Source organism: Ahaetulla prasina, chromosome 2 (genome assembly GCF_028640845.1).
Source record: "Ahaetulla prasina isolate Xishuangbanna chromosome 2, ASM2864084v1, whole genome shotgun sequence".
NCBI classification, from domain to species: Eukaryota; Metazoa; Chordata; class Lepidosauria; order Squamata; family Colubridae; genus Ahaetulla; species Ahaetulla prasina.
In genome coordinates, this window is record NC_080540.1 from 157082156 (window position 1) to 157152614 (window position 70459).

The following is a 70459-nucleotide window of genomic DNA, read 5'->3' on the forward strand; positions in this document are numbered from 1 at the left end:
AAGCTTTCGGTGACAGCAATTCTCTATTAATGAACTTAGGGGGGGGAAGCTTCATATATACAGGTGGTGCCACACTATGTTATAAGCCCCAAAGATCCCTCTTAACACACAGGAATCTTTGTCACAAAGGGCATCAAAATAAATGCTCAGAAAATGATAAAATAGCAGTTATCCTCATAAACGAAGGTTTCGGTGGTCTACACAACATCTCTGAGAGTCAGTTTGATGTACAGATAATCCTTGCTGACTTGTTCACCAACCCAAAGTTACAAGACTGCTAAATGAGATTTACCACAATCCTCAAGAGTTGTGACTGTTGCAGAATCCCTGCGGTCACATGATTACAATAAGGACACTTGGCAACTGGCTGTTGCAATTATAATGGTCACGGTGTTCCATAGTGATCATCATTTGAAATCTTCATCGGCGACTTCCAACAAGCATTGTCAATGGGAAAACCAGCAGGATGTCAAAAATGATCATCAAGTGATGTTGTGCTTAACAAGCGTGCAGAAGTCACTTAACAATAGCTACTGGAATCACCAGAACTACCATTGTAAGTTGGCATAGTCCCGTGGCATCACGCTTTACAATCATATGGCCTAGCAATGAAGTTACCAGCCCCAATTATCAATGGTAAGCAAGGTCTACCTGGTTGGTTAAACCAGTGGTTAAAACATCAAGGTAGAACTGGGGCCAGTCCACAGTCTCAGGAAGGAGACAAGGGCAAAGCACTTCTGAAATCTTACCAAGAGAACTGCATTCTTCTTCTGGCAGTCTCCAGCAGTGAATATCGACTTGAAGGTGTGTGCGCCCATACAAACTGAATGAAAAATCCCACCGCACATCATACTCCACCACTTACACTATGTTCTCTACTCTCTTTTTAAAGTCACATCCAGTTGCCCCTTGTTAGCTTCATTTCTAAAGCAAAATTGGAGTCAGCCAAATCTGGTCTGGAAGAAAAGAGAATTTAAATCTTCCCTCCACAATCCTGATAGGAACTATCCTTTTCTAGTCTTCCGTACATGATTGACAGAGCGCAAAATCCAGATGGATCCTGATTATGACCACAAAGATGAAACAAATTTAAGACTCTCTGCATCTGCTCCATTTCCGGCATGTCCTTACCCTTGGCAGCTACTTGTTAATGAAAAATCAACCATGCCAGGTTGACTGACAGGATATATTTAATCTGGTCCCCCATTAGTTGCCAGATCAGGTCAGTTACTGTATAAACCACACCGCTGGACTGGTGCCACGTTCCAAGCCAAACTGGTTTACATCTAGAGAAGCAAGCCGTGATTTTAGGCCTGTTTCCTTATCACACAACTCTTTGAAGTGGCAGAATGGTTAAGGCTAGGTGGCCATAGTAACCCATGCAGGTGCTTGGGGGGTAGGAGGGAATGTCAATACAATCAGAATAAGTTTATTTTATGAGAGTGATGATGATGGGGGAAATTCTGAATAGCGACACTACTGACCAATCTGTAAACCAGTGATTGAGAACCTTTGACATTACTGCATGCCGGCCTGTGTTCCAGAAGTGGCACACAAAACCATCCGGCGAGGTATGCGCGGCCCCACTGGCCTTCACGCACAGGGGAGCACCAATACCCAGAAGAATGGTGGTCCATTGCGCATGTGTGAGCCAGCACCTGAACACCAGCACAGACACATGCCCAACGAACAGCTAGCCATCATGCATGTGCGCAAAGTCAACCTGGAAGCTCAGATGCCAGCCTATGCATGCGTGACTGCACGCCACTCTTCCAGATTCCACCGCTCTTCCAGGTTTTGTCCCTCCCGCGCACGCAATGGCCAGCTGACCGACGCGTATGTGATTACAGGAACACGAAATAGGAGCCAGCAAGGCCGCACATTCTTCACGGGATAGTTTCGTGTGCTGCTTCCGGCACGCGTGCCATAGGTTCACCGACACTGCTGTAAACAATCCAGAATTGGCTACCGTTCCTGTCCTATTGTTCCCTTCATTATATCAAATTAACATAGTTGTTGCATACTTTTACTTATATATACTTTTTTTTCCTCTCATGATGGGTTATTGTTTATGTTGATGATTGTATATACTGTTGTGACAAAATGAAATAAATAAAAAAATAAAAAGGGCCAAAAAAAAAAAAAGAATATAGTCCTGGAAAACTCCACACCAGAGCTCTAAAATTCAGTGCTGTCTTTTTTTCCTGAGTCCAGGCAAAACATTCAAGAGTTGGGTCTTCTTCTCCAGTCCGGTATTTCTAACTCCTCGCTCGGTTTTACGGACCGAGTCTAGGCCTGGCGCCTAAATCCTACAGGTCACCTACTCCCGGGCGGAGTGCGAGCCCGTCCGTCCCTCAAATAATCCCACCCTCGGCGCCTCACCTTTCCTCCTGAGTGACTCACACATAATCATCCCCCGTAGCCAAGATAAACGTGGGGAGGGGAAGGGAGGACGGAGGAAGCAACCGCTGCGAGCGGCGTAATTGCAACTAACTGCCGCGCGCGCCGTTAAACAGCACCCCGCTCCGCCCCTGCTTCAAATCTCACTCCGGGGAAGGCCCCGGCTTGTGGGGAACCGGCACAGGCAAAGCCCACCAGCAAGCCTGGAGATTATTCGACCCCGCCCTGGAAAGTCCCTGTCTTGCAGATGAAGCGGGCAGGGCGGTTTTCCCTTCACGCCAGCTCGACAGTTGTGGAGACTGGGAGAGGAGAGGGGAGGCGGGGGTTGGGGGCGCGTCAGGAGCTCCCGTGGTCGGGGCGCGCCCGGCCTCCAGTGGCCTGGAAATTTGAAGAGCGTCCCGTGGGCAAAGCAAATAATAATAAAGCTGTCAAAGGCGGAAAACATCCACCCCGCTAGTGGCGGCGCAACGCTTTTCACCGTGCAAGAATGCAAAACCTTGTCTCTTTCTTACTACTTACGATGCCTTCCTTGCTTTAAGTCGTCTAAAATGATTTTAAAAGCGGTCGTTAGGCAGAGCTCCATCCGAGCTGCACCTGTCTCACGCAGTAGTTTGCATGGGAGTCTATAGTGCTCCTGAGAATCGTTGGGGTGGTGGTGGTCGGATGATATCTGGAAGGCCGTGGGGGACGACAAGCGGGCTAATCGCCTTCCACTTCCATATTCTCATTTGCACGTGCACTAAGCGCGCTTAAGTCTCCAAATGGGGTGTTGGCTGTGATGCAGTAGCTTTGCCTTCGTAAAAGAGTTGATACTTGCTTGTCACTTAATACTTCAAGCCAAATGCAGGCAGCGCCTAGGTAGCCGGCGAACCTTGCTTTGCAAACCGATCATTGCTCTAGAAAGCAGTGACTCGGCCGCGCAGCTAAAATCGGCGATTGGAGGCGCCAGGTCTGAACGCGTGAGCTGTTACTCTTCCACTGTGCTTCGTCCGAACCAGGCCCGCATTTCTGATGCCTACGGTACTCGCTCCAAGGCTTGCAAGCTATACTCTCGTCACCCACGTGCCAGTGGAGTAAATCCTTATTTGGGAGGCCACTCGCCCCCCCCAAACCTTATGAAGGGGTCTCCTTTCACGTCGACTACTACATAATAGTCCAAAGGAGAAACGCTTTTCCCCTGGGTAAAAATTCTTGCAATTCTATACAATGAATATAAAACATTGGGAGCGCCAAGAATGATGTTTTCAAGTGCTCGGACAATCGAGTAATACTTCCAGCGGTGGAAGACCGTAAGAAGACTTTCGCTTCGATCTTTTTTTTTTTTTAAAGCAGACATTTAAAAAAAGCGACTGAGCAATTACGGGATACTTTCTGCTTGTAAAGCGGGTGGGGAGTCCGTGTATATCCTTTTCAAGTTTTGCTATCGTGTTTTCCAGCAGAAAATCCTCAAAACGCTCGAGAACAAAGTCCTTCGCAGCTTTTTTTCTGAAAAGACATTTGCAAGATTGCCTTTTTTTTTAATTGAAAGCTAAAGATTGCATATTCCGCCTAGCTGAGGTTCAACACGTTTTAAAAGTTGAAGCTATGCAAGTCAGGAGTAAATAGCAATCGATGCAGGCACATTAGATTATTGTAGACGATCAGTGCTTAGTCTATATTTCATTGTGAGATTTTATACACAGCTTTTCGTGTGGGATGGGATTCCCAACGAAGGTTTTTAACCAGAATTAGCACAGCATTGGTATATGGACAGTTGTGCATACAAGTACAGTACGGGGAAGGGTGGTTATATATTCCCGGGCGCCTGGATGGCTATTGGAGGCTTGTTACGCAATCAGCTGCGGTTCAGAATTTAATATCATCCTTTTATATTTCAGGCTGTTAAGATACCATTTCTGCAAACGTGGGTGCAATGAGCCTGCGTGGGTGCAATGAGCACTTAAGTACCAACCCCGCTCCACCTCCCTCTCCCCCCGGGACGCGAGAGGCAGAACTCCCGGCAAAAACGGATGCGCATCCTAGGCTGCCCTTCGAAGGACCGTGGAAGCTGTTGGCTGCGGACACGCAGCAAACCCTCTGCTTTCTCAGTGACTCATAGTGGCCTGCTTGAAGGGGAGGGAGGGCGTCGTAGGTCTCTCGGAATTACTCTGGGGTGGGGGAGGTGGAAGAGGGGGTAGACTAGATCAGGGGTCTCCAACCTTGCCAACTTTAAACCTGGTGGGCTTCAACTCCCAGCAAAGCCGGCTGGGGAATTCTGGGAGTTGAAAGTCCGCCAGGCTTAAAATTGCCAAGGTTGGAGACCCCTGGACAAGATGGCTTTTTGATCTCGCCTCCCTTCAATGACTTGGTGCGACTCCCCCGTTCAAGAGGGAGGGGAAAGCCAGGGTGACCCACACGTGCACAGGGTGGGACCGCCGAGAGAGAGAGAGAGAGAGAAGAGGAACTGCGAAGCAACCTCGGATAGTGGGGAGCAGGTGACTTGAAGCAGAGGATGAACGTGCAAGTAGTGTGTGGAAGAGAAACGCTTGGCTTCGGAGTATAAAAGGTAAGCGGGCGAGTTGAGACGTGAGCGATGGAGGAAGAGAAAGGCCAGGTAAAATCTGCGGAGGAAGAGTGCAGAAACCTCCCCCGCGGAAAGGGGGATCCGATGACGACAAAGGTCTCTAAAGAAAGCGACCCTCCCCCCCAAAGAGATCCCTACAAGGGGGTCAAGGGGGCAGAGAGGTCGTCGGCAGGGAGAGTGGGGTTCCGCGCCCGGCTTTGCGCTCGGAGAGGCTAGAGGTGCCGAACACTGCCCGTGGGACCACGGCGGGACAGCGTTCACGCCCGTGGGTGTGGGCATTGCGCTCCAACCGCACCCGAAGGAATTGAACAGCTGCTTCCCGGCTTCGGCTGCCCCCGGATGGGGAGGGGAAAACCTCGCCCAGGCGAGGCTTTAGTGACTGCGGAGCGAGCGAACGAAGCAGAGAAGGGGCAGGTAGATGAGGAGGAGAAGAAAGGGATCGCCGTGTCCCGGGCGTCCCGCTGGCTGCTGCGACGGTAAGCTTGACGAGGCAGGGGCGCGCTTGTGCGTGGACAGTCCCGCAGAAGAAAGGGAAGAGGAGCGCGAGGGGTGGTTCTGTTAAATGGGGCATTCTGGGTTGTGGAAGGGAAGCCTACCCTGCGGGGGTCTCGGGAGAGCTGTGAAAAGGGGTTTGGGCAGTAGGTGCCTGGAGGAAAATAGCTATTGCGGGAGCCTCAAAATAAGAAATCAGACAGGTAGGGTTCCTGTCTGGGTTCACTGTTGGGATTCCCATCTCTTTTCTCTCTCTCCCCTTCTTCTGGCAGGTCGCTTATATCTTTAATAAGGTTGAACAGGCAGAAGTGCAACAGAAGTGTGTTGTACCATCATATAGGAGATACTGGTATCTAGTGAATTTCTGACTTGTCATCATTTCTGTTCATTTCAAGAAAAAAGTTTGGACTCAGGAATAGATGGTGTGCACATGATTAGGGTTATAGATTGGGGACAGCCTGCCTCCCAAAGCTAGATGCAGTGGGGTACAAAGAAGAACGTGTCTTCTTCGTTTTCTGCTTGTGAACATCTGAGGGGCATCTGGTTTGGCATTATGAAAAGCAAAGTACAGGACTAAAATCAGCCTTGGTCTGATCCCATTGGGCCCTTGGATTCTTAAGGTCTTGTTTTTTTCAGCTGTTGGGAAGAGCTCTTATCTTTCATACTCCTTTTCTTCTTCTTTAGAAATCTAGTCTATGAGTGGTTTGAGTTGCATGAAAGAAAGGAGCTTCTGTCAACAGCAATAACAACAATTTGATATTGCTTGTAGAAAGCTGTGTAGAAGCCATGATTTGACTTAAACTGGAGGGGTTCCAATCCAGGAGGGTGAGGCTGGGCTATTTCCTTAAGGGCCCTCTTTATTATTTGTTGTCATATTTATGAAAAGTTGCCATTGACAGCAAATGTTCTGAAAAGAAGCCTCCGTGAGATATTCACATACAATTATATAACAGTCCCCCCCACTCCAATAATCTAAGAATAATCCATAAGAGGATGTCAGTTTTGGGAAAGGTTAATTTTTTGCTACATATATATCCTCCTCCTGAAAATTCAAGGAATGCCTATCTCTTCTTGTTTTATCCTCATACCGTTGTTAGTAGATTGAGGTAAACTCCATAGACATACATTCTTGGTCCAGTCAACCCATTTTCCATTACTCTATGTTATCTACCTTTATATACAGTAACACTTTTAGTTGAATTAGATTTTTGTTGGTTTGCACAAGATAAAATAAACTAACCCAACATACCACATGAAAACATATAGAAGGTTAAAACTAATCCAGCTTAATGTGTTGTCTACATATGGGCTACCAGTCTCCATATTGTATGTGAGCTCAGCCACTGACTCCAAACAACTTGCTTTCCACCTGGTGCTTAGCTTTCCCTTTTGCAGGTTCATCACCCCCATCCCTCCCTGGCAGGGACATGAGGGAGAGGGCGTCATCCAACCACACTAGAGAACCAACCCAACGCATCCAGGTGGAGTTCAGTATGGCCCCGAGGAACCCCCATGTGAATACTTGCCTTTTTGCTGCTTGCCTCTGCCTTTGGAGAGGGTAAGTAATATGACTGTTGGGAGTGTGGAGATGCTTATTCTGGAACAGGTAGCCTCAAGAGCATGTGGGTTTTGAAATCACTTTGGAGAACTTTGGGATCAGAGCAGGAGTACTGAAGAGGAGCAGTCTCCTTTAAGCACATTTTCCCACCTTCCCCTCTCTACAGAGCCAATAATAGGACGAGAACAGCCTCTGCAGCTATACTCTCAGCTCAGTTTTTCCCTTTTCTCCCTCCCCCTCCCATTAAATATGAGCACAATTCCTAAATGCCAAAAAAATCTGGGTTTAGAATTTAAATTGAGGGAAGCAGGAAGTAGGGCTCCCCAGAATGTGATCGTGAACATTATTCTTGGATGAGCTGATACAGATTTGTAGCTTGACCTGAGCATGCTACAGATAGCCTTCTAAACACAAGATGGCTGGGGGGCGGAATCGTGGGAAAGGAGATTGGATGACGATGCTCTTACCGTTTTATTGTGGGGATAGTTAATAAATGTGGAATGTGAAATGTGGAATGTTAAGAAATGTGGAAGGTGTGTGGAATCCTCCAACCTCCTCACTTGCTGGTAAGACAACAAATACCAATCGCATTCCCATCAGGGATGGGACGCAGTTGGGAGAGGGTAGACGAATGTTTGGGAGAGTACATTTATCCACCCATCAGATTGTCGGGTGGATGTCATCCATGAGCCAAGGATAGTTGCTATTGGTGCTGAATGTAGGAGAAGAGTTGTATGTCATGTTTCTTCATCTCAGGTACCAGCAAGCAGCCATCATTAAGGGTGATTTTCATGTTGGCTAAAATAGATGCTGTAACAGCCCTGTGTATAATAACTATGGATTTATTTCTGATGTACATGTGTGGCGTCTTCTGTAAAGCCAAGAATTAGAAAGAAGCTGAAATGGGCAACTGCCATTAGCAGTGCTCCAGTATTAAGTCAAGTATTTTTGTGAAACTTTCTAGACTGCTCGTCTTTATGCATTCATAGAGTCTTTCTTGCTCTAATGCCCCTTCCCCCCAAGTACTGGATTCAAACTCTTTATCACCTCTGACAAGCCCGGTTACAGGTAGTCTTTGACTTATGATCACGATTGGAACCAGAACGTCCATTGCTAAGTAAAGTGGTTGTTAAATGAGTCACACTCGATTTATTATCGTTCTTGCCAGGGTCGTTAAGTGAAACTGTCATTGTTGTATGAAACCTGAAGTCATTAAGCAAATCCAGCTTCCCCGGTTGACTTTGGTTGTTGGAAGTTGGTTGGGAAGGGTGCAGATGGTGATCATGTGACCCTGGGATACTGCAACTATCATTCATTGTCAAGGGCCTGAATTTTCATGGTGTGATTGTAGGAACACTTGTGATAGTCACAAGTGAGAAGACCTGTTGTAAGTCACTTTTTTCAGCACCAGCACTAAATGTATGGTTGTAAATCAAGGAATACTTGCATTGTGCTGGTCCAACACATTTAACTAAAACATTTCAGATGGCCAAGCTGAGGATTGGAGAAGGTTCCAGCTTCAGGCCTTGGAATGCTAACCCAGTGACCACACTAGACTAGAAGGATCAATTGCCTAATGTCCTATTCCATAACTCAGAGCGCAAGCACCATTCTTCCCCTTGTACTCACCAAGGACCTCTGCCTCAGAGAGTAGAAGAGAAACCAGGATGTTCCCTGTTTTAAACCTTATTGAAATTTGGAAATGGTGTGGCATGGGGGTTTCGCTTTCTGCTTCCTTCCTTTCTAATCTTGAAAACAAAGCATTGTTTAAGATACTTTTTCCCAGCCTATTAACCAGACAGGTAGCAAATGGGAGGTGTGTAGCAGTGGTGGAATTCAATTTTTTTTTATTACCGATTCTATGGGTGTGGCTTGGTGGGCAAGGGAAGGATACTGCAAAATCTCCATTCCCACCCCACTCCAGGGGAAGGATCTTGCAAAATCTCCATTCCCACCCCACTCCAGTGGAAGGACACTGCAAAATCTCCATTTCCTCCCCACTCCAGGGGGAAGGACATTGCAAAATCTCCATTCCCACCCCACTCCAGGGGGAAGGATATTGCAAAATCTCCATTCCCACCCCACTCTGGGGCCAGCCAGAGATGGTAGTTGCCGGTTCCCTGAACTACTCAAAATTTCCGCTACCAGAACCTGTCAGAATCTGCTGAATAGCACCACTGGTGTGTAGTCTAAGTCTTGCCCATTTGGAAGATACCCATTTTGAAAAATCAAAGCTTTACAGTTAGCACGGAGAAAGAGGCATAAGGCAACTATGTCTGCATTAAGTCACCTGCTTGCCACTGCTGACTGACTAGGCAAGTGGCAAAGCGCAGTGGCGCTTGAGAGGTTCTCTACTGGAGTGTTTGTGTGAGTGGGCTTTGGAGAGAGAGGAATTTGCATGACCCCTTTCTGATTTTTTTTCAGGCTGTACAACTATTCAAGGGTCACCCTTAGCCTTTTTGTGGCACGTCAAGGGTTGCATTCCAAAAAGTGGGTAGATCTGGGATGAGATTCAATCGGCTTTAATTTAAACATAGCAATAGCTTAACCATTTTTTCCCTTTGCCCATAAAAAAAAATACAATTTGGGAAAACGTGGAGGTTTCGGTGTGTCTGTGCCTGTGTGCAGCTTTGGGGCCCAAGCTGTGCTGTCAGCTGATGGCCTTTTCCCACCTCAGATGCTTTGAGGACACTCCCAGCTTCAGAGAAGAAAGAGGTCCTGTGGTCCTTTGGAGATTTACAGGCTCACTGCAGCTTCTATATAGGCTTTAATTAATGTATACAAGAACTGAAAGCTCCAGAACCCCTCCCACAGGGGTGGAGTTCAATTTTTTTTATTATCGGTTCTGTGGGCGTGGCTTGGTGGGTGTGGTGTGGCTTGGTGGGCGTGGCAGGGGAAGGATATTGCAAAGTCTCCATTCCCTCCCCACTCCTGGGGGGAAGGATGTTACAAAATCTCCATTCCTACCCCACTCCATGGGAAGGATATTGCAAAATCCCCATTCCCTCCCCACTCCTGGGGGAAGGATATTGCAAAATCTCCATTCCCACCTCACTCCAGGGGAAGAATACTGCAAAATCCCCATTCCTGGGGGAAGGATATTGCAAAATTTCCATTCCCATCCCACTCTGGGGCCAGCCAGAGGTGGTATTTGCCGGTTCTCCGAACTGCTTAAAATTTCTGCTGCTGGTTCGTCAGAACCTGCTGAATAGCACCCCTGCCCTCCCCTCCCCTTTTTGGGCAGGGAATCCAATGCAGCGCATCTCATGGCCCTAAAAGAAAATACTAGGAGTGGACGTTTTCCATTCTGCAGAGCAGAAATAGAAACCATCATACCACCACTCCCATAATTTATCGCGTGATCACAAAAGCCCTGGGGAACTTAGCTCTGGTTTATGAGTAGCCATTATAGATTACGATGAGCCAGTTACAGCATAGCCCTCGGCTTGTTCAGTCAGATGCATGTTCCACTGGAAGGATTCAAACAAGTTTTTACCCCCAAACTGTCAGAATGCAGTCTTCAAGTACAGGTCTGCTCCCTTAAGGGTAAACCTCACTGCTCAGTGTAGTTTACTTTCCAGGAATGCAACCTGCTTTTTTTGAATGCTGCAGCCATCATGCTTCTCCTGCCCCACTGCTATGAATGAGAAACACAGATGTGACATGTTCCGTAGCCATATTCCTGTCTCCAGTGAAAAACTGCTTTTGGGCAGGGGTGGTTTGATCAAGTGAGAAGGAGCGAGATAGTGCTTGGACTTCGGCAGAATTCGTCTGTAGGCCTTTAGGCGGAAAGCATATGCAGTTGTTGTGAGATACTTTCCTGGAATACTATGTGTGATGGCAATAACGCGGCATGCAAGAATCGGTAAAGCTATACATCCAACTGCTATGAGGATGTCCTGAGTCCATTGGGTGGTTGCTATGGCGGCCTCTTCTCATCAGGAAACCTGGCTCCATTCCCTTTTCCCACATTCATATGTCTGTGTCTCCCACTGCCTGGGCTACTCCTACTCTATTCCCTCTGCTGCAGAGACATCCTGCTTTAGCTCTGGGAGGGGCGCTGCCTTTTGTCATGGGAACATCCTTCCACTCCCCCTCCCCCATTTTTGGGTGCTGAGCCTTGGGGGGATACTTTTGATCTCCAACCTTGCTTTTATCTAGTGCCAGAGGGGGCCCAGGTAGGGAATTTCCCCCTGCAAACTCAACCACCCAGGTGCAGCCCTCTCCCTTAGGTGGTGGAGCCTGGCTGGATGGGCAGAAAGTGGTTTTTTTTTTGTTTGTTTTTTACAACTCTGCACACATGTTTGACAAAATGCACGAAGCCCAGCTCTGTGTGGAGAGAGAAGCCTGTGTGGAGTAAAAAATTAAAATGCAGGCGATACGATTTTTCATTGCCTATTTCTCCCACACACTTCCATCAGTTTGCCTTCTGCCCCTCTGTCAGAATATACAACCATCTAGAAGGTTTTGTAGTGGAGCCAGCAGTTTTGGTGGCCAGGGCATCTGGGTCCTCTTCTCTCTCATGGCAGAGAGAAGAGGAAAATATGTATATATGTGTGTGTGTGTGTGTGTACAATGTGTGTGTGTGTACAATGTGTGTGTGTGTGTGTGTGTACAATGTGTGTGTGTGCAATAGTCTCATTCTATTTGTATATTTTACAAAGTCAACTTATTGTGTGTGTGTGTGTACAATGTGTGTGTGTGTACAATGTGTGTGTGTGTGTGTGTGTACAGTCAGCCTTTGATCTACAAACAAAATTGAGCCCAAAATTTCTGTTGCTAAGTGAAGCATTTGTTAAGTGAGTTTTGCTTCGCTTTACGACCTTTCTTCCCACAGCTGTTAACTAAACCACTGCAGTTGTTAAGCTAGTAACACAGTTGTTAAAGTGAATCTGGTTTCTCCATTGACTTTACTTGCCAGAAGGTCACAAAAGGGACCCCAGGATCAGGGGGGAAATCCAGCAGGTGCTGACAGGTTATGGAGGAACCGGTAGCGGAAATTTTGAGCAGTTCGGAGAACCAGAGAAAATGCCACCTCTGGCTGGCCTCAGAGTGGGCTGGGAATGGTGATTTTGCAATATCCTTCCCCCAGGAGTGGGGAGGGAATGGGGATTTTTGACATAAACTGTTTCAACTCCTACCCTCAAAACGACGCTATAGAGCACTGCACACCAGAACAACTAGACACAAGAACAGTTTTTTCCCGAAGGCCATCACTCTGCTAAACAAATAATTCCCTCAACACTGTCAAACTATTTACTAAGTCTGCACTACTATTAATCTTCTCGTTTTCATCACCAATCTCTTTCCACTTATGACTGTATGACTGTAACTTGTTGCTGGCAATCCTTATGATTTATATTGATATATTGATCATCAATTGTGTTGTAAATGTTGTACCTTGATGAAGGTATCTTTTCTTTTATGTACACTGAGAGCATATGCACCAAGACAAATTCCTTGTGTGTCCAATCACACTTGGCCAATAAAATTCTATTCTATTCTGAAGTGGGGTGGGAATGGAGATTTTGCAGTATCCTTCCCCTTTTGCAGTATCCTTCCACCAAGCCACACCCACCAAACCACGCCCACAGAACCGGTAGTGAAAAAATTCGGATTTCACCACTCCTCCGGATACTGCGACCATCATAAATATGAACCAGTTGTCAAGCATCTGAATTTCGAACACGTGACCATAGGGGGTGCTGCAATGATTGTAAGGGTCAAAAATGGTCATAAGTCCCTTCTTTTTTCCAGCACCACTCTTAACTTCAAATGGTCACTAAATGAACTGTTGTCAGTTGAGGACTACCTGTATTTAAATTTATTAGCCAGTTGTCTTTGGAGTTTCAGAATAATTCAGCTTCATTCTTCAATTCTCACCTGGAAGTGGAGAATATATCTCCTATCTGAATTTGATGAAAATACATGGAAAAGAAAGAATTTTGGTGCCTGGGAAAAGAGGCAGAAATGGTGCTGTTCCAGCATTTTGTGTGGCATGTTAACATAACTACACTGGCAAGCCTTCCCTTGATTCACAAGCCTCTCCCTCTTGCTTGGTATTTAAGCCAGAGAGCCACTACCATTTCCTGCTGGGTTAGATTATTTATAATACATATAAATATCCTCTAATTAAAAACAACAACATAGCACAATAAGCAGCTACTACCAGCTGTTTCAGCTGATCACAACTATTCTGTTGTGTTCCCTGGTCTGGTGGTTAGGAATGATTTTACTCAGTCAGGGACTGGCCCCTTAATTGGAGATCCTGTACACAGCCAAATGATCATATTAAAGTAATATTCATCAGTTACTGCTCTGGTAGAAAAGTATGTCACGGAATGCACCTGCCCAGACTGATGAACCCTATTCTGTTTCAGTAATAAGTGTGGCAATTGATGCTACCATTACAGTTTTAATGAGGGAATCGCCTGTGGTGGCACAGTGGTTAGAATGCAGTATTGCAGGCTAATTCTGCCGACTGCCAGTAGTTCGATCCTGACCGACTCAAGGTTGATTCAGCCTTCCATCCTTCCGAGGTCGGTAAAATTGAGGAGCCAGATAGTTGGGGGCAATAGGCTGACTCTGTAAACCGCTTAGAAAGGACTGCAAAGCACAGTGAAAGTCTAAATGTTATTGCTATTTACTTCCCCCCAAGCATCACTTGCTAGTAGGATTCCCATCAGGGGTCAGACACAGTTGAGTGAGTGTAGGTGAACGTTTGAGAGAGTACATTTATCCACCTGTCAGATTGTCAGGTGGATGTCAGATGCACAGTCTGTGACCCGTTGACTAATTTTGAACACAGGTCTACCACTTTTTTGAAAGAGAGCTAAGCGTGTGTCCATGGATGAAGGCAGAGAGCACAGTATTAAAGCAGAGTGGCCATTGATAGTGAGCTACCTGCATCTTCAGCTAGCCCTGCAATGGAATTCCAGCAATGGCAGCTAATCCAGTTTGGTTCCCATGGCTGGCCGCACCTGGAAGTAGATGAAGAACAGCCGTGGTATTAGAGCAGAGCAGGCAAAATTGTGCCATTCCAAGTCCCAGGTAATTAAAATAGTAATAAGGACAGCCATATAAAATCAGTTGTGGGCAGAAGCATGAAAAAAAAAAATTGTAACGTGACAAAAGCCAGAACACACAGTTAGTAGAACCTTATTTTTTTAAAAAAACACTGTAACTCACTTGAGAGCATTAGTCCTAATTTTTAAACCTAGATCCAGAGCTGCCCTGAAAGAAAGCTAAACTCATGTTGTTGTTGTTTTAAAAAACGGGTCTTTCAAAAGAGTGCTAGAGCTTTACTTACTAAGAGTGTACATAAGACCTCGTTAAATTTTTGAAAAGTGCTGGTCAGGCCATATGTGAGTAACCAAGTACCTAGATCGATATCTGATTTCCTGGAATTCTGAAAAGACCACCTATCTAAGAGCTGCCAAATTGTAGCATCAACAATTTGTAGAAAAACACAGATAGTAGGCGCCCAGTATCCAGTCTTACCTATAACCCAGTGATGGTTAACCTTTTTGGTGCTGAGTGCCCAAAGCGCACGTGAATACACTTGTACGTGGCCGAACCCCCCCAAATGCAATGTGAGCACCCATGCGCATGTGCCTTGCGCATGTGCATACATCCCCCTTTTGGGCCTGGAAAGACTCCTGCACCAACCTGGAAGCCAAAATGGGGCGCAGTGGAGCCGCACGAGGCCCCACTGTGTCCCGTTTTGGCTTCCAGGTTGGTGCAGGAGGCTTTCCAGGACCAAAAAGAGGCATGTGGGGGGGGCTCGCGTTGCACCCCTGCAATTTGTTTTGTCTTCCAGGTTGGTGCAGGAGGTCTTCTAGGCCCAAAACGGGGTGTGGGGGGCGCGCATGCAAACCCCCAAAATGCAATGTGAGCGCCCCCCCAAGCATGCACCCTGCCCCTATGCGTGCGTGCATCCCCCACATACGCCCCATGTATATACGGCAGACCATCTGCCTGGCGGGAGACGCGTGCACATGCGCGGTGGAGCTGGGCTGGCATGCCTACTGAAAGGACTCTGCGGGCCACCTGTGGCACACGTGCCATAGGTTCACCATCACGGCTGTAACCTAACCCAAATGGCTACTGTACTGAGGGCAGGTTTTCAGCAATGTAAAGCGGCTGATAGGACTTTGGCGGATCCCAACTTTGTCCACACCCACAACCATGCTAGTGATGAATCGTGTTAGATTGTATCAGTGGTCAGAATGGTTTCAGGAGAGGAACCCTTTCACTACTTTGAAACTAGGTCAGCTAAAGATGGCTCCAAATTACCTTAGCTCTGTGCTGAGGAGGCAGCAAAGGCAACCCTGGTCTATGGTAGGTGAGAATGGCCTTGGGAGACAGGGGAATGAGATGCTGCCTAGGGAACAGTTAGACAAGGGGAGGAGAGGGAGCCCGCAGTTGCATAACAGGTGGAGAAAGAAACTCAGAAAGGAACTGCCTGTAAGGTATCAGGCTGTTAATGGAAATAGCCAGAGATTTATACTTTCAGATTTGTAAGACTCTGTTAATGTAGCCTTGCAATAAAGTATTACCTCATCTGGTTCCGTTTCCTGTTTGATCTACCTGGGAAGCCTGATACTCTGGGAGGACACAGGATAAAACAGTGGTTACCAGGCATGTTGATGCTATATTTAGGATGTCAACCTTCCCAGGCAAACCAGATAAGAAATACAACTACCCATATTTTTCAGAGTATAAGACACACTTCTTCCCCCCAAAAAAGAGAGTGAAAATCTGGATGTGTCAAAAGGAGGTATCAGAGGCTGAAAAAAGCCTCAGAAATGAAGCTTCAGAAAAAAAAGCTTCCAAACAGAGCTTCAGAAAAAAAGCCTCAGAAATGAAGCCTCAGAAAAAAAAGCCTCCAATCAGAGCTTCAGAAAAAAAGCCTCTGAAACAAAGTTTCAGAGGCTTTTTTCTGAAGCTCTGTTTCGGAGGCTTTCAGAAGCAGAAAAAAAAACTTTTTTTCTGAAATGGAGTTTCAGAAGTTTCAGAGACTGAAAAAAAAGCAAGGCACAGAGCTCACAACCAGTGAACCTGTTGCTAAAATGGGAACAGCTGACTGGGGGTATTCCAGGAGGCTGATCCACCCGCCAATCAGCTTTTTTCTTATTTTCCTCCCCAAGAACTAAGGTGCGTCTTATACTCCGAAAAATACGGTAGATAAACTAATTCCATTTGATTGTAAGGTTACTTTAACTGAATCTTGCAAGTCTGAGAGTACAAACTTTGCACCATCGCTTTTAATTGCTTGATCCATTTCTTTCTCTGACCATTAAGCTACTGAGGGTTCCTGCCTCTCTTGTCTGATTTTTTTTCAAATGAGCATCTCTTTCTCTCATTTACCAAGGTGATTCACAGTGGTGTATTAACCATTAAGCAGACTAAGCACGTACTTAGGGCACCAGGCCTAAAGTGGGCACCACAAAGTTGAGAAAGAAAAAAAAAAATCCAATGAAGATTTGTATAGTATGTATAAAGGAAGGGGGGGGCACCATGATTTGTCAGTGCTTAGGGCACCAGTGAGCCTTAATCCACCATATTCCATAACATCAGGGGATTCACAATTGCACAATTGAACCTATTCTCTCTCTCTCTCTCTCTCTCTCTCATTCCTAATTAATTCTTGCTCTGAGAGCAAGGAATAAAATGCTTCCTGCCCATTTTCTCTTTTCCTCTCAAATTTTTCTTTCTCTTTTAGAATGCTGGGCCACAGTTCCTTGGGACCCAAAGTGCTGGCAGAATCTGTTCTGAATTCTAACGCCATGTGCATGACCCTGCCCTGGCTGACCCGGCGCCAATTTGGACTCTGTGTACGCAGCCCAGAAGTGATGGCTTCAGCCTTACAGGGCATCCACCTTGCCCTGCACGAGTGCCAACACCAGTTGCAAGAGAGGCGCTGGGATTGTTCGGACCTGAGCAGCGGGGGCACTGTGCTTCTTAACAGTGCCATTCTGAAGAGAGGTGAGCGGAGGATTAAGTGGGAGAAAATGCTGGGCAGGGGACTAAGCTTTTCTTTCCTCTTCCTTGGGGTTGGGATGGGCACTAAAATTAGGAGTTGGTTCATCTTCTCACTTCCCATGGTTCCCATTCTATCCTTTCCTTTCCCCCTTTACTGATATAGTGCCCACAAAAAAATGAAGTAACATGGGATTACAGAAAAACAGGGAAGACTGTCAGCATACCTGGGCAACTTGGCATGGATAGATCTATATTAAAAATGTAAATGCAAGGACCCCAAAGGAAGGTATGGCAAGACCGTGCTTGTGTGTAGAAAAAGAACCTGCCACATTTTGTTTCAGGTTTAGCTGGTCTTCATTTAGTTCAGTGGTGTCAAATTCGAGGGTGCTTAGATCTGGCCTGCGGGGCCGACCTGGAAACAGCGAAGGACTGGCCCGCAGTGCCTCTGCCAGTGAAAACGGAGCTCGGGAGGGCTGCGTGCGGCCCTCTTGAGCTCCGCTTTTCAGGCAGAGGGTTGCAGGAGGCCGTCGTAGCCGAAAAAATAGCTTTTATTTTTATTTATTTATTTGTCAATCATATATAAGATAACAGGTAAAAGTATAAACATAATTTGGATACATGAAAGGAGTAAGTAAAAAAGGAATATTAGGAATATAGGGACGGTAGGCATGCAGGTGCATTTATGCACACCTCTTAGGAATGGGGTGAGGTCAACAGTAGACAGTTTAAGCTTGGGAGCCCGTTTTTGCTGGCAGAGCGCTTGGGCTACCACAGGTGCCCCAGACACAAGTGACGTCGAGCTGACCATGCCCATTCTGGCCACACCCATCCCAGCCCCCCCCCCCAGGTCAAACACAACCCTCATGTGGCCCTCAAAGAAATTGAGTTTGATACCCCTGATTTAGTTATTAAGCCTCTTGGATAAAATCCTTTCTTTCCCCCATGGCACCTTAAAGGCTTCAATATAAATTGCTTTCAACATTTGATTTGTTTCATGAAGATATGTTGTAGGTCATTAGAAATTTAAAAGGGGGGAGAGCAGGGCTGGGGAGTTAAACTGACCTGGCTCATGAGCTTCTGCACCTAGAAAGTATTGTGAGAATAAGAATCAGAAATCTGTCTTTTGTCATTTAAAAGCATTAGCTTTTAGTTACCCCTCCTGGAATATTTTTAAAATGCTACAGTAGGTATTAAAAGAGCCGTGGTGGCGCAGTGATTAGAATGCAATACTGCAGGCTAACTCACTGCTTACTCCAGGAGTTCGATTCTGACCGGCTCAAGGTTGACTCAGCCTTCCATCCTTCCAAGATCAATAAAATGAGGACCCAGATTGTTGGAGACAATATGCTGACTCTATCAACCACTTAGAGAGGGGCTGTCAAGCACTGTGAAGCAGTATATGAGTCTAAGTGCTGTTGCTATTGCATGCAATAGTCTTTTTGCCTTGTTGCAAAAAGAAAATGTGGAGTTGAAGAAGAACTTTCTCTGCCTCGATTAAGTCGCAGAAATAAAGAGACTGAAGAATGGCAAAAAGGTTCAAAGAACAACTCTATAGTATAACTTACCCTTTTACAGAGACTTGCTGCATCTCTGCACTTATGCCAACTCCATTAATGGACCCTTCAAACAGCTTCCCTGAATTTTTGGAATTAGGGGTAACACTTTAAAAAAAGGGGAGACAGGGAAATTTCCAGGACTACAGATTAGGGTTATTGGAATGCATGAGGCTAAATGTATCACCCCTGGATATTTTATGATCAAGAGTAAGGAGGATATTTTTGTGACTAAAAGGGTACAGAGTAAATAATGTGCCTCAGTGGCTTTAGGGCACCAATTTTGCTTCTGATTTTGTCCCCGTCCCCCCCCCCAAAATCTGGGATAATTGTGCCCTTGAAAACTGTTGATTTGTCAACACAGCTTAGATGTTCTCTGAAAGCTGAAAACTGGATATAGTCAGTTGGGCCTTGAGTTGCTACTCCTGATTTAACTATTAATCCAGTTTGGACGTTGAAACCAAAAATTACTGGGCCATGGCCCAGGAGTTGGGGGCCCCTGGTCTAAGCTATCTGAAATGAATTCTTCCTTCCTTGTACATTGTAATATGCAGCCAACTATTTTCAGTTTGAAAGTAAAATTGGTTCCACCAGGAAGAGGAGCAAATAATGGCGGTAGGGGTAGGATGCAATTCCTGTAGGGCTGCTGTCAGCAAACAGCATCTTTGAGCCGCTCAGAATTGCTTCGAACTGGGAGATGGCGGCAAATAAATTTGATAATAATAATCTTTGCCCCTATCACCTCAAAATGGCTTCTTGCTAACTCCCACCAAATAGGAGCAGCAGCTGTTCCTTTTCCTTGCGTCAGTAAGGATCCTGCTGCTGAGGCTGGGCTTCTTTGGTTGGCTCGCTCTCCTCGGCTCCTTCCTCTGTTCCCATATCTGTGCTGCGGAGGGAGGATCCTTGGCTGTGAACTCCAATTCCTAGCATCCCTCTCCATTAGTGGCTCCCCATTGGGGCCCAAAGCCATCTTGTAGAACCAGATCTTGAGGCCCATAGTGAAAGTCAAAAGAGTAGAAGCTGATCTCACTTCAAGGGGCAAGATATTTGAAAGGACAGGAGCCATGGCAGAGAAGGCTCTTCTTGGACCAACAACCCCCAGCTGAAATTCCTTAACTGACGGGAACTACAGTATGCCCCTTCTGTCAATGCGGGTGGGACAGGTCAATCCCATTGGGATGAGATGGTAGCCTGGACCCATGCCATGGGTCCAATACCTTGATTGCACCTGGAAGCAAGCCAGCAACCAGCAAGGTGCGTGCATAAGTCCCTGTCCTAATATTCCATTTTTACTTACTCTTTTCATGTATCCAAATTACGTTTATACTGTTATCCTATATATGATTGACAAATAAAATAAATAAAAATAAATAAAATAAAATAAAATTAGCCATACTGGGAGGAATGCTGGGAGCTGAAGTTTAGCAACATTAGGAGGGCCAAAGTTAAGAGGACCATCATCCTTTTAAGGAATGGACAAACCTGACAGTAACTGCTCGGGTACAGTCTTCAGAAAAAGAGGTGATTTGTAGAAGACTCTTGACCGCATGTAGAGTTGGGAAAAGGCACCCTTAGATGATGGATTCCTGACTTGAAAAGGTATGAGCAAGAAGAATCCTGCCAAAAGCAACAGCAGCAATTCGTTGCTTTTGCTTCCTTTTCTCCCTAGCTGGACCAACAACTGGGAAGCGGTGACTGGCAGCGATTCTGATGCCCGTCTGCATCTCTGTTCTGTGGGTGGCATGGCGGCAAGCATCGTCTCCCAGGTGGAGGGAGCAGCTGAGAGCATTTTGCTAAAGCCTGCCTGGTCACGGCTGCCCTTCTTTACGCCCCTGCCTTTCTTCCCAGGTGCTGCCTCACCCAGGCCTCTTGCCTTGGTTGTGTTAAGAGTGGCCAACACCTGACTCCAGAGGCAAATTGGCAGGCATCTCTTTTCTTTTGTCCTTTGCATCTCTTTTATTAATTGAGCTTTGAAGGAGCCGGTTCTAAATTTAAACCCGAGTTCAAAGCGAGGCCTCTGGGCAGGCAAGAGCTGGAGCAAGCTCCAACCCAAGCACCTGGGCTGAGCCGCTGCTTGATGTGTCAGCTGCTGCTTGATGTGTCATGAGTTTGGTGGGGCTCATCTGCGTTCACAGGGATAGGAGAAGCATCAGGAGACTAATGAAGAATGGATTAAGGAGGAAATGCCTAATAGGTAACAGGGACTAGAGGCATTGTGATGATAGATACCATGGCTAATTTACATTATAAAGCAAGTCTGTATCAATTTATAAACAACAATCAAGAAGAAAAATACCAGCTCTAGGCATGCCTGATGCTTAGCAGTCCTAATGAGTTCAACGCAACATAAGTAGGAATACCCATGTTTCTCAACCTGATGTTCTCCAGACGTGTTGAACTGCAGCCCATCAACTGCAGTGCAGCCTGCCCAACAGTTGTGTCTGTGTGATTTTACAAAATGTTGAGGTCCAACGTATCCGGAGGCATCAGCTTACAGAAGGCTGTTAGACGAGGGCATATTTAGGCTATGGAGTAATTTAGGAGTAATTGTTTTTCCCAAGGGAATCCTGGGATTAGTGCATTAGTGAGGCAGGAAGATCCAGAAGTTCTTTAGGGAAGCAAGCTGTAATAACTCATCCATACTGTGAAGATAAATAGTTTTAGAGTAGATTTTCAGAGACCACCCACAGCTTTAATTCAGTTTGAATTATTAGCTGTTACATATGCACACATGCTTAATTTGATGAAAGGATGACAATCCATCTTTCTTCAACCCCAAATGAGGATTATTTCAGTTTTGGATTTAGATATGAGGATGTTGTAAAGTGGACAGAGTACTAGTCCTCATTTTTTTAAAAAAATGAAGGAATTGTGGTGGGATTAAGAGCCTCGGTGGTGCAATGGTTAGACTGCAGTACTGCAGGCTACTTCTGCTGACTGGTGGCTGCCAGCAATTTGGCAGTTCAAATCTCACCAGGCTCAAGGTTCACTCAGCCTTCCATCCTTCCGAGGTAGGCAAAATAAGGACCCAGATTGTTGGGGAAAATAGGCTGACTCTGTAAAACTGCTTAGAGAGGGCTGTAAAGCACTATATAAATCTAAGTGCTATTGCTATTAAGGAGACATTGACCCCTGCTGATCTTACACCTAAATGCCCAAGAGTCAAAACATCAACTTGAACACAAGTACTTTTTATGTAAAGGCTTCTTGGCTTGAACCTCTAGAAAACTTTCTACTCTTCACTGTGTCTGCTTCCTAGGCTTCCGGGAAAGCGCCTTTGTCTTCTCCTTGCTAGCAGCTGGTGTGACCCATGCAGTGGCAACTGCATGCAGTCTGGGGGAACTACAAAGCTGTGGCTGTGCCAGACAAGGCACAGAGAACCAGAAACTGAAACTGAGCCAGCTGCAGTCTCTAAGCCGGGGCAAGAGCCTGCCCCCTGTGCCGTCTTCGTTGTGGGGACAGCCTAGCCCGCAGGACACCTGGGAATGGGGTGGCTGCAGTGCAGATTTTGCATATGCCCAGAGATTTGCCCGGCATTTTTTGGACCCACGAAGAAAACCCCGTGATGCCCATGCCCGGATGCAGCTACACAGTCATCGTGTGGGCAGAAAGGTAAGATGTGAATCTTGGGCAGGGTTTTGGAGGATGGGAGTGTTGTCAGTAATACGTGGCATAATGAAAGCTCTGAGAAAGGGCAATCATGGAGACAACTCTTATTGCTACAATTCTGCCACAGTTGCATTACTTGGTGTTAGTAACAGTTAAATCTATTTCTGTTATCTGGTACAGTATTTAATATTCTCAGAATTCATGGGAATTTTTTTTTAATGTTTATTGCTAATGTGCAGCTATCATGGCCGTGGAGATGAGTTTGAGAACATAAAGTTGATAATATTAAATGTGGCTCGACTAAATTCAGATTCTTTTCCCAAACCATGTGTTGAGACACTGTGGTGTGCAAGAGAAATACATTCCAACAACCTACTCTCAGAGGGAAATTTGCCTGCTGTGTTTCTGCATGATTTACCATTCTAATTATGCTTGCTTCCATTCAGGAATTCTACTGTATTTCTACATTAGATGTAGAGATTTAGCACAATTATTTATGTTATTTATTCCCAATACAGGGAAGCAGTAGGATTTTCTTCTTTTGCATGAACCTCTGATGGAGCTTGCTTCTATTAATCAGGCGGTGTGCTTGGAGTAGCTGATCCAACAGAAATACAATTGCTTGGCTCCTCTAAATGAAACTTTCTCATATGAGAGAGTAAACTGTTCTTACATCGATGCAACCCTCTGGGTAATAAGACATTTGGGAGCAAGTTTATAGACCTGCTTAAAAAGTTGTCTGCATACATCATCATCCAAAATTGAGACCTGCATAAAGGCAAAGAAATTTTGGGTACAAATGCATAGGTGGTTAGAAAAAATGACCAGACAATATATAGAGTTTAAGCCAGAATTATTTTTACTAGGTATTATATCAGATACTTATGATAAAGGGACAATATAGCTAATATTACACATCTTGACCGCAGCAAGAATTGTGTATGCACAGCAGTGGAAGAATAAAAACACCCCTTCAGAGGAGGAGACGATAAGGAAGATACTAGTCTGTGTGGAAATGGACAGACTAATACTAAAAATAAAAGATAAAGGAGATACAGAATACTGTGCTACATGAGATAGTTTCTATCAATGGTTAGAAACACGAGGTAGAAGTTGGAAAGAATCAGGTTAGATGGACATGGAAAGAGACATTATGTATGTATTAGAATGTAGGTATTAGAATGATAGATAAGTCGACATACTAGAATATGATGGTCAGAAATTACTGTACAACACTAGCACTGTTTAAAATAGTATATATGTTGTTTTTACCTTTGTTTCATGTTAAGTGGAACGTCAGGACAATTATACTATATTCAATATATTTATATGTAAACAATAAAAATATATTTTTTAAAAAAATAATTGAGGCATTCTGCAAAATTCAAGCAAGAAAACTGGAAAATTAGTTTATTTTCTAAAAACATGACTGTGGGTTTATTTGACTCCTGTCTGAAAGTATGTTCTATTGTAGAACACTTTCCAGATTTGTCCTGATTTTCCGTATAGATGCTTTTTAAATATTGAGACTATAATGGATAGAACTTGGAAAAGCAATAAAATAGGTTTTAGAATGAATTAAACTGAAATGCACCATTGCCTATGAGCTTGGAGTCTATGTATGGGACATGCCTCTGAGAGGGGGAGTCATGCTCCTCTCCAGCCATTATTTCCCTGTAAATAGTCTTGGAGTTACGCTGTAGAGGAAATGTTAGGTCTCCAAGATCAACTGCCTTGGATAGTTCTGTCCTCCATTAAATTATCTAGTATCTTTACAAGTTACTGTTGGAAGAAATGTCCATCTGGGTTCAGTTCTAAATGGGGAAAAAGACACTGGAAACATGGAGTCTGCTTGGAAAGATGGTTTAATGGAGGATAGGATCACATGGTTTGAGTTCCTGAACAGAAAAGGGGTGAGATGCTGAGCGCGCCCTGGCTTTAAGCTCTCTCTAAGCTTTGAACTTCCCGGGGCACAGGAAGAGTATCCTGATTGGTTGTCAGACTCCCAGAGGCTGGAGGTCTTAGCTAGCCTTGTTGGTTGATGTAATGTTCCCAGGTGCCATGTGGTGAATTTCTGTTGCTAGATGGGTCCTATTGTGTTGCAGATGATGGTCCATTGACAAAGATGGGGAGAATGAGTTTCTGCCTCTGGCCCATTGACAAAGGTGGGGGGAGACAGGAAGCTGCAGGGAGCTGCTTTGTCCTTAAAACATGTTTCTCCATTTCTCATCCAGGGAAATATATGATTCTGCCCTTTTTAATATTTTCTAAGATATTTCATTCTTCTATGAGAGGGGTGGGTGCTAACTTCCTACAATACCAAGTAAGTGATCATCACCATGTCTTGTGGCAAAGAATTATGCAGATTCATTCTTCACTATGTGAAGGAGTGCTTTCTGTGATCTGTTTTAAATCTTCTCATCCACCTCATAGGATGGCATTTGTAGTATTTTGAGACAAGGTGAAGAACTGTTCATTATGCCACGAATGTTGTTATTCATCTATTAGATCCCTCTCTTTTTTTCCAAGCTAAAAAATTTGGAAGACTAGGTTTTGTCCTCATAGGGAAGCTGTTTGAATTTGAGTCCTCCTCTTAAAGTATTTTTTTCCAGTTCTGTTAAGATATTTTTTCCCCCAAATGTGGCAACAAAAAACTATCGACATCTCACTCCAGATGTGCATGTACTATACATTTATATAGGGTTATGATAAGGGTTAGCATTTTTATTCTGTCTCTTTCCTAATTCTCCCTAGCGTGAAATCTGTTTTTTCTATACAGAGTAGTCAACACTTCCACTGAGCTATTCTTTACAATCCCAAGAGCATTTTCCTGGTTGGTTGAAGACGGCTCAAAGCCCATCAGTGTAAATGTGAAACTAGAGGGTTTTGTTCCAACGTGTATCACTTAACACTCACTTAAATTGAATTCCATTTGCTGTTTGGCTGACCATTCATCCAGCTTGAAGAGGTCCCTCTGGTGCTCATCACAATCCTGCCTAGTTTTTACCTCTTAGAATATTTCAGTGTCATCCATAAACTCAGCCAGCTCATTGCTTATTTCTCAAGATTGTTTATGAATATCCTTGTGGGATTCCACTTCTTTTCTCTTTGAGAAAATTACCCCATTTAATCCTATTTGGGGGATTTTTAAAAAAACAAGTTAGTTTTTAAAGGACACATCTTTTTATCCATTGATGCCAAGTTTACTCAAAAAGTTTTGAAAAGGAAACTTCTCACAGGTGTTTTTTAAAAAAATCAGGTATATTGTGTTGATAGAGTCAGCTGTAGTTGGTACTCTCAAAAACCTCTAAAACGTTGGAGAAGCAGGTGGCATACATGTCTACATGAAAGCTATATATTGCAGGTAGAGGTAGTCCTCAACTTACAACAGTTTGTTTAGTGACTGCTCAAAGTTACAACAGGACTGAAGAAAGTGAGTTATGACCATTTTTCACACTTACGACTGATTGCAGCATTCCCAAGGTCACATGATCAAAATTTGTCTGCTTGGCAACTAGTTCATATTTGTGCTGGTTGCAATATGCCATGGTCATGTGATCACCTTTTGCAATCTTCCGACAAGCAAAGTCAGAAGAATTTTAGGTGCCAAAATGCACTCCAAAAATTGGATTCAGTTTCTCTGCAGATGGACTTATCCATGAATACACTGTATGCAATACTACTTCTAAAAATATATATCCACATATACTCATGGATAAGCCCATCCATGGATGAGCTGACTCAATTTTTTAACTAAAATACCATGAAAAATAGATACCGATATGGATTACCCAAGGATAAGCCAATTGTGGAAATTAAAACATGCCAACATTTTGAGCGCTAGCTTATCTACGAGTGGCACATTTTTGGTTAAAAATTTGAGGAACGGTTTATTAGTGAATGTGAGTATTTGTGAGTATATACATTGTTTTGGTATTGGAAGCTCAACTAGAAAGGTAGGGGAATTCTGGAAGGTTCCAGACTAAAAAAAACCTGGCTTGCTCCATAGACTAAAGACAGTTGAGTTAACACTTCCAACCTATTTGGCTGATGCTTTCTTAGCTTTCTTACGTTAAGTGCGTGGCTAAATTATGGATTGGCCTGATAAAAAAAATTTATGAAATATATGCCGGCTTTGGATTCTCAGGAAAAGAAATAGATAGATTTCAATCAGCACCTCTGCTCCCTTTCCACAGGTACTATGAATTTCAGCTCCTTGGTGGGATCAAAAGAAGCAGGGGATTTCAACCTTTTTCTACAGCTAACCTTCCCTTCTGATCTTTCTTGGCAGGTGGTGTCAGAGCTGAGCAAGCGCAGGTGTAAATGTCACGGCCCTTCTGGGAGCTGCCAGTTTCGGACATGTTGGTTAGCAGCCCCTGATTTTCGCCATGTGGGTTCCATCTTACGGGATCGAATGGACCATGCCACACTCTCACGGCTGGACAACAGAAACTCGGGAGCCTTCTGGCCACGACTCCACAGCTCCCACCTGGCCAAGCACCTCATCTTCTATGAATCCTCCCCTGACTTCTGTGAGCCGGATCCGAGCCTAGGTTCCTCAGGCACCCACGGTCGCCCTTGCGTCAAGAGCAGCCCGCAGCCAGATGGCTGTAGCAGCCTGTGCTGTGGGCGCGGCCACAACATGCTGCAGGAGCAGCGAGCTCAGCGTTGCCAGTGCCGTTTCCACTGGTGCTGCCATGTGCAGTGTGAGGAGTGTCCTTCCACGGAGTGGGTTAGTGTCTGCAAATGAATAGAGAAGGCCTAACCCCTTACACCATGCTCCAGCCAGCCATGTGACAAGTGCCTGCTGCAGTATCAGCCATAGTGGTCAGAAGACTGAGCTTTGGGCTGCTGACTTGCTTGCTCTGTCCTGGAAACGTACCTGCTCATTCCAAGAGAAGATTTGCTTCCAATAGAGGGTGAGCAGCAAGGAAGAATTCCTCAAAGAGATACTCTTTTTTTTCCCCCTTCTCTTGACCGCCAGCTTGGTCCTATTTCAGTTTATTGCAAACTGCCCTATATGATTTAATGGGTGGAGAATAGACTTGATCCTGTCCTGCCACTGCAGGAAGAAACAAACAGAACCAAAGTGGCAAAAATTCTATATCGGGGCTAGATTTTTCACAGGCTAGAGTCAAGGAAGGGAGACGTTTTAAAACCAGCATGGTCCTGGAACCTCAAAACTTCTCCTATATAAGGACTTGGAACATTAAAAGTTTTAGTTGGAGGGTGTTTGCTGTTCGCAGCTACCATAGTAGGATAAATAGACTGTCATTTGGGGGCAAAAAAATTAGCAGTAGATTTGCAAAAATTGCAGTTGTTGCTAATAGCTCAGCCCACTGGCAAAATTAAAACTGGGGTGCTGTATTGCAAGATTAATTTATTATTTTGCTCTTTTACTAATCTATATTTGTAAAGCTGTTTGTTATAGTTAATGGAGGGAAAGATGGTCTCTAGTTTTATCTGGGAAACCTACGTCTATTTCTTTTGTCAACCTGCATATGTTATGTGCTTCCCCTCAGTAAACATGAGTTCCCCACCTTAAGCCCGTATCTTCCGTTTGATTAAAGATAGAACAGAACAGTAACAGAGTTGGAAAGGACCTTGGAGGTCATCTAGTCCAACCCCCTGCTCACGCAGGAGACCTGTACTAGGGATTCGAACCACCGAACTGCCAACCTTTCTGATTGAAAAGCACAGCGTTTTAGCCACTGAGCCACCAAGTCATTTCGGAGCCCCTTGGCCAGAACAGATTTTTTTTACTACCTTTCTCACTTACACAAGTATTAGTTTCTTGGTTAAAATAAAATGATTTTAATGATTTTCACACCAAACACTACTCGTATAATGTATAGCACAGATAAGCATTGTAACTACATGATCAATCCTGAGATTTAAATCCACGATAGCATCAATAAATTAGTAAAAATATACAGTTTTGTTTTAGAAAATTGCTCCATTCAAAAGATAGAGAAGATGTTTATTTTTAAAAAACCCTGTCCATGAAATCAAACTATAGACTAGTTTAAATGGATTGGAAAGCTGGGTTCCAACATAGAAAGATAAACAAACCAGTTTCCATGAGGTCAGAGCACATTACCTGGAGAACAAACTATTGAGGGGTGGGGGGGGTACCTACACAATCAGTACCTACACTGTTAAACTCCAGAAACTTAGCTGGATCAAAATATACATTTCCTTCGTATTAGATGGTTTCTGGCCTGCCAGGATTTAGAAGCCAATCTTGGATGCTTGCAGAATTCTTTGTAACGGAGAGGAGTTTCTTCTGCAGTTGTACCCATGAAGAAAACGTTTTTCAGGACTGTTTTTCAGGACCCTCCTAGCCACGCAGTTGAAGTGCTGTTTACCTGCCTTTAGGTCACTAAGAACCTGATAGGCATAGTATTTGGCTTCCCCATTCATCTTTATTTTGTCTCTGTTTCAAGTCACTGCCGTCCCATAAGTTCCAGGGATGGGGTCAGAATAAAAGGGGAAATGCTACATTAGCAACTGAGGGTGAATTAAGCTTTCTCATAAGCTTACAAAGTAGTTCTTAGTTTGAAAATGTCTGAGAAGTGAAGTCTTGAGCAGAAGGTAATAAAAAGGTTTGCAGCCAGTTTCTAGAGCAATGTTTCTCTAAACTGTGTGGACTTTTACTCCCACAATTCTCCAGCTAACATGCTAACCAGGGAAATCTGGGAGTTGAAGTACACCTAGCTTAAAGTTGCGAGGTTGAGAAACATTGCTCTAAAGCAGGGGTCTCCAACCTTGGAAACTTTAAGATTTGTGGACTTCAACTCCCAGAGTTCCTCAGCCAGCTTTGCTTAGATTGATGAGATGCCACTGCAGGTAAATCCTGGAAAAGGGAAAAACATACCATATACAAATAACAGGGGTGAAATCCAGCAGGTTCTGACAGGTTCCGGAGAACCGGTAGCAGAAATTTTAAACAGTTTGGAGAACCAGTAGCGGAAATTTTGGGTAGTTTGGATAACCGACAAATACCACCTCTGGCTGGCCCCAGAGTGGGATGGGAATGGAGATTTTGTAATATCCTTCCCCCAGGAGTGGGGTGGGAATGGAGATTTTGCAGTATCCTTCCCCTGGAATGTGGTGGGAATGGAGATTTTCCCCCAGGAATGGGGAAGGAATGGGGATTTTGCAGTATCCTTCCCCTGGAGTGGAGTGAGAATGGAGATTTTGCAGTATCCTTTCCCCTGGAGTGGGGAGGGAATGGGGATTTTGCAGTATCCTTCCCTGCCACGGCCACCAAGCCACACCCACAGAACCGGTAGCAGAAATTTTAAACAGTTTGGAGAACCGGTAGCGGAAATTTTGGGTAGTTCGGATAACCGACAAATACCACCTCTGGCTGGCCCCAGAGTGGGGTGGGAATGGAGATTTTGCAATATCCTTCCCCCAGGAGTGGGGTGGTAATGGTGTTTTTGCAGTATCCTTCCCCTGGAGTAGGGTGGGAATGGAAATTTTGCAGTGTCCTTCCCCTGCCACAGCCACCAAGCCACACCCACAGAACCGGTAGTAAAAAAATTTGGATTTCACCACTGACAAGCCTGTTGCTCAAAATATACGTTAGTTTGGATGCAGTAATGCAACCAGATTGGCTTAGGAGTTACAGGTGCATGCCAGAAGTGTTTGCCGTCCAGTAAGTGTGAGAAAAGCATGGACTGTAATAATATATGTGGTTCAGTATGGTGCGGGTGTATATATATATGTGTTTGCAACTAGCTTGATATACGAGTGCATGCATTTAAGTGCCAAAACATCGCTTTCTTTGAGTTCAAACTACACAGCCTCTGGAAATTCCTGTTGACTTCTGTCAGATCCTGGCTCTGGCCTCTGAGAAGCGTGCTTGCTGCAGCCAGTTTCTAGAGCAATGTTTCTCTAAACTGTGTGGACTTTTGCTCCCACAATTCTCCAGCTAACATGCTAACCAGGAAATCTGGGAGTTGAAGTACACCTAGCTTAAAGTTGCGAGGTTGAGAAACATTGCTCTAAAGCAGGGTCTCCAACCTTGGAAACTTTAAGATTTGTGGACTTCAACTCCCAGAGTTCCTCAGCCAGCTTTGCTTAGATTGATGAGATGCCACTGCAGGTAAATACTGGAAAAGGGAAAAACATACCATATACAAATATCAGGGGTGAAATCCAGCAGGTTCTGACAGGTTCCGGAGAACCGGTAGTAAAAATTTGGATTTCACCACTGACAAGCCTGTTGCTCAAAATATACATTTCCTTCGTATTAGATGGTTTCTGGCCTGCCAGGATTTAGAAGCCAATCTTGGATGCTTGCAGAATTCTTTGTAACGGAGAGGAGTTTCTTCTGCAGTTGTACCCATGAAGAAAACGTTTTTCAGGACCCTCCTAGCCACGCAGTTGAAGTGCTGTTTACCTGCCTTTAGGTCACTAAGAACCTGATAGGCATAGTATTTGGCTTCCCCATTCATCTTTATTTTGTCTCTGTTTCAAGTCACTGCCGTCCCATAAGTTCCAGGGATGGGGTCAGAATAAAAGGGGAAATGCTACATTAGCAACTGAGGGTGAATTAAGCTTTCTCATAAGCTTACAAAGTAGTTCTTAGTTTGAATATGTCTGAGAAGTGAAATCTTGAGCAGAAGGTAATAAAAAGGTTTGCAGCCAGTTTCTAGAGCAATGTTTCTCTAAACTGTGTGGACTTTTGCTCCCACAATTCTCCAGCTAACATGCTAACCAGGGAAATCTGGGAGTTGAAGTACACCTAGCTTAAAGTTGCGAGGTTGAGAAACATTGCTCTAAAGCAGGGGTCTCCAACCTTGGAAACTTTAAGATTTGTGGACTTCAACTCCCAGAGTTCCTCCGCCAGCTTTGCTTAGATTGATGAGATGCCACTGCAGGTAAATACTGCAATTTCTTACAATAAATTATTCATACATGAGCACCCAAATAGAAACATGAGCAATCAAATACATTTTTGAGAACAGTTGGGATATGTCCACAAGGCACAGAATGCATTCCCAATTCAGTGATGGTGTAGCCAGAGGTGAGATTCAGCTGGTTCGGACCGGTTCAGGTGAACCAGTTGTTAAGATTCTGTGCAATTTGGCAAACCAGCAAATCTCACCACTGGCTGGCCCTCCCCACCGCCCACCCCACCCCGCCTTATCTCGCCTCACCCGCCTTGGTCGGTAGCTAGAGTCACACCTGCACCCAGCTACTCTCTGGGTCCTTCAGACCACACAGCCCAGCTGATCTCTGCACCCCGGCCACTCTGCTCATTGTGGCTGCCCACAAAAGTAAGGCACTCAGCCGAAGAGCTGCCTCGGGGTGGACAAGGTGAGGCTCGTTCACCTTTCAGGCCTGGCTCTCGCCATCCTTCCACTCTCTCTCCCTTCGCCTCGGGTCGGGGCACCGCTGTGAGAATGGTGCAAGTCACATGGGCTGGAAGGTAAGGCTGATGGCGGGGAAGGAACATCTGCTCCGGGCTTGCTGCGTTCAGCCGAAGGACCACCTCAGTGGGAGGAAACAACACGGTGAGGCTCATCTGCCTTTTGGGCCCAGCTTTGGCTTTTGCAGGGCCTTCCGGGAGGGAGGCCTGATAAAAAATGCCTCCCCCAAGGCCCGCCCACTCACCCATCCACCACCCAGACTGGCCTGGAAGTGGCATGTCCTCTTGTTGCGGGCTGCATGCACGACCTGAGGCAGAGCAGAGGTCAAGCAAGTGGCAGCCTAGAGCAGGGCCCAAAAGGCGGCCGAGCCTCGGAGTGGCCCCCCACACGAGAACCCTCCAGCCACCGCTCTTTGCCAGCATGAGCAGCCTCCAGCCGCCGCCTCTTTGCCGGCTGGAACCGAGCTGGCAAAGAGGAGGCGACTGGAGGCTGTTCATGCCAGCAAAGAGGCAGAGGATGCTGCAGGCCCCTCACGCTGGCAAAGAGGCGGTAGCTGGAGGCCCTTCGTGCCGGCAAAGAGGTGGCAACTGGAGGCCCCTCACACCAAAGAAGAGTGGCGCTGGAGGCTTCTCGCGTTGGCAAAGAGCAGCGCTGCAGGCTTCTTGCACCAAAAAAGACTGGCAGCTGGAGGCTTCTCGTACCAGCATAGAGCGGCAGCTGCAGGCTAGTGTCTCAGGGCACACCGTGTGCCCAGCTACACCAACAAAGGCCAGAAGTAGCCACCTGCCATTTCCTGTTGCAAAAACCTTTTTAAAAACCCTGTCAGTCAGCAAGACCCAGCAAGAGATGAGGTGTCAGAGAATTACCATTGCTCTTGCTGCACAAAGGTAAGTCTAAGACTCCGGCCATCGCCACCGCTGCTTCAGCCCGCCTATGCCGCCCCACCTTGCTGTGAGTGACTAGTTAGCTACGCTCACTCAGTCACATGACACACACCCCAGCCACGCCCACCTGGTCTTTAGAGCGAAACAGTTGTTAAATTAGTTGGATCCCACCACTGGTTCTAGCAGATAGCTGAAAGTTTAGAAAACCTTAGAGAAGGTAAAATATTAGTGTACTTCTAACTTCTGTTAAGAAGACCAGAAGCCACTTCTTTATAACTTTTTTTTTCTTTTCCTTTTTTCTATTTTTACTTGTTGTTTTCCTTTCCTTACTTTTCTCTTTCAAAATTTGTATTGCTTTTATTGTTTTAGAAATGTATTTTGAGCTGCTTTGGTCGAAATGGGTGGCATATAAATATGATAAATAAATGGTATATAGATACACACACACATATTAGAATATGACTGGATAAAGCAAGTTCTTTCTGCATATAAAAAGTAATGAGAAAAACATGGGAAGAGCACTATATTGGTAGAAACAGATTTTGAAGGCAGACCTCCTTTATAGAATACAAGTTGATGCTTTTTCCCTTTCTTGCATCTTGCAGTGGCACTCAAGGAGAATTAGCTGTTGACCATCTTTAGTTCCTTAAATTAGGAAATTTATGTGCTGACAGACCCTGGAGGCCGAATCCATTAAGCCAACCAGAGGAGGCTCTTTATGAAAGAAGGCAGAATTCTTCAGCATTCCCCAGTTTCCTCATTCTGGTCCCAGCCCAAGAGGGACCCACAAGCTGTGAGTCAGGCTGGACTAGGTCTCCTTGCTGAACTCAGCTTGGTCTCCACCCATGACCATGACTTCATTGCACGACTTTCCCTGCATTTCAGCAGGGAGTGGTTTGGTTTGCACACAGTCAACTATGTGTGACGGGATACTTAATAAGAAAGAGAGGCATTTTAATGTAGGTGACATAAAGAGACTAGTTAGCATATAGCTATAGAGGGACAGAAAGTAGCTTGTCACCCAATGGCTACATTACACCTTGGGTTTTGTCTCTTGGCTATCATGCTTATATTGACACTTTTCTTAATTGCTTTGTAACTGACTAGATCATTACAGGCTGCCTTTCCCCCAATTGCAGCTAGTAGTAAAAACTGGCTTTGAATGAAATTCTGTGCTGTATCTGATACAGTCTTTCCCATTTCTCTTGTGAAAGATTTATAGAGTGACTGCATATATTCTATCATTGAAGTTTGTCCTTATGCTTATAGGGAACAAGGAAGGGGGCTTACTTCTTAGGGTAGACTTTTCAGGGATTTGTCTGTTTCAACAGATGTTCAACATAGTGGAAATTTTAAAGATTGAGTGTAGTTTTGAGAGAGGACTCGTTTCCTGTGGTTTGCGTACACATAATTCTCACCCACTAACTGTCATCTCTGGTCAAACATGTTTTGCAGGTTTTAGTGTTGTCTCAAAAACATTTTAGTACAGGTGAAAGTGAGATAGGTACAGAAAAAATGAGCAACTATTCCAATAGAAGTCATCTTCAATTCTTTGGGGAAAAAAATCTGGTACAGATATGTTTCCTTATTTGTCCACACCTACCTACCAAATATTTGAAACCCCTTCAGGCAACATGCAGAATGAAATCTGGCTATAGAATCTTATGGTACAGTACATTTATGAGAATTTATATCATTCCAACAGAAAAAAATCTTCTATTTTGACAATCTTATTGTCCTGTAGTCCAGGAATACTACCTTATAATGAGTAAGAAGAACCAATTCAGTGAGGATCTGTGCGAGAACTTCTGTCTTTTTTCCTTACTACATTTCTCAGCATGCTTTTCTGTTAGCTGTGCATGATATAATGGTATAACACCAATACAGACTGAATTTGAATATTAAGGCCATAGCCTGCAATTTTATGCATACCTGGGAGTAAGTAAAAGCTCAGTAGGATTTTCTTTTAATAGATTTCTTTAGAACTGTTCTGTCAATCATTAATTTGCCATAGGATTCAATTACTCATATTCAAAATATGATTGATAGTGAATTAGTCAGAGTTAAAGATATATGTCAATAACTGGATTTATCCATTGAATCCAGTTGCTATTTCAGCTGCTTATCACTAAATTTTTGCCCGCTTCACTGACACTATGTCTGGGCACTATGCCATTAGCAAACTGTATGTGAATTTTGTGCCACAGAATCTGACATGCAGGACATTGTTCTACTTACATCTTCACAATCTGTCAGCATCATTAAATGTAGCTTCAGAACTTCATGAGAAGTAAATAAAGGTCTCTGCTAATCAGTTGTCGGAGTGGGATCAGATCCAAAATCTTGCCATTGCAGCAGGAAAAAATCTAAGACTTGGAGCAATGCATCCACCTGCAATAGATCAACAGGGAAATGGCTCAGTCCACTTGAAACACTAATCTAAAGGCACGTCTTGTGAGAAGTTGCTGCATCTTAACTACAGTATATTCTTGCTTCAAATCATAGTTGAGGAAGAGGAAAGGTCCCAGTGAACACAGGAAATTATAATCTATGACACAACAGAACGCTAAATGTACTCAGTTTTAATTAAACTCAGCATATTTAAAACAAGAGGAACATAAAGCATTTAGAGTCCCTACTTGCTATTTATCCACACCTTATTTCACCATTGTAATACAGTTTGTTTTGGACTATTATGTCCAGCCCTTCGTAATAGCATGATATATGAAATGTGATTTGATGCAGTACTATAATTTTTATTTTATTTTTTTGATGTGGAAAGTAGAAGGGAATTCAAGTTTGTCTTTCCAACATCACTGTTAAAACAGATATAAAGCTATCTGGCTGGTGGGTGCAATGCTCAGTGTTCTGAAGATCCAAAGAAAAAGATGGCTCCATGGCTGGCTGCCCCCCAACCTCAGCTGATGAGCGTGTCCTGAAACAAGATGAATGTAAGAGGTAAGTCCAGGCAGCCTCTAACCACCTCTCCCTCCACCCCCCAGGCTTATTAGGGTATTTATCATGGAGTTGTTTTACTAGCCTATCTGCCTTCACATCCCAGCTCTTAACCCAGGTAGTTTCAGACAAAGGGTATCCCTTCCAATCATTGGTGAAATCCAAATTTTTTTACTACCGGTTCTGTGGGCGTGGCTTGGTGGGCATGGTGTGGCTTGGTGGGCGTGGCAATGGAAGGATACTGCAAAATCTCCACTCCCACCCCACTCCTGGGGAAAAGATATTGCAAAATCTCCATTCCCACCCCATTCTGGGGCCAGCGAAAGGTGGTATTTGGAGGTTCTCCGAACTGCTCAAAATTTCTGCTGCCGTTCTCCGAACTGCTCAAAATTTCCACTACTGGTTCTCCAGAACCTGCTAGATTTCACTCCTGCTTCCAATGGATCAAATACTGCTGTCAACCCCTGTGCAATTTGGAATCCAAGATTTTCTTAACTTCATAATGGGTTTCTCCTTGCGCTACCATTTGTTTAGGCGCTGGATGATCCTGTGTTCTCAGTCTTGAACTAACAGCTGGCTTCAGCAAGCTGCTGTGGAAGACTGGATGCACTTTCCCTAATAGGTGTGGACAGTGGTGAAATCTAATTTTTTTTACTACCGGTTCTGTGGGCGTGGCTTGGTAGGTGTGGTGTGGCTTGGTGGGCACAGCAGGAGAAGATACTGCAAAATCCCCATTCCCTCCCCACTCCTGGGGGAAGGATATTGCAAAATCTCCATTCCCACCCTACTCTGGGGCCAGCCAGAGGTGGTATTTGCTGGTTCTCCAAACTACTCAAAATTTCCGCTACCGGTTCTCCAGAACCTGTCAGAACCTGCTGGATTTCACCCCTGGGTGTGGAAGGCTAAGTTGAACTGTTACTGGGTTAATCACTTTCACTATTGGAAATGGCCCTAAGAATTTAGACCCTCGCTTTTTGTTGGGCAATTTCAATTAAATGTATTTGATGGACAAGTAAATTCAATCTCCCATGTGAAAGGGTTTTTTTTTTGAAGAGATTGGCGTTTATCTGCTTGTTTTTGTATGTTTCTTCTGCCTCTGCTAGTGCTTTCTTGGTGTTTTCCCATCCCCCCTTGAGCAACTCCATCCATTTGGTTAGAGTCATGGAGGAGGGCAGCTCTCTTGACAGCTCCAGCATGGGAACGAATTCCATGCTGCTTGTGATTTGAAAGGGGGTTAGTCCGGTGCTGCTATGCACTGCATTGTTGTAAGATACTTCTGCGAAAGGTAGCAGATCTGTCCAATTTTCTTGTTGGTGATCCATATAGCATCTTAAGTACTGCTCTATCATAGCATTTGTACGTTTGGTGGCTCCATTCATACTCGGATGAAAAGCTGAGCTGAGTCCTTGAGTCGACCCAATGGACTTCAGAAATTCTCTCCAGAACTTAGCGGTGAACTGAACACCTCTGTCTGAGATTACCCGGCGGGGCACTTCATGCAGCCGGTAGATCTGCTTAATGAACATCTTAGCCAGTTTCCTGGCCGAGAGCAATCCAGAGCAGGCAGTAAAATGGGCTTGTTTAGTGAGTACATCAATCACAGTCCAGATGACTGTGTTTCCCCCACTCTCTGGGAGCTCAACTATAAAGTCCATAGCGATCTCTTCCCAGGGCCTGGCCTGCTGGGGATACCTGGTCTTGCGGTTTCTGGTGTGCATGCAGTTTTCAATTGCTGACATTATGTCCTGATCAGTTTGGAACTGGTCCCCATAGCGGTCAATGTAGGATCAAATCCTGTTCAGGAAATAGGCCAGCTTCCTCAAGGTTTCAGTGAACGTCACTCTGAACCATGGAGGGGGAGCTGGCCGTGCAGACTGCAGGGCCAATACAGGTTGTAGGATTGGGGCTGGCATCCACTGATACAGCACCCACCCCTGGCCAGAGTAGAAGGCCCAACCAGGTGGGATTTGGTCGGTAGAAGGCAGTCTGATGGCCGGCTGGCAAGTGGGGGGAGTGTTGGGTCTTGGCAGTCCCAAATGTTCTTCCTGCAATCCCGGGCTCGATTGGCCTAAAGCACATTGCTGCTGTGTAGTGCCAACTCCTGCAGGAGGTGTCATCCTGGTGTATTGGGCCCGATGAGGGAGGCTAAGGCGTGATCCGCTTTGCACAGAGTGAAATGAAGCTGACACTCCACTCTAGACGGTCGCAGCTCCCAGGCCTGGGAAGGTGAATGTGGGTTGAGCCAGGACCCAGCTGGGTTGACCGCTTGGGGGAAGCTGGGTGATGCTGACCATGCTGAGTTGGTCAAACTACTCCGGAAGACCCGCTAGTGACTGGCTCCGCGATGGCAGCAGGAAAACCCATTCCCTGGAATCACTGGGCTCAGGAAGTCTTGTCACTCTCCATTTGAAGGCCTGTGCGCGCTCCACTCTTCCCGTTGCAATTCAAGGCTCCTGAAGCGTCGCCCTGACTGCCAATTCCTGAAGCGGCATGGCTCCCGCGGCTCTGCCCCATAGGGAAGGATCCAGCTGAGCAATTTGCCAGGGTGCCTGCTTTTTGGGCTGGGCGCCTCGCTGGCGCTCAGCCTCCACAGCCTCCGCTGCTGCCACTGTTAAGTTCGGGAAGTAACGAGGCTGGAGACCAGGGTAGTGACAACAGCTCTTTAATATAGGGTGAACCCAGCAACAGGCTGGGGGAAAAACCTCTCCTTTTATACAGTTCTGCTGGAGGCTTCGTCCAATCAGCAACGTGCTGATTTCCCGCTCAAATATTTAAAGGCACAACTGTTAATACATAACACTCCTCCCCTCCCAGAAAACACTTGGTCTTATTTACATATTTATTTACATGTTATTTTTCGACGTAGTCACGCAAATAACCTGGGCGTCTCCTAGTTCTTTCTGACCTCGCGGTTCAGTTCTGGGTGGTGTTTTGAGCTGGTCGGAGGGCTGTTTTCTCCTCCAGCTCTTTCTCTGGGGCCATCGGGCTCTGGATTATTGGCCGACTCTTTTTCTTGGCCATCCGGCCTTGGATTAATTTTGGAATTTTCCTTGCTGTTTCCCTCGGGGACCTGATGGCGTCGCTGGAACTCTGGGACCTCAGCTAAGTCTTGCGCCTCCCCCGGGTCATTGTCAGCTGTGGATTCAAAGTGGTATTGGTCATTACCTGTCTCTGTTGGTTTGGTTTGGTCAGTTATTCGTTTCCTTAACTGGTCTATGTGGCGCCGCCACATTCGGTTGTCTGGTAGCTCTACCACATACGATTTTGGCCCTGTTACTTTTGTTACTTGTCCTGCGAGCCAACTAGGGCCGTCCCCATAGTTTCGGGCCCACACCCGGTCGCCTATGCTCATTTCCCTTGTTTTTTCTAGCTCCCCCTTGTAGCCCTCGGGTGTGTAATGGGGTTCAAGCGTCAAGTGGGCACGGAGTTTCGTCCCATTAGCAATTCGGCTGGGCTTTTCCCAGTGGCTGTGCTTGGGGTTCTGTGCTGGACGGCTAGGAAAAAGTCTATTTTGTTTGCCAGTCACCTGGCTTGAGCCTGGACAATGCCTCCTTAGCGCTCGGACGGAACGCTCTGCAAGGCCATTCGGCGCAGGGTGGAAAGGTGCAGAGAGGGCATGTCGGATGCCTTCCTCTGCCAGGTACTCTTCAAACTGGGCTGCCGTGAATTGGGGCCCATTGTCGGACACCAGAGTGTCCGGCAACCCGTGAGTTGCGAATAGGTGGCGCGGGGTTGCGATTACTGCTTCGGCTGTGGTGGACTTCATAAGTATGATCTCTAACCATTTGGAAAATCGTCCACCACCACTAGGAACGTTTGGCCGTGAAAGGGCCAGCAAAGTCAATGTGGATTCTTGACCAAGGCCCTTGGGGCTTTTCCCATTCTCTGACTGGGGCTGTTGGGGTAGCGGTCTGGACTCTTGGCAAGCTTGGCATTTCCCTACCCTCTCAGCAATCTCTGCGTCCATGAGTGGCCACCATACATAGCTTCTAGCTAACCCCTTCATCCTTACGATGCCTGGGTGACCCTCGTGGAGGTGGTCCAATACCTTGCCCCTTAACTTAACAGGAATTATTACACGATCACCCCATAACAGGCACCCCCTTGAGCCGAGAGCTCATCACGTTTCTTAACAAATTCTTTGAACCGTTCGCCCGGCGCGGCCACCCTCTCTGTACCCAACCGGTACAGTCCTTAACACAATGTCGGTATGATGCCGAGCCACTTCCTTTGATGTGACTGGGCCAGAGTCCAACGAGTCAATAAGGAGGATGGGTGTCCCGGGTGGGGTCTTGATCGCCCTGGCAGTGGGCATCGGCTCAATGCGTCTGCATGCCCCACTTCTTTTCCGGTCGATGCTGCAGCTTGTATGAGTAAGCGGCTAAAATATAGTCCATCGAGTCAAGCGTGGCGAAAGTGCCACAGGCGTTGGCGATCGCCAGCCAGTAATCCCAGTAACGGTCTGTGGTCAGTCACGATTTCAAAATTCCGCCCAAAGACATACTCATGGAATTTTTGACCCCTGATACAATGGCTAATGCTTCTTTGTCTAATTGGCTGTAGTTCCTCTCTGGGGAGGACATCGTTCTAGAGTAGAACGCTATAGGGGCTTCTGTGCCGTTTGAAGTCTATGGCTGAGTACAGCCCCACCCCATAAGGGACGCGCATAAACCAGCACTAGGGGTAGTGAGTCGTGATATTGGATGAGCAGGCTATCACTTGAGAGCAGGTTCTTTACTGCTTCAAAAGCCCTATTTTCTGACTTTCCCCAAGACCAAACAGTATTTTTCCTAAGAGCCTATGCAGCGGTTCCATAGCAGTTGCTTTGTTCTTTAAAAGACCGCGTAAAATTAACCAATCCCAGGAATGCCTGCAGCTCTGCTTTGTTTTTGGGCGCTGGAGCCTTCCTAATTGCCTTAACCTTGCTCTCAGTAGGGTGAATTCCTTTCTTGTCTATCCGGTAGCCCAAGAAATCGACCGATTCGACCCCTATCTGACATTTATTTGTCTTGACTTTTAATCCGGCTGTCCGGAAAATGCTCAAGACCTTTCTTAACCGCTCCCCCAATTCCTCCATGTTTTCCCCTGAAATTAGGACATCATCGAAGTAGGGAACTACCCCTGGGAGCCCTTGCAGTAGTCGTTCCATCAGGTTTTGGAACAGCCCTGGTGCCACACTAACCCCAAATTGCAATCGGGTGCACTTGAATGCCCCCCTGTGCGTCTGTCGTTTGGGCTTGGCTGTGCGGGCGTCTACTGGCAGTTGTTGGTAGGCTTGGGCCAAGTCTAACTTTGCAAAGACTTGCCCTTGCCCCAAAGAGTGCAATAAGTGTTGCACTACGGGAACCGTGCGCTTTTCTGTAAGGCTTTGTTAAGCGTCGCCTTGTAGTCAGCGCAAATTCTAATTGACCCGTCCGGTTTGATGGGGTGACGATTGGCGTCTCCCACTTTGCGTGATCGACTGGCACCAAAATCCCTGATTTATGAGCTTGTCCAGCTCCTTATCAATTTTGGTTTTAGGGCAAAGGACTCTCCTCGCCTTAAGCCTAATGGGGCTACCTGGGGTCTAAGTTGAAGGAAATAGGGGTCCCTTGTACTTGCCCAGGCAGTCCTTGAAGACATCTTGAACTCGTTAAAGAGAATGTCTTTCAAATTGCAGTCACTTCTGTAGATGCCAGTCACTCCCATGCCCAGGGCACGAAACCAGTCTAGTCCCAACAGACTGGGCAGAGTTCCTTCGACGATCGTGATGGGCAGGGTCTTTTTGTGAGGGCCGTACTCGACTCGGACGGAGGTGGTCCCTCGAACAGGGATGCGATTCCCCTGGTAGTCGTGCACTCGTAGCCGCTGTGCTTGCAGATGGCGCTTCGCGACGGACGGCAGCGACTTCGCCAAAGTGTCCCAGGACATGATGGTTATCGCTGATCCCGTGTCTACTTCAAGCCTGCACCGTACTCCCTCGATCTTGGGCTTTGTGAAAATCTTCTTTTCCACTATGGTTGAGGCGCGGCCTATAATGACAGTCGTTTGGTTAGACTTCGCGCCTTTCTTGTTTGAACCAATCGCGGGCCGCCTTTCCGGTTCCGCGTTTTGATTGGCCGATTTGAATTTTCGGCGGGAAGGTTGGGCCGCTCTGCAAACCTGAGCTAAGTGTCCTTTCTTCCCACACCGCCGGCATGTTGCGTCTTTAAACCTGCAGCGTTGGCGCTGATGCTGCCCTCCGCAGCTTCCGCACTCGTCACGGTCCTCAGTGTCGCGTTTCTCGGTCCGGCAGACCCCTTCCTCATCCTCGCCCTCACCTTCGGATTCGGACTGAATCTCCTCCTGGTGTACTGGCGTTGGCTTTGCGCTCGCCTTGGATTGAAGAGGCTTTTGCAGAGTCTCTGCTGCTTTAGTAGACATTTCGTGCTCTGGCCGTCCAGAGCGGTGGCTAGTCAGGTTGCTCCTGGCTAGCAGTCGCCGCCGTGGCGGATGTCCTTGACCCCTCGGATGAGTTGCTCGAGTAGCACTCGTCTAAGTCTCGGTATCCGCAGTCCTTGGGCGCTCTTCTTAGCGGCCATGTAGTCACCGATGGACTCGCCCTCCATCTGTCTCGTTCTCCGAATTCAAACCGCTGCACGTATTTGGGCGTCGGTGCGAAATGGTTCTTCAGCAAGGTCTGCAGAGTCGGCCACGATACCGATTGTATCGGCGTTGGCTCTGCCAGGGCTTCCGCAATCTCGGTTACCTCCCCGCCGCAATGGCTTAGGAAGTAAGCCCGTTTGCGGTTATCAGGGATCCCCTGTAGTTCGTTGGCTTCTAGAAAGCTTTGAAGCGGGTCATATATGTTCCCCATTTCTCCTTGCCCGGGTTGTACGGTGCGGGTGGCGTGTTTGCCATTTCCGCGTTTCTGCCCTGAGTTTGCTGGGTTCGGAACTAGCGTGCTTCAGCTCGGTTCTGGTTCCCCTTAGCCTCGAGATCCCATCCTCGTCGCCAATGTTAAGTTCGGGAAGTAACGAGGCTGGAGACCAGGGTAGTGACAACAGCTCTTTAATATAGGGTGAACCCAGCAACAGGCTGGGGGAAAAACCTCTCCTTTTATACAGTTCTGCTGGAGGCTTCGTCCAATCAGCAACGTGCTGATTTCCCGCTCAAATATTTAAAGGCACAACTGTTAATACATAACAGCCACCACACTCTCTGAAGGGGAGTAGATGGTCTCGATCAGGTCCAATCAGGTCACCATCCTAACTGGAGTTGTTTCCCAGTCACACCTCTCCAGGTGCAGGCTGAACGTCCTTGACTCCCAGGGAAAGAATGTTCTTATGGCTATACATCTCAGCCCGTTGCCATCCAACCACCCTCCCATTTCCCAGAGCAATTTTTTATTTCTTCTATGAACTATTCGAAGTCTGATTGTTTAATGGGGCTTATTGTCTGATAAGTAGATTTAATATTATGACCACACAAAAACATGTCAGAAAAGCTCCTGGGTAACAATTTACTGGTTGCTTGAATTTGCCCACAAATCAGATCACATTCCGACTTAAAAGACAGATTTGGCAGCAGAATAAGAATACTAGGATTTTCTAACAAGAGCTGGATGTTCTATTTTCATTTTATATTCTGCCCTGGTTTTTTTTCCCACTAGGTTATAAAAAGTTCTCCCACTGGCTTTAAATTAAACTGTATTAGTTCTTTCTTAAAGAAAATAAAAGCATTATTGTAGTCCCAGAATATATAGTCACAGCCCTGTCCTGTATGATTGTGCAGCAAGGGTAAAAGGATTAAATTGGTTAAACAGACTGCTTGAAGGATTCTAAATGTGTCATTTTGTTAGAGCTGAAGCAAAAAGTAATATCCTATAATGTAAAAAGCAAAAAAGAATCATCAAAAAGAAGGTAAGTGACTTTATGCTGACGTGAAAATTGCTGATGAAAGGTAGAAAGTAAAAGTAAAAAAAGAGAGAAATTCTCAAGTAAATATTGAGTTTTAGAGAAGAGCTAGGAGAAAGAAAGATGAAATAGTGCAAACAAACAGAGAAAAATTGGATAAGGAGAAAAAGAAAAGACATCTAAGAGAAAATCAAGGAACACTCAAACAAAGATGGTAACAATGGAGCAACTTAATACAGTAGTTAAAAGTTAGGGAAAGAAATATTTGAAGGTTCTTAGCAGGGCTGAAATGCTCCAGGTTCGGACTGGATCGCCCAATCCAGTAGTGATGGCGGCAGATGGTTCAGAGAACCTGTAACAAAAATCCCTGCCCGCCCACTTGCCCATCTGAGCCACGCGATCATTAAAGGGTTTTTTTTAAACTTTTAAAAGCATTTTTTCTTCAGCTGAAAAAAAATGTTTTTAAAAGTAAAAAAAAAAAAGCCTCTAATGAGCCTGTGGGTCAGCTGGGATCATCAGATTCAGAGACTTTTAAAAGCATTTTTTCTACAATCTCTTTAGTCTAAGAGGTTGTAGAAAAAATGCTTTTAAAAGTAAAAAAAAAAAAAAGTTGGCCATGCCCATCCAGTCATATTACCTTCCCCCACCAAGCCACACCCACAGAACTGGTAGTAACAAATTTTACATTTCACCACTGGTTCTTAGGTTAGGTTAGGTTAGGTTAGGTTAGGTTATATATATAAGGGGCGTGCATAAGAGCACCAGCGTGCCTACCGTCCCTGTCCTAATGTTCCCTTTAGTTGTATTCATTTTATGTATTCCGTTCATGCTTATACTTATATATATTATTTAATATGTAGTTGACAAAATAAATAAATGAAATATACACACACATATCATTTTTATATATAAAGCTGACACACACTCGGGCACCCAGCAGACCCTGCGATAGCTAACACCGATGGAAACGACCATCGAAAGCCAAGATGCAACTCAAGAACGCCCCTCCATGCGGTAGTCTTCCCCACTTCCCTCCCCCCTTCCCAACCGCGCGCGCAGGAAAAGCAGCTGCTACCATGGAGACGATGGCCACACAGTTCTCGCGAGACGAACGCCGACCGGGCGAAGAGGGTGGGTGGGTGGGCGAGATCTCGCGAGAGCGTCGTGTACACGGGCCTGCTTGATTGCCGCTTGCCGCCGCCGCCGCCGCTGCTGCTTCCGGCTGGAAGGGGACGACGCAGAGTGCAGAGTCAGCTGGGCAGCAGGAGGCGGAGGTGGAGGCGCGCGCGCGGGGAGCAGGTGGGTGCTTCTCCAGGGCCCCGCGGCTCGCTTTGCGGGGGCGGCCGAAGCTGCCACGGCTTGACCAGAAAGAAAGCGGGGGCTGGCTGGGGAAGGTGGTGGGGGATGGAGGTGGGGAGGGAGGCGCGGTGTAGAAGGAAGGAATACCGCAGCTAAAAGGAGAAGGCAAGCTCGGCGGCGGCGGCGGCGGCGTGGCGGGCGTTTGTTGAAGAAGGCCGGTCGGCGTGGGGCTCCGGCGGAAAAAGTCATTCGGGAATGCAAAGGGCGATGGGGAGAGGCTGGGCCAGTGGCTTCCACGGAGGCGGGAGAAGCGGGGTGGCTGCCTGCCGAGCCTTTCCTCCCGCCCTCCCGTTTACCGTGTGTGTGGGAGGCCGTGCGTATTATGGGGGGCTGGGGGTGGGGGTGTAGTGGTGGTCGTCCCTTTGGAAGCCGAAACAATAACAGGGAGGAAGCGAGCGAGCGAGGGGGGGGGTCTCCCTCCAAACGGCTCCAGCCCGCAGCGCCGGGCCCACGGGAGCGCGCTCGCCTTGCAATTGCTGGGGTGGGGGTGGGTTATCGCAGGCTCGGTGGCAACGGAGACGGAGACGGAGACGGCGCCGCCGAGCGATTCCCAGCCACGGTGCGGGTTTCCGGGAGGAGCGTGGGGGGGGGGCGCTGCGTGGTTCTGCAACACGCGGGTGGGTGGGTGGGTGGGTGGCTGACAGACACCCCTCCACCCACTCCCTCCCCTTTCGGTGGGTGCCGCTCAGACGGGGCGTCGTAAGCTGGAAGGGCGAGAGGCCGGGTGGGGAGCCTGGACTGTTTTAAGAAGGTTGTGGGGAGGATGAGGTAGAGAGAGAGAGAGTAACGTCCAGCCTCCTCCTCTTCCTGACTGCTAAGGCCCGGCCGTCATTTTTAAGTTGAGGAAAAAAGAAGAAGAAGAAGAAGAAGGCTGTAATAATCGCTGGTGGCAAAATCCCACCGGTGTGGAGCCGAAGAGCGTGGAAGAGGCGAGGGGTCTTGAAGAAAAAGGGGCTGCCTCCAGTCTGAACCGGAGCGGGGATTCTGGGATGTGTGTGGAGAGACCTCCGGGGCTCCCGAAGCTGCCAAGTTAAATCAAGGGGAGAGGAGGGGCCCTTTTTGTGGGCTGGGGACTTTGGCCCTCAGGGAAGCTGAGCTTATGGGACTCCCTTGTTTCTGAGCACCCTTATTTTTGGGGTTGGGGGGGGTGGCGTGTGGTGGGGAGGGAGAAGTGGGGTAAGGAATCGGCCAAGGCCTAAGCATTGGCCCTATGAAGTGTGCTTGGCATGCATCATGTGACAGGCAGTGCCTGGCACATGTGTCCCCTTGCCTCTGGGTTGCTTTTCAGTAATGTGACTCGGGGAGAAAGGGTTCCTCACAGGACTGAACTGTTCCTGTGTTGACAAGCCTATCCTGCCCCCAGCGCCATCTGTGGATTCATATGTGCTGTAATTCTCGTGATATTGGTCTTACGTACGTTCCTTCCTCAGTCTGTAAAGATTCTCAGTCATCCAGGTTATGGTTTGTCCCAAAGGTGCTATTTTTCAGGCGGCAACTCCCTTTTTTTCTTTCCTTCGAAGACGTTTCACTTCTCATCCAAGAAGTTTCAGCCTACCATCCGGTCAGAACTGAAGAAGCTTCTTGGATGAGAAGCGAAATGTCTTCAAAGAAAAAACAAGAAAGTCCAGTTGCCTCCTAAAAAAATCAACCTTCCTCAAAAATAACTTTCTAGTGGGACTAGGGCAGTGATGGTGAACCTATGGCACGCATGCGGGAAGTAGCATGCAGAACCATCTCTCCGGGTATGCCAGCCATCATCTGTTGCTCTTCTGGGTTCCGGTGCACATGTGAGCTGGCCAGGTGGTCTTTGTACGCACAGGAGCATCAGAAACCAGAGGAGCAGCTCCCTAGTGCACATGTGTGCAGTGAGAAGCTGGGCTTCCAGTTTCCGACATGTACACGTGCGCCGGCCAGCTGGTCGTCTGCATGCATGCCAGTAACCGGAAGACCAGGTCAGAACTACTATTCCAGTTTCCAGCGCTCCCACGTGTGCACACCAGGGAGCTGCTCTTCCGGTTCATGGTGGTTCCCCCCATGTGGGGGCGATCCCATTTCGGCACTCTGTGCCGAAAAGATCTGCCAACACTGGACTAGGGGATAATGATAATATGAGATGAAAAATAAGCAGTTATCTCAAGTGTAAAGGCCCTAAACTCTTCCAAATTGGATTGCATCTGTGTGAAAACGTATCACATAATCCAAAGCTTAAATGCATTTTTTATCTTCTGTATATCTCTGTCTACTAAGGCATACTGGCTTTGGCCTATTTCTTTTATTCCTTAAATATTTGGGCCTGGGTGTGCTGTATTAAACTCATGTAATCCACTACTTTTACCCAAAGTTGCATTCTTGGTGAAGAAATTATGTATAATGAGGATTGATTTCATTTTGTTTTACCTGCTTTTAGAAGTTAATGTGCACTTGATAACTTAGGCAGTGAATTGTGTGTATCGGAGAGCTTTAAAAGAAATGAATGTTGTTAAGCCTCAGTGATGAAATGCTCAAATGGGATTAATATTCCATGATTATTGAAGGGAAGGCAGAGAAATTATGAGGCTACTGTAATGAGTTTCTATTTCTGTTTTTCTTTCGCCAAAAATGGCCTCCAGTTGACCAACTAAGAAAAAAAATGCCGTAACCATATAGAATTGATATATTTCTCTTTCAAGCAACTCCAGTGTTGTAAATGTAGACAATATTGTGGGAAAATGTATGGTAGATAAATAGGCTCTGTTAAATTTTATTTGCAGAAGGTTTCAGGAAAGCAAGCTTTCATTTCATGTCATACTTTTTTCCTTTGCTTGAAGTTAACAGGTTGCCTTGGGATTATTATTTTTTTGCAGCCTCCCAAAGTTTGGACATGATCCCCAGAGCTGCTTGAAAAGTTATACATTTGTAATCTTTACTGTCATTGAATGAAATGATTAAAACAATACAAACAATATATTAATTATATCATAATTCCACTTAAATTTAAACAATGCCAAAGCATTATTTTTATCTTGGCTCAGAGCACTTTTTGGAGTTTAGCCTCCGGTTGCTACTCACTTAAAGTAAGCCCTCAGCTTGAAAACGATTGTGCACCCTTGTACAAGAGATTTTCTGATGGCAACTTGAGTTCCCATGTTAAATATGTTGTGCGAGTGAGTTAAAAGAGGTGCACCACAGAGAGAACTTTCCTGTATGTTTTTGTATTGTCAGTCACTGAGAGAGTTGTTTTGATTTCAAGGAGTGCCTATTGAAATTGAGTTAGAGTTTTGTGCTTAAGTGTCTGAATGTATTTGGTCTTCAGAAATGTTTTAGAACCGGGAAACCTCATAGAAGACCTATAAGAAGGTGCATAATTTATCTGGTACTCTAGCCTACCTTCTTGTAAGTCTGCTAATACAAAGCTAGATGCTCACTATTGTCAGTTCTAGCCAATCTGTCAAGCATAGGGATTGATGGGAAGTTTTATGGTATTTGAAGAGCCACATGCTCCTCTCCTCTTCTCCTATAAATCCTTAATTCTCTAGTCTCAAGATCTGTTCCTGTGGTTCTGTTGATCACCCCAAGACATTTTAGAGGGAGCTGTTGCTTCCTAACTAATAGAATTTTCCACGTTTGTAGGACTTTGACACCAGCTGGACAGAAGAAGCCTAGTCCTGCACCGTTGAACTTGCTGCCATGGGGAACATATTTGGCAACTTGCTGAAGAGCCTGATTGGCAAAAAAGAGATGCGAATCCTTATGGTGGGTCTTGATGCTGCTGGGAAAACCACCATCCTCTACAAATTGAAACTGGGAGAGATTGTCACCACTATCCCCACTATTGGTACGGCCTTCTTGTTTTTGGAAAGTACTTTCCTTTCCTTTCGAAAGTGGAACCGTGAGCATGAGAATGGTTGCAGAATGAATGTGGACTGTCATTTCAGGGCAGTAGCATAAGAAAATCTCTTATTTCCCATGGGACCTTTCCTAAGTACTTTCCAGGGATTTTGTGTCAATTTCTGGAAAGATTGGCATGTTGTAGGCATGGAATCCGATAAATTTAAACAAGCTTTCTCTGTCCTGTTGATTGGAATTATGGGAGTTGAAATCCAATACATCTGGAGGGCAACAGGTCAGGTTAAGGCTGACTTAAAGTCGTTTTCTTGTCCTCTGTCATCTGAACTACTCTTTTTTTTCTTTCCCTGATGTGGCACGCATTAGACTTAATGAGGATGACTCACAGTAGTGGCAGCAGCTAGATGAAAAATGAAACACACACACACACACGGGCAAAACCTGCCTGTGATGCCATTGGCTTGCCTATACTTGATTTATTATCGGTATTTTACGAGGGCTACTAGGGCAAGGTCCGCCTAATAGTGAATATTTGGCTTCTAATCACAGTCATTCCGAAATGCCTTTGTGCAGTAAGAATGTCAGCCAGATCTTTCTGAAATGATCCAAAGATCTATCTGATCTGAATATCTTAAGGGATTACCTACATCTTTTTAGAAAACAGAAAGAGCATGCAACCCCCATAATGAAACAACCTCCTTCCATGCAACTGCTGCTCAAAGATATTCTGTTTTGCCGCTTAGAGGCTCCATTTTACCCATCATAGCCAATTGCTATCAAAATGCCATTGTTGTCTCTGAGTACAATAGAACACTCTTGTCCCCTTTTAATGATGAAAATGAGCTAACGTGTTTTCAAAGAGAAGTTTGGAAACATAACATTGTCATAAACTAAAGGGCTTCTGAAGGTGTTTGGAGTGCAATTGGCTATACAATGTGGTTGCGCAGACTCCATTCATTAGAACTACTTATGCTGGACCCCTGTGAACAGATTGCATAGCAATGGTGCTTCATGGATTGCATCTTTTGATTTTTATCCAAGTATGTGGGAAAAGATGACTCATTTGTGAGATTACTGAGAGCTAGTAATACTATGGGGCTTCTGGTTGGTTGAAAACTGCTGTTTTTCCACAGCTGGGATTCTGACTGGGGATGTGGTGTGCTTTTAAGATCTCTCACTGTAACGTGTTTATCAGTAGGTAATTCTTGTTGATGAATGCTGAAGCTTAAGGTCCTCTTTTAAATTCTAAATGTAAGCAGGAGAATTATCTCCTTTCATTTTTACATAGGGATGGCATTAGATGGAAAAACAAGTCCACCAACTTCATCCTGCTGCAGTACATCCATCTGCACTTTTATAAAATATAGGCAAAGTCCTGTTGATACTAGGGATGTTACTTCTGAATATGAAGACTAGCTGTGACCTCTGTAATGCCTGATTTTTAGTCCTGCTTTTGGATGGTCCATGCTCCGTGTTGATTGCCAGAGTGGGCTACATTTCTGCTGTGCAGCCCAAATTCTGACCGTGTTATTCTTCTTCAGGGTTCAACGTTGAGACGGTTGAATACAAGAACATCAGCTTCACTGTATGGGATGTTGGTGGCCAGGACAAGATACGCCCCCTCTGGCGACACTATTTTCAGAATACTCAAGGTATGGGAAGTGACGAGGAATTGGGAAATCTTTTTTTGGAACTAACAAAGTGGTGGTTTCCCTTTCTCCCTGCTCTTCACACTAGCAGGTATTTAAGGCTCCTATGATTCTTAATTAGAAATCCATTTAAAGTTGCTGCTGTTTTCAGTGGTAAGCTTTTGTGCGGCAAAAAAGATGTGCACCTACCAGATAATAATACTTTCAAAGGCATCCCTATTCCAGGTTATCTTTTAGCTGACATGGGTTTATTAGGCGATGAATTGTTTTATTATATGGCTTCATTGTACTGGTACTGTTTATATTTTGAAAAATTCTTGAATCCATACAGAGGCAATACACATAATAGGTCCAAACACAGTCACAAGTAGTCTGTGAGTTTGCTTCTCTTTGCACTTTCATGATTTTTAAAAAAGCTTTCAATTGATCGGTCTATTTTGTAAGCCAGCTAGGGAATGTTTTATTAGGAAGAGCTGTCTAAACAACCTTAATTGCAGGGTCCATTTGAAGCCTTTGACACATTCTTCACAAGAGAGGCAATGATTAAGCAGTAGCTGTCTCTCAGTTTCCAAATGAAGCAGTGATTTCTAAGCAGCCAAGATGCTCAGCAAGTTTATGTGTCTGATAACACTGCTGTTTGTTTGTTTGTTTGTTTGTTTGTTCCCATGAAATAATTATCTTGGAATCTGCTGAGATTTAAACTTTATAGTGGTCATAAGTTATACAATGGTATGCATAGATTAAGAATTACAAAGTCCTTACTAACCCTAAGAACAATGTGGCAGAGAAATAAGCTTTCCAACTCAACAAAAAAAAAACCCCATTCCTTTAATTTTCAAGGCTTTAAATAGCTACTCACTTCAGGCAAATTAGGAATTGCATCTAATTGACCAAATGCCTTTTTGCATTTTTTCAGACTTTCTATTCTGTCCACAAATTACTTATTCAGGCATGTGTGAGCAAGCTAGATACATGGGAAAAAAACTAGTTGCTTTTTTTGCCTGTCTTGCAAAACTGGTATAGAATAACCTGCTTCATAGTGGCTCTAATCAGAGTTACTCAGTATGATCCAGTGGAACATTTCTAGCCTGCAGAATTAGTGTTTTATGATAATCTGATACAGTATGAAATCCATGGACTATAAAAGAACCCTTGATTTCTTGAATTTGGCAGCCTAACATGGGCTTCTGGATTAAGATATGAGATTAATTGGCTGATTTAAACACTTTGATTGGACTTCTATCTTTGCATTTCTTTTTGGGAATTGGTTTATAAGGCAATGTCCTTACTCACATAAGGGAAGAGATAAAAAGCTGGTGTTTTCATTTAGTGCATAATTCTGCCAGTCAAGTGTGAAAACTAGGCCAATTCATGTATTTAGGACAAGGGAAAAGTAAAAATGTGTTGTGATTGTCAGCCCAAAATTAATCTACTAGGTAATTTATTAAGACTGCTCTTTTGGAAATGTGACTTGAAAGTCCAGTGGATTTTTTCTTTCTTCCTATCTTTCCTGTTTAGTAAATAACCTGTGGGCTTCCTAGGGAAAGCCTTTTCTTTCTCCTCCCGTTAAAGAATTCAAAGTGGAAGCTATTTCATACCCTTGCTTTTCTCTTTCTAAGTTTCCAGCACTTTTGAGTGACTGATTTGCCCATTGTAATAATCAGAACTTCTGACAGGTTAATTGCATTCTTTTGAAAGAGTCATAATTCCCACCTTCCATGTCTTCATACTTTGCTTTACAAAATACCCAGTTTCTTTTAATCATATATTTTTTCTGTACTCTTAAATAAACAGACATACTCTCTTTCAGGCCTGATTTTTGTAGTGGACAGCAACGATCGAGAACGAGTGAACGAGGCACGTGAGGAACTGATGAGAATGCTGGCAGAGGATGAGCTGCGAGATGCCGTTCTCCTTGTCTTTGCTAACAAGCAGGTGAGTCTGGAATGGGCCGGCTGCTTTGAAGGTTAGGCTGGTTGGTTGGTTCCAGGTCGAGTCTGTTTGGGGCAGAAATGTTTGGCAGGTCCCCATCTATGGAGAGTAGTTGATACTTGCATCCAACCTAAATACATTCTGCCTACCAGTTTTCTGTGGATCAGAGATAATTTTGGTAATGAGATTTGAAAAGGGCACGTAGCACCTTTTTCTGTTGGTGGATGAGCTTGGGATTCACGATGTGTTACCAATCTATGCAGTAATTCAGGAGAAAACCTGTTTGGGAAGGTGGTAGGTGTTTTGAGAATCTCACTCCTTCAGGAGAGAATATTTAGGGTTCATATGTGAGATATGTAAGGAAGGCAGAGCACCATAGCTGTAATAACTTGTCCTCTATTCAATTCAACACATACGTCCACACTTTCCCATCTACTTTTGCTCTGTAGAGAGTCATGTAGAAGCCTTAAGGGAAATACTCGGAAGGGATTAGAAGAATAAAAAGGGCAGGAAGATTCATTGAATCCTGGGAGAGGAGTAGTGTTGGGAAGAGGCTCAGGCTGGCCCAGGAGGGAAGGGAAAAAACAACCACATTGTTAATCTAATCAATCTCAGTGGAGCCTGTTTCCTGATCTAGGCAACCATAAAGGGCTGACGTTCCTCCCCCCCACCTCCATTCCTCCTTGTCTCCCTCTTCTTCCCATTCATACTTTTTTCTCCATACATTATGAAGCAAGTCACTACTGGTAATCCTCAACATTAAGACCACAGTTGAGCCCAAATTATCTGTTGCTAAGCGTGACATTTACTAAGAGAATTTTGCTCCATTTGATGACCTTCCTTGCCACAGCCGCTAAGTGAACCATTGCAGTTGTTAAGTTAATAACACGGTTGTTAAGTGAATCTGGCTTCCCGATTGACTTTGCTTGTCAGAAGGTCACAAAAGGTGATCATGTGACCCCAGGACACTGCAACCGTCATAAATATGAATCAGCTGCCATTCTGTCACATGTCTGAATTCTGATCATGTGACTATGGGGATACTGCAAAGGTTGTAAGTGTGAAAAACAGTCATAAATTACTTTTTTTTAGTGCTGTTGTAACTTTGAATGGTCACTAAACGAACTGTTGTAAGTCGAAGATTACCTGTATTAGATGTCCTAGCTGTGAAGCACCTTAGCCATTCATTATAAATGAAGTACCGTATCGCCACAGGATCTCTTCCCCAAGAAGAAAATAGGTGGACCTTAAATGATACCTTACTTAAGAAGCTTGGCAAAGAAAGGCTGTTTGTTTCCTATAATCTGGCACAGTGTCCGCTCATAAATTCCCAAAGGAAACCCTTGCATATCTACAATCTCAAAGGTGAACTCTGAATTCTTCAACTTGAAAATGGTTTTACTTAATAACACACACAATAAAGTTTCTGTATAAGGTGCAGCTCATTAAGAAGCATTCGTATTAGTCTATTTAATATTGGCACATGTCGTTCTTGGTAAGGTACGTCGTTCCGTGTCTTATGAGGGTTGAAAAGCAAGCCCAACCCTTTCTTGTGGTTGCTACATTGCATAGAGCAGTGAGGGTTAACCTTTTTGGTGGCGAGTGCCCAAAGCATGTGTGTGAATGAACGCGTGCGTGCCCGTGCATGAGCCTCGTGCCTTCCCCGTGCCCCATTTTCGCTTCCAGGTTGGTGCAGGAGGCCTTCCAGGCCCAAAATTGGGCGCAGGGGGATGCACACAAGAACCCCCAAAATGCAATGTGAGCGTCTCCACGTATGCGCCCCGCCCCCATGCATGTGCACACGCATCCCACACATGCGTCCCGCACATGCATGGCAGAGACCCAAAAACTAGCTGGCCGGCGGGAGGCCCGCACACTTGCGCAGTGGACCTGGGCTGGGGTGACAGCTGGCGTGATTGCAGAGACGGTCCTGTGTGCCACCCGTGGCATGTGTGGCATAGGTTCGCCATCACAGGTATAGAGTCTCTTCTCAGGTAACTTATGGGGCGACAGGAAGTAAAGCATGCCCTGTTTTAAGTCACTGCTTTAGTGAGTCTTCTTGATAAATTACTGACCCATTTGGCTATAACAGACAAGAATTACCAAGAATCCTCTTGTTTGTAGCCCAGAGCTGTTTCAAATCCCACCTTCAAAAACTATTATTTTGTATATATATTGTCTTAGGTTGTAAAGCTTTTCCCTTGCTACGTTGTGTAGCTGGCCAGCATGTAGGTGTGCTTATAGTTTACACATCAAGTGATGTGGGAGATGGGTGCAAACAATTCTTTTCCATGGCAAAGAGTTGATAATAATTGTGCCAAATGTGCAGATGTGTTTGCTTCCTCCATCAGTTGCTATTTCTATTAAGAGAAGTTGCTGCTACCTTGCTTTGGTGCACTCTTCTGGGTTATTCTTAAAAACAAATGGTTTTTAACACTACTGCTTTGCAAGTGAAGACAACTGAAAACTGAGGGAAAACAAATCTCACTCATTGACAGCTGTGTTCTGTAGAAATGCCCCAAGTCCAGCAACTCTGGGATTGAAGAGTTAAATTGGGTTTCTGAAGGGGAGTCCAGGGTCCGTTCAACACTGCTTATGATCCCCTTCCATTGGAAAAATACGTTTCAGAGTGGATGCTGTAACTTTGCTATTCCTTGGAAATTAAAAACAGATACTAAACAAGGTTTAGATTCAGGCTCTGATGCCCCGTCATTAGAAAAAGCAGTATAAGTTATGCAAAATAGTGTACTGTTTGAACTACGTCTGCATTATTCCCCAGCTTGCACATATGAGTAGAATGAAAAGGAGCATGTTGATAGGCGTTAACATTGTACTTTTAATCCTATCATCAAAAGTTTCTTTTAAAGTGAAATGGGGTGGAGATTTGCCCAGATGCCTCTTCCCCAGTCATTGTCGTCTTCATCTGTCACTTGGACAGAAAGTTGACACGTGATTACTGTGTACAGAAACAGTTTGTGCAGCTTCTATTCTGTGACAACACCAAATAGCTTTTCATCGAGTGCTTGCTTGGGAGTAAATCCTCGGGGTAAATTAACTGGTAGGAAGGCTAGAGCTTGAACTAGGAATTCATAAAAAGAGTTTAAATGTCATCTGCTCACATCACTGAGTAGTACAACACATTAAGTAAGTGCAAACTTCCTCCATGGTAGCAGTTGGATTTTTTTATATATAAAATCCTTCCTAACTAGCAGAGGGAGGGGATTCTTTGTGCAATTCTACAATGTGGGCTGGATATTTCAGGTCTTTGTGTAGAGCAGAAGGCAATTCCAAGAGCTTTCTCATGAAAGCTGTTTTAAGGTTGATATCTCTGCTTTGATGAGCTTTGTGCTTCAAAATTACATGCTTCGGTTTCTGGGATTTGGACTCAGTAGAGATCTGGAGGCCGTGAATGAACTCCCCAATCTACAGAACAACAAAGCTAAGAATGAAACGGGAAAGAGAAACTTATTATAAGGAGCAGTTGGAGAAGCTCTGCAGGCCAAAAGTGGTTTCCTTCAGCAGATTCCTACCAGCTCCCTACATGGGACTGGTTCACCCCAGACAGAAGAAGGGTGTATTCAAAAGGCATAGGCTCCAGAGCACCCCTTTTGTTCTAGGGTCTTCATTTTGAAAGTGTTGGGGCACTGTTGGTCATATTTAGTTTCTCATCTCTTTTCATTTCTGCCTCCTTCCCCAGGACCTTCCCAACGCTATGAATGCGGCAGAAATCACGGACAAGCTGGGCCTGCATTCACTGCGCCATCGTAATTGGTACATCCAGGCCACCTGTGCCACCAGCGGAGATGGCCTCTACGAGGGCTTAGATTGGCTGGCCAACCAGCTGAAGAACAAGAAATGAGTGCAGGAGGGGAGGGTGGTGGGCTAAGCCCCTCACTGTTGGTTCTACTTTGGGTTGATCCCCTCCCTCCTGTCCACCCCTGTCACACCTTTTCTTCCCTGTTGGGTTTGCTTTTCTTGCCGGCACCGGTTGCTGTTGGGGGGGGAGGGGGCGGGAGGGGGATGGTTGGGGCTAACTTTTGATTTCTCTCTCTCTCTCTCTCTCTCTTTTTCTCATGTTCTGGTTCTGCCAGGATTTTTTGCACGGTCTCTGTGTGTGCGCGTGCGTGTGTGATAAATATATATATAGAGATAATAAAATATATGGGTGTGGTGGGAGGGCTGGGACAAGTGGGAGTTGGATGCCAATTCTGTGGCCTTTCTTTCTTTCTTTCTTTCTTTCTTTCTTTCTTTCTTTTTCTTCCTTTCCTCTCCCCTTTTAGTTGGATCAATTTTTGTATTTTTGGTGGTCTGTGAAATTTGGCTCTCTTTGTTTGGAGGTGACCAATATTCCTCAGTGGCAGCTGCTTCTTGCTTTTGTGTGCTGTTGGTGCAGGTTGGTGGAAAATTTCTGTGTCATGAGGCCAGGAATAAGGGAAATGGTGTGTAGCCTCCACACGTGCAGGGGCCGAGGGAGACAATGAAGGAAGAATTGGGGTGGGGGGTGGGGGGTGGGGGGGAGGAATAGAAGGATTTTAGATTCCCCAGACTAGAGTATGTATTCTTGCTGTCCTATCTGTATTAGCTGGCTCCCCCTGTTGGTATTAATGAGATTGCAATCATATTGAATGTCCTGCTCTATTTCTTGCTACCCATTTTATCATCCTGTTCACAATCTTACTAGTGACTCATGCAGTTAGCTCTGTTATGCTGCTGATGAGCGGGATCATTTGCATTCCAACCTCTTAGACCAAATGGCACTAGAGCCCTGAATAATGTATCCTAAGCCATGTAAAAAACAATTTTCCCCCCTCTTCTCGACCCCTCTCTAAAAGGGGATCAGCATTGATGGGCTGCTGCAGGAGATTTTGGGACCAGTGGCTATCAAAAGCTACCTGAGCAGATGTTAATGCCACCCTTGGCTACCTGGCCTGGACTTTCCATCCAAGGGATGTATATGCACACCTGCAGGGGCATCCCAGCTGCTAAATGTTTCCACCAACCAACTTGCTATTTCTCTTCCCCTTGGAACTCAAAGAGGAGGGGGCTCTCTCATGGCTGCCCTGTTGCATGATATGACCCCAGTGGAGAACCCTCCCTTCCTCCCTCTGCCGCCCTTGGATTTGTACTCTGGCCCATGAAGGTTTCTTTTTCCCATGCTGGGGGAAGTGGCAGTGTCGGGGTTTTTTTCCCCTCCCTTGTTTTATTTTTGGGGAGTAATGATTGTATTAGGGTCAAGCCCAGGTCACTGCATGTAACTTTCGGGTCACTCCCTGCCTCTGGACAGTGTTGGTACTGTGTATTCCCCTCCCCACTTCTGACAAATGTGTATTTATTCCTCTTTTGCTCTCTCCTTGCCACTTCCCCCTCAAAACCTTAGCTCCCTTTGCTTGGTGTAAAGTGGTTTTCCTTTCCCCTGAGTTCTGGTTTCTTCATACCTTGGGCCATGGCTCCCTGTTTGTGTTTTTCTCGCCCCCCCTCCCCTTCTTTGAACAGTTGGATGCACCATGACCTCTGTGCACTCCCATTGGATATTAAACTCGTTTTATGTAGCTACTGTCTCCTATCTGCTCTTTTCCGTTGGTTGATACAGGGGAGGGTGGATGAGCATGACACTGTTCATAACTTAAAATGGTTGTTTCCTTTCTATTTCTGTCGTTCGAACACACAGCTCAGAGTCTTAAGGCAAATCAAACATTCAGTAGGAAATGCAAGTTCTCTGAATTGAGATCTGTGCATCTCCTGTCTTTTCTCAGCCTGAATTGAGAGTTGAAAAATCTGTTTTAAGAATTGCCTAACTTCTGGGAGCGTGCCAGGAATCAAAGTGCTTGGGTGGGTTAAGGGGTTCCATGTAGAGGATTCTGGCCTTCTACACATGACCAAAACACAGTGATCCTTCTGCCTCTCCCATTGACAACTCCATATGAACTGGTGACTTTCATTTTGAATCTTCATTTCTCTTCCCCTTCTTTCCCCAGCCCCTCCCATTTCCTGCCCCCTCTTTAGCATCAAGGTCCTTTTGGCCAGGGTTGGGTTGCTCAGGAGCTGTGATGGACATGCAGGCACTATTTTAATTAGAAACAGCTTAACAGAGAGCTGCATTTCTCTATGAGATGGGGGTGTCTTTAATCCAAAGTGGCATTTAGCCCCCTCTCTTCCTGTATTGAAGAGAGATATTGGATGAGTTGCTAAATCCCATTAGTTACTAATCCAAGAAGGCAGCTTGTCCACACTGAGGACATCAGATTGGGCTCTCTGTTCCGCTCATTGCTCCAAAATGAGGATGCATCAGGCCCTAAAATTGCTTCCCATACCCAAACCTGCTTGTCTACATAAGAACCTTGTCTCCTTGTTTGGTGCCTGTGAGAGAAGCTGATTGAGGAGGCCTGAAAGGGAGGTAACAACTGTGTGCTTAATCTGTAGAGACAGAAAAGCTTTGTTTCTTGGTTTCCTTGTGTCCTGTCTTCCACTGTCAATTGTCAAATAATCATGAGACACTGGAATACCGAGGTCCCTGAATTCTGGGACCAGCTTTCACTTTTAGAATTTCCTAGAAAATTATTTTTCCCAGGAGGGCTATCCGTCCATCTACCCAATTAAAACTGGCATTGGGATTCTACAACCCATGAAAAGATCTTTTTTTAAAAAAGATCTTAAACTTAGTTATTTTTAGGGACTTTGTCATAAATGGGACATTGGCTAAAATCATTTATCCATTCTGCCTTCTCTGTTGGTGCAGGAAAGTCTCATCTTTTGACAGTAAATTGGGTTATGGCCCAGGAGTTCACATAAGTGCCCTCAAGAAATTGGAAGAGTCCTGAATTTGGCAATTCACACGGTGTCTCTTTTCAGCATGATTCTTGAATCATGCTTTTGGAGTTAAAAGTTTGCTGCCCCTTACTCAGGCTTTTGAGCTGCCCTGTTGCAACTGGAGAGATCATCCCATTAAACATTGTTTAAAATAATTGAATCTTGTCTCCTTATCACATGGAAGTAATTGAAGTAGCCTGCTGAAAAGGCTGTGTTCCTCAAATAACAAAGAGCAGCATGACATTTAATTAGAATGCTTGTAGTTCATTTCATGATTCCAGGACAGCGTGCAATATTTCTACACACTGCATCCTTGAAAATGCTTCAAACCTCCAAGAACAATGGCTTGTTCTTTCATCACAATAGAAATGTATTCCCAGTGGCAGAAAATTTAAGGAGGTGTGGCTGAGTTGGTTTCCAGCAGCCCATTCATCATATATTATGAGAGAGGGAGCCATAATTCAGCGGCACCCGAGTGGTCATAGTTTCCCACTTTAAATTTAGTCAGGAAGGCTCTTTACAGAGAACAGCTCTGCGTTATCCACAGTGGCTCCATGTTGGATTAAAGATTTTTTAAAAATCATACAAACAAGGTCAGGGATGGTCCTATAGCTATCCATGTTTAAAGAGCCCCCTCATCCACTGACAATAGGCCCACAATCTTCCTTTTGTTATAGCGAATATGCCCTTTGTTTCTATCTAAATTGTTCCCAAGAATAAATCTTCCATACATTTGAATTGATGAATGAAAATATCTCATACTTGGTGTCTCCTTTTGGCAAACCATAAATTGCAATTCCAGGCAAACGTCAGCCAGAATTTAAAAGTGATATTGGAAGTATTTGATGGTTTTAAGTAAAGCAACAATTAGGAAAAGCTGGTTTGGAAACTTAGGAAATAAATTATATAAATATATGATATAATAATGCTGGTTTGAAAAGCAATTATTAACTAGTATTCTAGGAAATAATGACTGGCCCTGAACATGTTTTTTTTTTTACTCCTGGGCTTTTTTGTGACAACTCTGAATAATTGCATTTTGACAGTGGTTTCTCTATGCAAAATCCCTTTTATACACATGAGCCTATAACTTAACCTCAGTGGGTGATGAAAGATGGGGAGTAGCAGCCAGGGCTGGTCCTGCACACTAATTCATTTATTTTGGTTTATGGTTTGGGAGGTGAAGGAATATAAAAGAATTCCCATCAATATTAACATTCAGACCATTCTGGTGGTCTTGCATATTGTAATTTAATGTGCAATTAATTAGATTCCATTTGTCTGTTTACTTAGCATCAAAAGAAGGCAAAAATCTGCTTAATGTATGGGTGATTTAATAATTTAAGGAAAGAATATGCACACAACTATTGTTTAGAATGAATTGTCAGATTATGCTATTAGATATTCAAGAGAATAAAGAATTGAAATATCCATTACATCTATATCAATAGGAATAAAATAATTCAACAGCAGTACTGTGTATACGGTGGATATCTTTGGAAGTTTTCAGAAAGAAATTAAGGGATTTGATTGAATGCCAGAGATAAGTTCAAAACACAATACTTTAAGTTCATATAATGTGGTCTTGTGTCATCATTGCTTCTGTTGGCTGCAAGGTATGTTTTGTGTTGAAAAACCCAATTTTTTGTGAACGCTCATATTCAAATTATATTGGTAGTGCATAAAATAACAAGGAGAAAAGATTGTTGCTAATACTATTACGAAATCAGACACAGTCTGAAGGATTTCCATCCTTCTGTCCTTGTTATACAGTAGTATATCTGAATACACATTGCCTGGAATCTAAAATTGGAGACTATTCATAGACTATTCTATGCATCCAGTTGTCCATCACTGGCTTAAGCTAGTCAATGCAGTAGAGGACATTTTCCTGGCATCGATAGTGGAATAATGTTCAATTGCCAACTTCATATGTACAAGATCTCCCCATCTTTTCTCGGCTCTATGTGTATAGTCAGATTCTGTACAGTCAAGGACTCTACCCTGTGTTTCACCTCAGGCAACTGAAGTGTTTTGGGCTGTATGTGTGGGTGTACATCAGGCACACACCAGTGAGTCACAGCCAGAGAGACCTTTTGATTGGCATCCAAACCAATTGCTGTGCTTTCAAGTAGGTGTCTCCATCCATCCAGGCAGGCCTAAATTACTTTGAGTGTATGCTGCCTCCTTGTGGGAAAATCAGGGGGGTTAATTCCTGGATGATTTTGATTGCTAGGCACATGACATGGGAATGTGTGACTTTCTCTTCTTTAGAAGATGAAATAATACACAGAAGAGGAGCTGTGTTACTCAGAGAGCACCTGCTTTGCCTACAAAAACTTCGGTCCACCAGACTTTAATATTTTAAAGATTTTTCACTTTAAAAATTGAAGGGAGTAGCAGCATGTTGTAAAGCAACAAACTTTTTATTTATAATAACAATGTTATTTTAGCTGAGCTCAGTGTATGCCATGTTTGACAATTATTCACAAGGTGTGCTTTGAACCTTTGATACTCTTTCTGGTCATTTAAGACAGCCTGATTTCCCTCCCGCCCCCAGTCTTTTGAACCTGGAGAATAAATTCTGCTTTTCCTTCTGCCTTCACTTATTTGGCTCCTTTTTGGTCAGATTTATGTAAAACGAGGGGTATGGGGCAGCAGGTGCTTTATTGTATAGCAAAGAGGTGCTGCATTCACCTGAGGTCTGAAGCGTTTCTTTCAAGCATTGAAGAAAGCCATTGTACAAAGAGTGCCTGCATTTCAGCTCTTCCTTTGGAAGCGTGCCATCACCTGTCTTGGGATGGGAGCAGTGTAGAGAAAACAAATATAAAGAGAAATGTTGGAAAGCATCTCAAAAGAGAGAGACAGTTTGGTGTAATGGTTAAAAACGCCAGGCTAGAAATTTAGGCACAAAGCCAGCTGGATGACCTTGTGCCAGTCCCTGTCCCCCCTCTCCCAGCCCTGGGAAGAAGGCAAGGGAAAAAAACCACATCTGAACTCTTGCCAAGAAAACTGCAAGGGCATGTGCAGGGAGTCGCCAGGAGTCGACACTGACACAAAGGCACACGAAGTTTTCTCATCGGCTGCCATTTTGTGAATAGCAAACAGACATGCCCAGTGAACCACGAAGTTTCTAAACAGCTGTTGCTACTCCAGGTGGTCCAGATGCATTCTTGGAAATGTTTTCTAAGTAAGTTTTTGAAATGTAAAAAGAATATGGAACCTGATGGCCACATTGTAGACCTTACAATATGAATTAGATAGAGCAGTGGTTTGGTTCAATGCACAACGTTATCACATTAAAAGCATAAAAGGATTTGTGGTATAAGCTAACATTGGTTTGCTAGTTTTTTGCATGAAACTAAAAACCCCAGCGATCCCAATTATTTTAGACCTGCTGATATAATATTCTGTCTCAAGATCAGCTGTTACCCTTGAATGGCAATTCTGTTCTAGCTTTATCCAACCATGCCTATTTTTTTTAGTCATTCACCACCATGTTTCTGATACACCATCCCACTATAAATCTGATTACTCCTGATCATTTCCTCAATTTGTGAAGAGGCTTGTTGCAATGAAGACCAATGGGACCCTGCAGTTGGCCCCATTCTTTTCATGTCCCCACTTCTCCTGCCTACTTAATGTCCATGACAGAGAATGTCTGAGTCACAAAACATCTCATAAGGGTACTCGTGCAAGTATAATGCAAGATCCCAGTTCTCCAGTGAGCCTAGGTACATGTCTCAAATAAGTGCTACTGGTGGGTGAATTCACAACTTGTGTTAAACCATGGTTTGCTGAATTAACCATGAGTGGTTGGGGGATTCACTGATTATAATAGGGCAGGAATAAAGAACTTGTGGGCCCCACCAAATGTGGTAAAATTATGACCTTCAGCATTCAACTTTGGCCATACTGGCTATGGGCTCTGGTTTATAGTGGTTTGGCAATGTCTGGAGAACAATAGATTTCACACTGTGCCCTAAACCATGGTTTACAACAGGGGTCTCCAACCTTGGCAACTTTAAGCCTGGTGGACTTCAACTCCCAGAATTCCCCAGCCAGCTTTAGGATTCTGGGAGTTGAATTCCCCCAGGTTTAAAGTTGCCAAGGTTGGAGATCCCTGCTTTATAAGGCATAATAGCTGGGCTCATAAAACAAACCAGGCCAATCAAGCCCTATTACAGCTCTGTAACATAGGATCCATTAGCCCTTGTGTGACCATCGCAGGTGGGAGCTATTGCAATCCAGCAGGAGCATAACTGGTAAAAATGGACCCTTTTCAAAATGACACCTCTGCCTTGTGACATCCAAGGCAGATTGAAGCCATTATAAAAAGCTTATGAGGTTTCTTTATGGTTTGTTGCAAGATCAGTGTTCCAGCAGAATACAATTCAGGTTTGCCACAAAAACATTGCTCTCTGTTCTCTGGCGGTTCTAGCCATCCTCCAGTTGTGAAAAAAAGTAGTGTGTGTGGAAATTTTATTAACACAGAAAACTAATAGTATTCAACAGAAGTTAGTCCTCCTTTCTCTTCTGCCCCGTCACCGACTTCTAGCTGGCCACTGTAGAAGCGAACTGATTAGGTTTGGCACGTGGGGGGGGTAGCAACCTCGGGGAAGTGCTGGAGCAATTCCCTGCAGAGGAGTCCTTCCCTTTGACTCTTCTTTTTGGTTTGCTCCATTCCCCAAGGTGATAGTGCAGATTAGACCACGAGGGAAGGCAATGGGGGGAGGGGGTTTGTGCTAAGGGGGTGGCTCTAGCTTCTTTGGAAGATGTCTTATCTGAAGACTTTTTCAGCCTTAGGACCACTGTTCAGCATTGACACTCCTTAAGAGGTGAAATTACTAGTGGTAATAGTCCTCTTATTCATCATCATCATGACCACCACCATCACCTGAAGAACATGAAAACCCTGGTTGTGATGAGTTCTGACTACTCATCCCTGCCAGATGGATTTCTCCAAGGAACGTCCTTTCTTCTTTCTCCTCCAGAGAAGCCTCTGGTCTTTAGCCTCACGGAGTCTGACAGCATCAACTGAAGAGACAGAGGCCTCCCTCCTTCCCAAGCTTGGGCTGGAGCCTGCCTCTTGTTTCTCACCAACCCTGGGCTCATCCATCTTGCGACGTCTCTTGGCAGGGGTGGGGAAAGTCCTCATAATCCCATTAAGAGCCGCCACTCCGTCTTCATCACATCACAGCAACCAAGGCTGGTATGCCAGGATGGAGGGAGGCAGCCACAGCCCTGGAATGACAATGGAGGCAGCATCCCAGCAGGAGAAATAGCTGGCATGCCTATCCCGTCACCGGGGACACCAATCAACCATCCGTCTGTCCATCCCTCCGTCCACCCACCAACCCACCCTGGCGAGGACTCTTGGTCTGACTCTTCTGTCGGAGAACCAGTTTAGTTTGGGCCTGCCCACAGTACAATGTCATCAGATGGCCAAGTGTCCCAGAGCAGCAGTGGGGCAAAGCAGAATGGCTTGCATGAGACCAGGGAGAATACCTAGAAACAGTGTATTACTATTGTTAAACATAGTAATATTGTTAACTATACTAATATAATATTGTGTATTAGTGTCGTTAAATATACTGTACAATTATAGTTTTATTTTGAAGCAGTCAGAAAATAAAATAAATGGCTACAGGTAGTCCTCAACTTACAACTGTTCACTTAGTGATCATTTGAAGTTACAACGGCACTGAAAAAAGTGACTTATGACCATTTTTCACACTTATGACCACTGCAAAATCCCCATGGTCACATGATTTGCATTTGGAGGTTTAACAACTAACTCACATTTACAATGGTTGCAGTGTCCCAGGATCATGTGATCACCTTTTGCGACCTGGGGAAACCAGATTCACTTAACAATCATGTCACTAATTTAATAACTGCAGTGATTCACTTAACAAATGTGGCAAGAAAAGTCATAAAATGGGGGCAGACTCAGTTAACAAATTTCTCACTTAGCAATATCAATTTTGGGCTCAGTTGTGGTCATAATTTCTCAATTAGCAATATCAATTTTGGGCTCAGTTGTGGGCTGTTACCTTATGCCTCCCACCGACCCGTACGCTCCCACAGAGAGGGTCTTCTCAGGGTGCTGTCCGTCAAACAGGGTCGGCGGGCGGCCCCCAGGAGTAGGGCCTTCTCTGTTGAAGCTCCGACGCTCTGGAATTTATTTTTATTTTTTTATTTATTTTTCAGATTTATATACCGCCCTATCTCCCTAAGGACTCAGGGCGGTTCACAGGCAATTAAAAAACAAACATATAAATACAATTTAAAATCAGACATAAAAAACTTATTCAATAGCCAGATCAGTAAAAAACAATATAAATACTAAAAACCCCATTAAAACCGATAAATTTAAAAGCTAACCCAGCCCCGCGCAAATAAATAGGTGTGTTTTGAGCTCGCGACGAAAGGTTCGGAGGTCCGGAAGTTGACGAAGTCCTGGAGGGAGTTCGTTCCAGAGGGTGGGAGCCCCCACAGAGAAGGCCCTTCCCCTGGGTGTCGCCAGACGGCACTGCCTAGCCGACGGCACCCTGAGGAGTCCCTCTCTGTGAGAGCGGACGGGTCGGTGAGAGGTACTCGGTAGCAGCAGGCGGTCCCGTAAGTAATGAACTTCCCCCTGGCTTACGCCAAGTGCCTGATCTTCGGACCTTTCGCCGTGAACTAAAAACATATCTATTTATTCAAGCGGGACTGGCATAATAGTTCTTACTTTTTTAAATTGGGTTTTATTATCTTAGGGTTTTAAATTTTTAAATTTTAATGTCGGCCTTTTTTGCAATTTGCTTCGTTTTAAATTCTGGTTTTAATTGTATATATTTTGAGTTTTATCTTGGCTGTACACCGTCCTGAGTCCTTCGGGAGAAGGGCGGTATAAAAATTTAATAAATAAATAAATAAATAAGTTGACGACTACTTGTACATAAAAGAAAAAAAATGAGAAAAGATATAGTGGATGGAATTATTTGTTTACATATGGCAGTGGATGGAAAATAAAATATCACTATTTCTATTTAGAACAGCATTTACAAGGGTGCTTTTTCAAGAGGCAAGTGGACTTTCTTTTTTTTTTTACTTGAAGGCTTTTCGCTTCTCATCCAAGAAGCTTCTTCAAGTCTGAGTCAGAGCTCAGTTCTTGAAAAAGCACTCTTGGGACTACCATGATCTGGATAAATGAGAATCTCCATAGACAACAGCATCTACAGTTGTCATCAAATTTAAAACTCTCTTATCTCCCCAATTAAATAAATAGGATATATAAAGATAAACTCATATCATCGGCAGAAATAATTGTTCATCTCATGGTTCATTCCTGGAGCATCTGTCCCGTCTGGAAGTTCTCGTGTCATTTTCCTACAACGGAATATGAACTAAGTCCTTGTAACCTGTGCCAGAAACTACAGTACCAGTATTAAAGTAAGAAAAACGTTTGGGATGGACAGTTCAGGGACATTTTCAGGACAGGGCTAATGACACTGACAGCCAGAGAGCCACCAAAGACCTATGCTGGCCAGTGAAGATCAAATCACAAGATATTCAAGTATTCTTTACTTTAAAATATGCTACCCCATTCTTCTTCTTCTTAAGAAGCATTAGAAGTAGATAGTTATTACTGTAACAAAGAAGTAGAAGAGTATGTAAGACAATTAAACAGAAGCTTGATATTTCTTCTCTTTGATGGTGTCTCTCCCTTGAAGTAGACACCATTAACTTACTCCTAATAATACTGCTTCACGTGCCAGTTTGCATTCCTAATTAAAAACTCAAGGATACCTTGCAGCTGGTTGAAGGTCTACGTTGCTGCAAACTCTTCCTACACGATAGTAAGCTCCAGTGGTGGGTTTCAAATTTTTTTATTACCAGTTCTGTGGGTGTGGCTTGGTGGGTGTGGCACAGCTTGCTGGGCGTGGCTTGGTGGGTGTGGCAGGGGAAGGATCATCTCCATTCCACCCCATCCCTATTTCCTCCAATCAGCTGGGACTTGGGAGGCAGAGAATAGATGGGGGTGGGGCCAGTCAGAATTTTTACTACCGGTTTTCCGAATTACTCAAAATTTCCGCTACTGGTTCTCCAGAACTGGTCAGAACCTGCTGAATTGCACCTCTGGTAAGCCCCAATAAGTTATGTGGAAGATGTTTTTAGATAATAAGCACAGGGTGGAAATCATGTTGATCCTGGCAAGTGAGGCATGATTACACTTTGCGTATGCATACAATATATGTGTTCTTGCCTGTTCAAGCTGCATCATTGCTGGTTACAATGGTGATTTCTGACTGTATGGTTTCTGCTTGGAAAGCAGCCATGAAGGGTAGCAGGGTTGTCCGATTACAGTACTAGATTGGCCTAATAAACTCAGCATCTAGGGTTATCAAGTGTCCAGCAAAAGGAGGACATGGCTTCTTCATGTCTTCTTTCTGCCAGGCCTATATTGTCTAGATTTTTTAGTGTCTTTTAAAAAAAACAAAACCTGGACAGTTTTCACAACAGACATCATTCAAACCTTGGGGTATTGTGACCTTCCATTCTCTCATCCATTGACAGCCTCAGTGGCCTTGATTTATATTATTTGATTTCCTGATTCTAGCAATTGGCTTCTAGCAATATGTTACTGAAAATAAAGATCTGTTCAAAAAATATTGAAGTTGAGGAACCAGCCTTTTTAATGCTGAACAAAATAATTTCAAACACCTGGAGGTCTAACTACATTTTGGGGGCAGTTTTTCACTGTAAGTTTTGTTATGGATGCCAAGAAAGTTAAACAATAAATGGATCCCCACCACCACCACCACCATTTGTCCTCCTTTCTAATTGTTCTTGTCCTCTCTGTTGCTTGTTCAGGAAAAAAGGGGCAAACTAATTTTGGTATTTTGCTGCCACATAGTGGTGGCAGTGCCAAATGGCATGTTATTCTAACAGCTCATCTTACTGTAGGTGCAGTTCATAAATTAACTGATCATTGATCCAGCCCAGTGGCCTTAAGCCAAACCAGGAGTATGTTTCAGGAAATATGGCACAATATACAAATATAGCCTATATGTATATTGTGTATGTACATATATGCTATATATGTATTTACATATACACAAAATAGAATAGAATAGAATAGAATAGAATAGAATAGAATAGAATAGAATAGAATAGAATAGAATAGAATAGAATAGAATAGAATAGAATAGAATTTATTGGCCAAGTGTGATTGGACACACAAGGAATTTGTTTTGGTGCATATGCTCTCAGTGTACATAAAAGAAAAGATACGTTCATCAAGGTACAACATTTACAACACAATTGATGATCAATATATCAATATAAATCATAAGGATTGCCAGCAACAAGTTATAGTCATACAGTCATAAGTGGAAAGAGATTGGTGATGAAAACGATGAGAAGATTAATAGTAATGTAGATTTAGTAAATAGTTTGACAGTGTTGAGGGAATGATTTGTTTAGCAGAGTGATGGCCTTCGGGAAAAAACTGTTCTTGTGTCTAGTTGTTCTGGTGTGCAATGTTCTGTAGCGTCGTTTTGAAGGTAGGAGTTGAAATATTTTATGTCCAGGATGTGAGGGATCTGTAAATATTTTCATGACCCTCTTCTTGATTCGTGCAGTATACAGGTTCTCAGTGGAAGGCAGGTTGGTAGCAATTATTTTTTCTGCCTGGATAATTTCTAATTATCCTTTGAAGTCTGTGTTTTTCTTGTTGGGTTGCAGAACCAAACCAGACAGTTATAGAGGTGCAGATGACAGACTCAATAATTCCTCTGTAGAACTGGATCAGCAGCTCCTTGGGCAGTTTGAGCTTTCTGAGTTGGTGCAAAAAGAACAGTCTTTGTTGTCCTTTTTTAATGATGTTTTTGATGTTGGCTGTCCATTTTAGATCTTGCGATATGATAGAACCTAGAAATTTGAAGGTTTCTACTGTTGATACTGTGTTGTCAAGTATTGTGAGAAGTGAAAGTATGGAAGAGTTTCTCCTAAAGTCTACCACCATTTCTACAGTTTTGAGTGTGTTCAGTTCCAGATTGTTACAGTCGCACCACAAGGCTAGTCGTTCGACCTCACGTCTATATACGGATTCGTCATTCACTGTTGTGTCATCTGTGAACTTCAGTAGCTTGACAGATGGATCATTGGAGATGCAGTCATTGGTATACAGAGAGAAGAGAAGTGGGGAGAGCACACAGCCTTGGGGGGCCCCTGTGCTAATTGTACAGGTATCTGAAGTGATCCCGCTTAGCTTTACCTGCTGCTTCCTGTTTGTTAGGAAGCTTGTGATCCACTTACAAGTCTATTCAGGTACTTGTAGCTGGTGATGGTATTGAATGCTGAACTAAAGTCTACAAAGAGGACCCTTACATAGGTCTTTGGAGATTCAAGATGTTGTAAGATGTAGTGCAGAGCCATATTAACAGCATCATCTGTTGATCTATTATTGATATCTATTATTGATATATCTATATTGATATATAGCATAGTACATAAAATCATCTGCTACAATGTCCTACCAGCCAATGAATACTTCAGCTTCAACCAAAACAATACAAGAGCACACAATAGATACAAACTCATGGTAAACTGATCGAAATTAGACTGCAGAAAATACGACTTCAGTAATAGAGTTGTCAATACCTGGATTGCACTACCTGACTCTGGTTTCTTCCCCAAATCCCCAAAACTTTTACCTTAGCTTGTCTACTGTAAACCTCACTTCATTCCTAAGAGGTCTGTAAGGGGCGTCTATAAGTGCACCAGCATGCCTACTATCCCTGTCCTAATGTTTTCTTTTATTCATACCCTTTACATGTGTTTATAATTATGTTTACACTTGTATCTGTCATAAAATACATGCTTGACAAAAATAAATAAATAAAATAAAAATATTTCCTGCCCTCTTTTTTTATTTCATATAAGTAATATAAAAACATGACATCTAACTCAGTGGTGAAATTCAAATTTTTTTTTACTACTGGTTCTGTGGGCGTGGCTTGGTGGGCGTGGCTTGATGGACGTGGCAGGGGAAGGATACTGCAAAATCTCCAATCCCTCCCCACTCCAGAAGAAGGATACTGTACAATCCCTATTCCCTCCCCATTCCTGGGGGAAGGATATTGCAAAATCTCCATTCCCACCCCACTCCAGGGGAAGGATATTGCAAAATCTCCATTCCCACCCCACTCCAGGGGAAGGATATTGCAAAATCTCCATTCCTCCCCCCACTCCTGGGGAAAGGATATTGCAAAATCTCCATTCCCTCCCCACTCTGGGGCCAGCCAGAGGTGGTATTTGCCGGTTCTCCAAACTGCTCAAAATTTCCGCTACCAGTTCTCCAGAACCTGTCAGAACCTGCTGGATTTCACCCCGGTCTAACTCCTGGAGAGGGGATGACTAACCCTCATAACACTATCAGTAGTATACCATAGCTTTTTAAAAATATGCTTTTGTATATTGTTTATATTGTATTGCTTTTTGTTTTTAACTGTTGTAAGCTACCTAGAGTCATGTGTGTGACATGGAGAGCTATATAAATTAAAGTAATAAATAAATAAAGTGCTCTTGGGTTTTGTGCCACATTCAAATATGATTGAAGTGAGAATGTTATTCAGTTTACAAG

The 70459-nt window shown here is 44.6% G+C and overlaps 2 protein-coding genes across 3 annotated transcripts; both read left to right on the top strand.

Moving 5' to 3' along the window:
* The first annotated feature begins 4717 nt into the window (after positions 1–4717).
* WNT10B (Wnt family member 10B) lies at positions 4718–28002 on the top strand. Of its 2 annotated transcripts, none has more exons than XM_058169464.1 (5): positions 4718–4945; positions 6851–7013; positions 16738–17000; positions 21810–22162; positions 26451–28002. In XM_058169464.1, exons 2-5 carry the CDS (start codon positions 6883–6885, stop codon positions 26907–26909), a joined length of 1206 nt encoding a protein of 401 aa, XP_058025447.1. In that variant the 5' UTR covers positions 4718–4945; positions 6851–6882; the 3' UTR covers positions 26910–28002. The 2 variants fall into 2 exon arrangements, with proteins under 2 accessions (XP_058025447.1, XP_058025446.1); XM_058169463.1 differs by lacking the exon at positions 4718–4945 and adding an exon at positions 5124–5439.
* A 16411-nt stretch (positions 28003–44413) lies between these two features.
* ARF3 (ADP ribosylation factor 3) lies at positions 44414–57569 on the top strand. The gene is made up of 5 exons (XM_058170435.1): positions 44414–44554; positions 48224–48428; positions 49981–50091; positions 51899–52023; positions 55718–57569. The coding sequence occupies exons 2-5, from the start codon at positions 48281–48283 to the stop codon at positions 55877–55879; spliced, it is 546 nt and encodes a 181-aa protein (XP_058026418.1). The 5' UTR covers positions 44414–44554; positions 48224–48280; the 3' UTR covers positions 55880–57569.
* The last annotated feature ends 12890 nt before the right edge of the window (positions 57570–70459 follow it).

Bases quoted from the DNA above. Each gene is read 5' to 3' on its own strand.
- WNT10B (XM_058169463.1), top strand. From the start codon at position 5,382: ATGAGGAGGAGAAGAAAGGGATCGCCGTGTCCCGGGCGTCCCGCTGGC. The intron at 17,001-21,809 runs GTGAGCGGAGGA...TCTGCTTCCTAG, and splicing joins CAGTGCCATTCTGAAGAGAG to GCTTCCGGGAAAGCGCCTTT. The intron at 22,163-26,450 runs GTAAGATGTGAA...CTTTCTTGGCAG, and splicing joins GTCATCGTGTGGGCAGAAAG to GTGGTGTCAGAGCTGAGCAA.
- ARF3 (XM_058170435.1), top strand. From the start codon at position 48,281: ATGGGGAACATATTTGGCAACTTGCTGAAGAGCCTGATTGGCAAAAAA. The intron at 48,429-49,980 runs GTACGGCCTTCT...ATTCTTCTTCAG, and splicing joins CACCACTATCCCCACTATTG to GGTTCAACGTTGAGACGGTT. The intron at 52,024-55,717 runs GTGAGTCTGGAA...CTCCTTCCCCAG, and splicing joins TTGTCTTTGCTAACAAGCAG to GACCTTCCCAACGCTATGAA.